Consider the following 72,089-nt stretch of genomic DNA (forward strand, 5'->3'; position numbering starts at 1 on the left):
TCAGGCCAAGAAAGCAAAGACTTCGGAAGATGTCTGATGATAAAGCCGAAGGTGCTCGGAACGAAGTAAACAGACTTCTTAGTGTTGGTGTTATCAGAGAAGTAACATATCCAGAATGGCTAGCTAACACTGTTATGGTAAAGAAGGCTAATGGCAAGTGGAGAATGTGTATTTACTTCACAGATCTCAACAAAGCATGTCCAAAGGACGAATTTCCATTACCAAGAATAGACTCCCTTGTAGATGCAGCAGCTTCTTCAGAGCTCATGAGTCTATTGGATTGTTACTCAGGCTATCATCAAATTTGGATGAAGGAAGACGAGCCGAAGACTAGCTTCATAACTCCTAGTGGCACCTATTGCTATCTTCGAATGCCTGAGGGGCTCAAGAATGCTGGAGGAAGCTTCAGCAGAATGACAACCAAGGTCCTTCATTCTCAAATAGGCAGGAATGTACTGACCTATGTTGATGATATCATAGTGAAAAGTATGAAGCAAGAAAATCACATTGCTGATTTGCAAGAGACATTTGCTAATTTCAGGCAAGCTGGCCTGAAATTAAATCCAGAAAAGTGTGTTTTTGGAGTGAAGAAGGGCAAGTTCTTTGGCTGTTTGGTATCAACGAAGGGAATTGAAGCCAACCCGAGCAAGATTGAAGCTATCCTTCGGATGGAGCCACCAAATTAAAAAAAGGGGGCTCAACGATTGGCAGGAAGGCTTGCATCATTGAATAGGTTCATATCAAGATCAGCAGAGAGGAATTTACCATTTTTTGAAATTCTAAAGTCAGCCGAAGTTTTTCAGTGGGGTTCGGCTGAGCAAAAGGCTTTTGAATAATTAAAGCAATACTTGATAGATCTGACAACTCTAACTCCACCTTCGACAGGGGCTCCATTACTCCTGTATGTAGCAGCTTCTCACTCTGCAGTTAGTGCGGCGCTTGTATAGGATAAGCTAGATGGCCAAATCAAAAAGCAGGCCCCAGTATACTTCGTCTCCGAAGTTCTAAGTTTATCAAAGAAAAACTATACATAATTGGAGAAGGTGTTGTATGTTGTGTTAATGGCCTCCAGGAAGCTTCGGCATTATTTTCAAGCATATCACATAATTGTTCCTTCATCACAGCCTCTGAAGGACATAATGAGGAACAGAGAAGCTACTGGAAGGATTGGAAAATGGGCTGCGGAGCTTAACGAATTCAGTATTGACTATGTACATAGATCCTCAATTCAGTCACAGGCGTTAGCAGACTTCATTGCTGATTGGACGCTAGGGGCTCAGGAAGAAGAAACAAATAAAGACGCTGAAGCTTGGACAGTGTTCTACGATAGTTCCTGGGGAACCTTTGGTGCAGGAGCGGCTGCTGTCCTAGTTGCGCCTTCTAAAGTCAGAACATGTTATGCAGCAAGGCTTGACTTTAGTTGTACAAATAATATTGCTGAATACGAAGCTCTACTTTTTGGGCTTCGGAAGTTAAAGGCAATGGGAATAAGAAGGGCAATCCTTAAAACTCACTCTCAAGTCATTTCTGGTCATGTCGACAAAAGTAGCAAGACAAGAGATCTGAAACTTGAAAAATATTTAGACACAGTTTGAAGGCTCGAAGCTTCTTTCGAAGGATTTTCTGTTAAGAATATTCCAAGAAGGAAAAATGAGCATGCTGATCTGTTAGCCAAGTCAGCGACACAGGAGCTTCCTCTACCTTCGGAAGTATTTTTTGAGACAATAAAAGCACATTCGATTGAACTCATGGAGAGAGCAGTGCTTACAATATCTCCTGTACATAGTGAAGATTGGAGGACTCAAATTATGTATTTCCTCCAAGGTAATTGTCTTTTGGATGACAAAGTTTATAATAAGAGAATGGAAGCAAGGACAAGACCATATGTCATAATAGAAGGGGAATTGTACAAACATGGGGTCTGTTCTCCGCTCCTCAAATGTTTATCCAGAACCGAAGGTATAGAGTTAATGAAGGAGATACATGCAGGCCCGTGCGGATCTCATATTGGATCTAGGCCTCTACTGGGTAAAGTTTTTAGACAAGGATTTTATTGGTCGAAGGCAGCTTCGGATGAAGCAGAGCTGGTTCAAAAATGTGAAAATTGTCAAAAATGTGCAAGAGACCAGAAGCAACCTTCATCTCTCACCCAGCTAATATAGCCTACTTAGCCATTGCAAACATGGGGCCTGGATTTGTTAGGCCCACTTCCACCAGCGCAAGGTAATTTGAAATATGTTGTGGTGGCTGTAGAATATTTTTCTAAGTGGATTGAAGCAAAGCCTTTGGCTACAATAACTTCGGTTACAGTCCAAAAATTCTTCTGGCAAAATATTGTTTGTCGCTTCGACGTGCCGAAGGCTATAATTGTGGACAATGGAACACAATTTGATGCTGAAACATTCAAAGATTTTTGTGACCAAATTGGCACAAAGATTCATTTTGCATCAGTAAGGCACCCAGAATCAAACAGACTGGTAGAAAGAGCAAATGGCATTATAATGACTGGAATAATGAAGCTAATCTTCAATCAACCTAGAGGAAAATGGCCAGATGAGTTGATCAAAGTTGTATGGAGTCATAACACAACTATGTCAAGATCAACATGATTTACACCCTTCAAACTCTTATTTGGTGATGAAGCAATAACTCCAGAAGAAGCAAAGGCAGGGTCAATAAAAACAATAGCTTTGGCAAAAGACGAAGCTGATTGTCAAATAACAAAAGAGACTATAGAAGGGACCAGACTTCAGGCTATAGAGCACATCAATAAATATCAGGCCAAAACAATAAAATGGCGTGATAGAAAGGTTCGATTAAAAAATATCAAGCCAGGACATTTGGTACTTCGAAGAGTGGCCAATCCAGACATAGTGGGAAAATTATAGCTGAAGTGGAAAGGTCCTTTTCTGGTTGTATCTTCGTCAAGACCCGGTTCTTACAGATTGAAGGATATGGACGGCAACGACATACCTAGATCTTAGAATGCAGATGAGCTTCGGCGATATTATGTGTAATTTGATGTAATCTTTTTTCATTTTTTCTATGGCACCCTTTTCCTTTCAAAAGGGGGAGAAAGGTTTTTAATGGGGCCATAGCTTGTAATTTTTCATTCTTATTTAGCCCCATGAGGGCCAATTCCTCCAAATATGTAACATGTAAAATCTGAGCCTGCACCATCAAGTGCAAAAAGAGAAACAGAGAGAAGCTCAAAAGTCATCCCCAAGGGGATGAGTCGTTCCTAAGGGAGCGCAGCGTAAGTTTTCTGCTCAAAAGTCGTTCCAAAAGGAATGCAGAGCCAAATATCACCGAAATATAAGGCAAAGAAGTTCAAAAGTCGTTCCTAAGGGGATGCAGAACTTATACCGCCGAAATATAAGGCGAAGCAGTTCAAAAGTTGTTCCTAAGAGGATGCAAAACTTATACCACCGAAATAGAAGGTGAAGAAGCTCAAAAGTCGTTCCTAAGGGGATACAGAACTTGAGACTCAAAAGACGTTCCTAAGGGGATGCAGTCTGGGTTTGGCTTCGTGTGTATGTGTGTTTGGACATTCATTTGCACGTTACATTACATCATTCATTGCATTCATACACATTCATGTAGACATCCGTAGGATCTTCATCATCATCATAACATAAAACACAGACAGCTACTTCAGCTTTATTGACAATGCTTCGATGAGCATAAAGAAGCAAAGATATGCTTCGTTGTGTACAAAAAGAAGGGAAGGTGTTTTTCGCCTTAGACTTAAAAGATACAAGTTTCGTCCACATCAAAGCAATTCACACACGGATGGAAAGGTAAAAATATATTACAAGGTATGGACAAATTTACAGAGTAATGATTGATTCCTAAATTACAATATTTTTTACAAAGATACTTCAAATATTTCTAAGCCTTGTTCAGCAGCTTCAGTAATCTTCGAGAAGAGCTTCGGACTATTGACCTTCGACATCGTCATCATGTACATGGCAACACAGTATAAGGTAAAAAGTAATTACAAGAGAGCAAGCAACAGGTATAAGTATCATACCGGCTTAAGATGACTTCGTGCCTCGTCACCAGCTAAGTTCTGTCACCCTTCGTCCAAATTTGTGCTATAAATCTATTCCCAATATTCAGGCTAGGCTGGGGATATCAACTAGGTCCGCTGGAGATAGACTGAAGTTCGGTCTGTTTACTATTTTTCCGTGCATGCAACCACCCTTCATAAAAGCTACAGCTATGCCGCGAGAAGCCAGCAGGGCACAGAAGTCACCATGCCCAGTTATTACTTCGTCAAGCGCCTCAACTTCGCTTTCAATATGCTCGAAGGTGTTTGGCAAGTCTTCAACCGAAGGTTCAAATTTTTTAGAGCTGGCTCCCACTGAGTTGAACACCTGTCTTAACCGTTGCACGCAGCGGTTGCTAAAGTTCAAGCAAATATTCTGAAGTTCTTTTAAGGATTTTTGTAGACTTGAGCTTTTCTCGACTTCGACTTCAAGCCTCGCATCAAAATTCTTCCTTTCTTGTTCGAAGCTTTCTGATTTACGGAGGAGTTCATCATTTAATCTAGCAACTTCAGTTTGGGCTTCTGTCAATGAACCCTCCATTGTCTGAAGAAGGAAGTCCTTTTTCTCTAGAGAAGCTTCATGATCTTTGATTTTCTTTTCTAGGCTGTCGATTATAATCTCATTTTTTTTATCCTCAAGATCTTGCTGCATCCTCAGTGCTTTCCTTAGTAGCATACTCTATACAAAATAGTCTTCATCAGAAATTTTTTGCTTCATCACAAAAATTAAAAAGATGAGGAAAAAAGCTTTACCTTAAAGTTGGAATAGAATAAGCTGTCGACGATATGTTGTCGCCGGTAACTGCTAATGTCAGCTTCAAGCTTCGGAAAACCAACACTCCTCGATAGAGTGCTGATAATCTTCATCCCGGTGCGGTCTCGAATACATCATAAGGCTTCTTCATTAATTCCACCAAAGAGCACGACTCCTGGCAGGTAGCCACAGGATGCAGCATACTCCTGTAGCTCCTCCTTCTCGGCCTTGGATAATTATTGACCAACTAGATTCTGAAAGCTGAAGCCTTTTTCTTCCGAAGTGTCTTCGGCAATTCCTTTCCCTTTCTCAGGCACTGCGGCCATGACTTCTTCTGTAGCCACAGCAGTCTCCTCTGCGGCCATATCCAAGAGCACTTTATCAATAGCAGATAACGTACTCTCCAGATTGGTAGCTCACTACACGACGGTTGATCTTTAGCGACCCTTATTAGGTACCAACTGTTGGTTGCTAAAGGTTAGGGACCGACGGTCAGTCGCTAAATCCTTTTGTAGCAACAGTCGGTTGGTCGCTAAAAGTTTAGAAATTTAACAACTTATGGTTGGTCGCTATAGATATCGTCGGGGACTAGCGGTGGGTCGCTATAGAGCAAGGATAACTATCAAATCTTATAGCCTGAACGTACATGTAGATGATAGTGACTAAAAATTAATTAAAACAAGTAAACATTGATCGCTAAATTGCGTGGTGATTTATTTCTTTTTTATATTGCTTGTATGTTTATTTCATGTTTTGTTTATGTATGGACATGACTATAGTATGCAACTATGTTCTTTATGCTTATATGATATTAGATTCGAGTTGAAAGTCGTTTCAAATCCTACATAAAGAGTATGGATAAATCATGGATCACAAGTGAATGGTTTTTTAGAGAGACAGGTTTATAAACAAGGGGTGAATGGTTTTCTAGTTTTTTATGAATTTTTGAGTAATTTAAAAAAGTGCTTGTTATTTATTTACCTTGGAATGATTTTTAATTGCTTATAATTGATTTTTTGGATATTTAATAAGCATTTCTTGTTAAATGAAAATCCCAGTAAATTAATAATATAATCATTAGTCCCAAAAATAAATATTTTATTTATAAATAGTTTTGAGTTAATTGTTATAAATTTTATGGTTATTTAAAATTATATTTTAAAATTAGAAAGGAATTAGAAAAGAAATAAAAAAACTAACCTAACCTAACCTAAGCCCATGAAACCGGCCATGCCCCCAAGGCCCCAACCCCCAACCCTAGCCGCCACTACCCTGCTCCCTCCCCCAAGCCGCCGCCACTCCTTCTCCCTCCCCCTTTCTCTCTCTTCTCTCTCTACCGCCCACCTCTCTCCACCTCCTCTCCCCAAGCCGCGCCACCAGAAGCTGCCATCCGCCCGCCAGGAGTTCAGTCAATCTCCTGTCTCCTGAGAGCCACCGCCCGCCGAGTCCCGCTCGCCGCTCGGTCGCTCCCGTCAGGCGCTCGATCTCCTCAGCGCCGCGCCCACCCAGCCACGGTGGAGCCACCCTTCGTCCCGTCGTCCGACGGCCGGCCCTCAGTCCCTCACGCCCTAGCTTCTCTGCCATTTCCGGTCAGCCCCTCACGCCCTAGCTTTCCTATCAGGCGCTCGGTCGCTCCCTTTGCCACGCGCTCCTAGCTTCTCTGGTAACCGTATACTGCTCTAAGAAGTTTTGCCAGTTAACAGAAAAAGAAACCAAACTGTATAATGGGGTTTTGCCACATCTTTAAGAAAAGCCCTCATGCTAAATTTGATGCTCCATTTGTGTTCTTTATTTGTTTAGCCACTCTAATCGACACTGCCCGTTTATTTACATAGGAACGTCAATCATATGGATGCTTCTTCAGTGGAATTATCATGTGAATCCCCATAGTGCCCAAGCTGTGAAGCAGTCATGATTGATGCTTGGGCTGTTAGCTTTATGTGGTCCAGGGGGAGGAAGGATACCTTAGAAACTGTCAGAAAAGCTCATTTCATACTTCATTTTTCATCATGTTATTTTGTTGCATGAGACATTTGTCCAACTGCGTAGGGAATGAAAATTCAAATTATTTCTGCCACTGATTGGGGGATGGAATTCCAAACGTTGTAAAAGGCGACTGTATCTAGTGATTATTTATGGCTGATGGGAAGAGCTGGTTGTGGTATAGTGTCAGCAGCGTATGATCGGTTGGTTCATCAAATCTGTCCTTCGTTGATTAGTTTTTTTGTTTTGTTTTGCAGATGCAGTTGAAGACCCAAGATTTGAACGACGCTATTGTCACACCGAAAGTGTGTTCGATGAAATGCCTCCAACATTCGGAGGTTTTTATTTGTGAAAGTTTGCAGGCTAAGGTGTGTTCCTACTTCCTCCTGTATACACAGTTTATTCCTACATTTTTTGGGCTATTCAACATATGCAATTGTTCTGTAAATAGAGGCACATTGAGTAGTTCTATTCAACATATGCAATTTTTTCAGACAAATGATAGCTATTCAAGGAGCAAGAGGCTGCTCAACATAAAGCATCAACAGCAACCTCTGGAACAGCTGAAAATGCTCTACTGGAAGATAAGTCAGTGACTGATCTTAAATCTAAAGATTTGGAGAAGAAAAGGGAGCTTTGTTCACTGATACAAGAAGTTGGAGTGCTTTTGTGAAGGCTTTTGCGAATCACTTGAAGTGTTAGTACTTTTGTGAATGATTTTGTAAAGTGTTTGCAAATATGTGCAAAACATAATAACATGTGTAGGTTTTGTGAATGATTTTGTTGTGGTGCTTGTTGATGGTTTATGTGATGTGGATCTATCATTGTGCAATACTAATTAAATTTGTATATCTATGTGATTATCTGTATAAAAATTGGTGATTTGTGATGCTTTTGTATATATAACAGTTGTTGAATGCTAATTAATGGTATATTATCATTATTAACGACTATAACTAGGGGCAACTTTCTGTTGGTTGCTAAATGTATTGTATAACGACCCGCGATTGGTTGTTAAATCTATAGTACAACAACCCACGGTTGGTCGCTAAATATACAATATTAGCAACGGACGATCGGTCGCTAAAAAGATGTCGGTCGCTAAAGCCTTTAGCGACGGCACTTACAACGACCATCCTTATGGGTCGCTAAAAGTTTTTAGCGACCAACCGTAGGTCGCTGAAGGCCGTTTTAGCAACCAACCGTAGGTCGCTGTAAGTGAACCGTCGTGTAGTGGCTTTGGCAGACGCAGCTTCGGCAGAAGTATCTGCTTCGACAGCTAGTGTCATCTTTGATGCTAAGGCCGGAGGTGGCGTTTCCTCAATGGCTTGCATAACAGTAATAATTCTTCGCTTTTTAGGCCCAACCGCCTTTTTCGTTGCCGAAGGCTCTTCCTTCTTCTGTAAAAGCTTCGTCAGATGCGGTCCCAGAGGACTTAGCAGCTTGATAGGTAAGGATTCAGTCATTACCTTTAAAATTTCTTCTACTTCGGCAGCAGAAGGAGTTGAAGGAGTTTCCTCTTCCACCTCAGTCACCTTCGGCTCTGGAGTTGAAGCTTTTCTCTTTTTCGACGTTGCCGCTTTCAGTTCAGGACTGGATTTTAATTTCTTCAAAGATTTCTCATCCTCTTTCAGCATCCTAGCAGCTTACAACTCACTTCTTTTTGCCCTTTCGGCACCTTTGTTGAGCCACTCGTAATCAGGGTATTTAAAATTTAAAGCATCCATTACCCGGTTCAACCTTCGTTTTGGTCGGGTGCCGAAGGCTGCAGTCATTAATTGATCTTCTTTTTTGGTATAATTGCCCAAAATTTCATTGCACATAGTCTCAATCATCTCCAACCATTCTTGGCAAGGCTCTTTGAACTGTTTCTCAAACTTAAAGCGATAAGGCAATCGAACAAGTTCATTCTTCTTCTTTGTTCCCTTTAGCTTTGGCATGCTCCAGTCACTTAACGTTGGAGATATCCTATTGGCCAGGTATTCTTGCACTAGATCCCTGGTGCTGATTTGTTCAGTCACCACTCTGAATTCTGCTACGGCCAGCTGACATGCTGACCCTGGCTTCATGTTGCACAAGGGTCTGGTCATCCCGAAGTTTAAAGCCAGCGGGCTCATGACCATCGTCTTCAGTTTCTCCCTCTTCTTCTCATCGGCCTTGATATAAAACCACTCACTCTTCGAGCCGGTTGGCCACTTGGTGTGATAGCTGAGGACTGGAGCCTTCGTATCCTTGCGATACGCGAAGTTATAGCAACCAAAATTTTCGTGCAGCCCGTCTGCTCTGGCCTTTGTTTGATAGTGCAACTCATGCACTCGGCAGAATGCTTCGGCATTTGGGTCCATCCCTTGGCTTCGAAGGGCACAGATGAAGATGTTGAGCCTAACGATAGCATTAGGGGTTAGCTGATGAAGATAAATTTCAAAATTATCCAAAACTTCTCCAATCATCTCGTTCAGGGGAAACCGTAATCCTGCCCTAAAAAGCTTTTGAAAACCACTACTTCATCATCTTTCGGCGTTGGAGTGGTTTCTTCTCTGGCAAAATGAACAAGCTTCTTTTCAGCTTCTCCGAAGTAGCCTAGTTTCATCATCATGGGCACATCGGCTTCAGACACAGTAGATTTCTCAAAATCCAGGTGGCTAGGTTTTGATGGGATCAAAATGCTATAATCATCTTCTTCTTCATCAGCATTTTCTTCTTCAATATCAGCCTGCTCAGCTTCGGCACCAGAAGTACCTTCGTCAACGGTTCCCTCTTTCACAACTAAGCCCGATTGTCTCATGACTTTGGAAATCGGAGCTGTCTCGGTGGCCTCAGTCTCCTCTCCTTCACGAGTCACCCTCGCAGTCGAGCGTACTCTGGCCATCTGATGGATCTTTTGTGGTTTTTACAAAGCTGATGTTTTTTATAGTTTTTGACGAAGCTCTCTCTTTTGGCGAAGCTAATTCAAAATGATGGTTTGCTCGAGAATGCAGTGAAAAAGCTTCTGCTATGGTTAAATTTTTCAACAGCACAATAGTGCAATGGCAATGAATGTTGTGGTAACTTCACACCTACCCGTCTGTTTATATAGTGTTGCAGGTGGGAAGGTGAATCGCCAAGTCGCCCGCACCCGCTGAACAGTCACCCGCACCCGCTGAACGGTGGACCACTCGGCGCTTGGGAAGTGAATCACCTAATCGTTCATACCCGCTGCGTGGTGGGCCACCTCGTGCTCGAAATATTTTAATCGTTTCTTAGCAACGAGCTCAGGGAAGGTGTTTTTCGGACCTTCAGCATTCCGAAGCCTTGGAGATTTTTCACGGATCAAGCTCGTTATGAAAAACGATCTAGCACCGTGAAGGGGCTACTGTTGGGGGCCTGCTTCTTCACTGAAGGTCCTCTAAGCAGAAACACCTTCGAAAGATCGGCATATAAGCAAACACAGCGTGAAGGTACACGCCCAAGCTACGATCCAGGGAGCTTCGGCATAGTGACATGCCTTGAGATGAAGGGATGTACCGACTTAAAGAGGAAAAGACTGGTCAGTCCATGATAATTTGTGTCATGATTGTAACTAGTCATCAAGGACATAAATATAATTTTGACCGGGCTGCGTCCCGTGCCTATAAATAGGTGAACAGTACCCCCGTACGGCTCACGCTGACTTGTATTCACTTGCACGTCACACTTGGATCTTTGCCTTCTGTCAAGCCAAAGGTATAAATGTAATTCAGTATTGTTTATATTCATTCATGACGATATATTAATGATGTCATATGATTATTCATGATGCTTCTCATGTTTCATATGCTCCTACTTTCATTATGATATACTGAGATAATGAAGGTATGTCCTTCATAACCTTCGTCTGAAGATCATTATATCCTAAGGGAGATAATGCTTCGAAGGACGAAGGTCTTTAACCATTAATATTTTGTGTTGTCTTGTTCTTAATTCATAGCATTTAAGAACAAGTCCCCAACAGATTCTATTAAGCACTTGGGTGTATGAGCACATAGGAATGTCTACTATATGCCTTGGTATGTTGCTTGGGCTCCCACACCTTCAAATGTCCGGTTGAGTGAAGTATATATAGGCCCCAACTCAAATATAGCTGCTGGAAAGCAGTTCCGCAGCTTTCTGCAGCGCACCGGACATGCCATATGTACTAGCCATTAAAGGTAGCCATTGGAGCTTCCAGACATGGTGCACCAAACATGGCGCACCGGACAACCCATGCTCACTTGTAGTATTTTGGCCATAACTTTTAGCTCCGAACTCCGGTTTCAGTGATATTGTACTTTTTGGAAAGCTTATGAAATTCTATACATCCAGAGTTGAAGCCATACCAGTTTGAGCAAATGTAGCACACCGGACATACCATATGCTGTTGTAGTTTTTTCAGCAATTTTGACTTTGTATTGTGGGCATAATGTTTAGCTCTGAACTCCGATTTTGATGATCTTAGACTTTTTGGAAAGCTTATGAAATTATGTACATCTCAGAGTTGAAGCCATGTCAGTTTGAGTAGATTTGATTTTGTGAAACACTTCCAATTCAGTCAGCCCGTCCTCTCAACTTTGTCAACTTCACTTTTGTTTTATAGCTTTGTATCTCACTTCTACTTCTTGATGTGTTGTACTCTTACCATGTATAAAGTGTCTTCAATATGATTTGGTAATGTCTTCTATGGGTCTTATAATGTCTTCTTTGATGTGTTGCATCCTTAGAGCCTCAGTCCAATCCACTTCGCATCCTGTGAACTACAACACACAAACACTTGGGAAATACTTTAGTTCATAGGTTATGTTGATCATCAAACACCAAAACCTATTTAGCTAAATGGTCCGGGTTCCATTTTTGTTACAATCTCCCCTTTTTGGTGATTGATGACAACACAACCAAAGCAAGCAAATATAACAAACATTCGAATAAAAATATGCAATCTACTTGCTAGGATGCATCATTGTCCCCATAGAGTGAGATTATGGACTTAAGCCTCCCCCTAACTTCATAATTCACTTACTTCCTATTTTAGACCAAAGAACCAAAACCACTTGAAGAATTAAAATTTTACATTGGTGGTGTTTGGTGTTTGATAACATTTTATTGCCTTGGTCCCTACAACATCTCCCCCTTTGGCATCAATCACCGAAAAGGAAGACATTAAAAGCATGTAGGAAGCAAATAAGACTTGCCCTCATAAAGGATTTGTCAATTAATAACAATTGAAGCACCAAATTGTTAGTCCCCCAAATGAGTGTTCTCCTTTAGAAAGAATTTTGTCCCCTTTAGAGACAAAGAAATACTCCCCCTGACAGAGATCTTCTACTTAGGAAAAGGCATGTGAGAAATGGAGGTGCAAGACATGATTTAAATAGACTAACTTCCCTTATGCATAGGTAACAAAATATGAGTCAACAATATATGCATTAAGCAGCATGGGAAGTATGAGATATGAAATATAGTTTAATCAAATATTGGAGAAGACATGTAAATGATCTAAATGTAGTCTCAAAGATACCAATTGAAAGTCAATGGTAGACCAATTGAAGATCAATGGCAGGCTTGTGAGACATAAGAATTCTTGTAGATTTGTAGTGGAAGCTTGTTGTCTATCTCCGGGGACTCCATTTTCCTTTTCAATGAGACTACTACAAATAATAGACTTGAAAGCGGTATTAGTCTCAAGGACTTAGATTATAGAGTAACCTCCCCCTAGAAGTGTGTATACAAATTTTGAATACTTGTAGGAGACATGCACTTTGATATGATATCAAGAGGGGCAAATTATCTATAATCTGAGCTTTGGCACATATAAGTTAAATGATACCAATTGAAGCATTATACCACTTGTGGTATTTCAAAATATCAATTGATGTATCATTTACTTTGTAATGTTAGATAAGCTATGTGTCGTGCTTTTCATTTTAAACCATGTAGTTTTGCTTAAAAGTATCAATTGAAAGTGAGCAATCCTACCATATGATTTACCTAGTATGCATGCATTTCTAATCAAAAGTAAATACCAATTTTAATACTAGGTATGAAAGGTACAAATAGATATAAGAGAATAGATACACATATCTAAAAATAGGAAATATAATAAATCAAGTTACCTTAGTCATGGGTGGGGAATTTGGGTCCAAAATATACACTAACCCACTTGGAAATAAACTTGATCCAATATGATGTATCTCATGAAATACATCCCAATTTTCTAAGTCTTCAAATTCCCCGACGTCCTTTGGACTCCTCACTTCCCTTTTGGGATCCAAACCTTCTTGGTGCTCTTCATGGTTGAAATAATCTCCTTTGGCACACAGATGTGTTTGGCCCCTTTTCCTTTGGTTGCTTGTTTGTTGGCCTTGATTGCTATTACCTTTCCATTCTTTTTCTTCTTAATCAAATATGGTGTAGCAGCCTTTTTGTCCACCTTGTTGATGTAGGTGTTGGAGATTTTGCTTGGTGGCTTTTGCTTGAACTTTTGCTCTTGTTTATCCCCGGTCATCGCCTTGCATTGGAAAGACTTGTGGCCTTCCTTGTAGCATAACCTACAAATCACAGTTTTGCCCTCCACAGGCTTGTACACTCTCGCAATGGTGTTATCCTGTGGAGGTTGGATTTGTTTGGCTTTGCCTTTCTTGTCATACAAAACCTTTCCAAGATGAGCCACCTCTTGCTTTAATTGCTCATTCTCCATTGCAATCTCATCCGAACATGTTTCTATAACAACATTCTTAATAAGAACTTGATTGCAGGGGTTAGAATCATCAATTAAATCAAATCAAGAAGTAGAAGCATCTTTCTTTATAATTTCAGGAATTTCAACTAAAGATGCCCCTGGGGTGCTACCAATGCTTTCTAGCTTAGAAGTTAGCTCATTATTGTGTATGCTAAGAATTTCCATTTTTCCTAGCAAATTTTCAATAGCTTCTTGGGAGCTAGCTAACTCAGCCTTAAGTTTTTCATTCTTTTTAATAAGGCCCTCATCACTAGCAGTGGATGGAGCACTAGACTCTAATTGCTTAATTTTAGTTGATAGCTCACAATTTAAATATGCAAAAAAAATTCAAATTTTTCTAGCAAACCTTTATAATCATTTTGAGAGTCAATCAACTTATTTTTCAAAATTTTAAGTTGAGCCTTTTGCTTAGTGCAAACATCCTGGAAAAAATTAACGGCTTTCGCAAGCTCATCTACGGAGGGCTTTACCTCACCTTCATCATCACTACTACTTTTATCACTTGAGGATGGAATACTCATTTTACCTCTTGCCATAAGACACTTGTGTGATAACCGTGATGAGGACCGATGGATGCGCATCCTTGGAGGTTCATCTTCGCTTGAAGAATCATCCCAAGTTTTGACACTTGTTAGCGCCTTGCCTTTGCTCCTCCCATTTTTGAGTTTGGCCATAATTGGACAATTGTCCCTGAAGTGGCCCTTCTCCCCACATGCGAAGCATCCTCTCTTTCTTTGCTTTTTCCTGTCAATGTTAAAGAGAAGATCTTCTACCTATAGGGGCACACCCATTAGATTAATCTTGCGGATCATCCCCATTACCTTTGCGATGCGTCGGATTGTTTCTTCATCCTCGGAGGATGATGTTGATGGTTGATTATTTTCATCATCATCACTTTCTTCTCCTTCCTCTTCTTCACTTGAGGAACTTGAAGTGGGAGACTTCTTTTTACCCTTCCTTTCATCACATGCAAAAGCATATGGCCTTGAGGAAGTTGGCTCCTCTCCCCGACACATTTTTCGCGAAATCTCAAAGGCCGCGATTTTCCCAATCACAATGGTCGGGTCATTGTACTCAAGTCCTCCATGTTGTGAAGAATAGTGATGATACTCCCATATCTTTGTTGTGGTAGCAGGGAGATAATCTTCCTCACAATGTCCGCAATACCTAGCTTATTAATGCCAATGGAATTGAGCTCATTGATGATTAGATTCAAACGAGAATGCATGTCTCTAACAAACTCATTATCCTTCATAGCAAAAGAATTATACTCATTTAAGACTAGGAAATATTTTTGCTCACGGACAATGGATGTGTTGTCATGGAGCTCATGCAGTTTTAGCCAAATCTCGTTAGTAGTTTTAAATTTAAAAACTTGATTAAAATATCCATGCTAAGAGATTCATACAAGCAATTTTTGGCTCTAGCATTTAAATGAATTTATTTTTCCTCACTCGTGGTGGGTTTCTCGGGATTTTTTGGGTTGTTTCATCCCGTCACGAGTGACTCTGCAAACACCTAGATCAACGAACTCTAGGTAACAAGCCATTCTAGCACTATAATATGGGAAGTTAGTGCCGTCAAAGTGTGGTGGCCTATGGGTATCCATCCCCTTTCTCTAAAAGTGTCGACTCTTTTAGTGGTGAAGCTAAAGCATTTCAAATGAGCCAAATAAGGCTTTGATACCCATTGAAGGAAACATGTGACGCCTAAGAGGGGGGTGAATTAGGCCTTCTAAAACTTTCACTAAACTAGGCCACAAATATCCCTAGAGCAAAACCTATGCAAATAATCAAACTAGAATATGCAAGCTAGGTTTTGTCTAAGTGTTGTTATCTCTACCGCAATGGCTAAGTTTCAATCCTAAACAATATAGGTATGGATACAAGATTGAAACTTAAATACTTAATGTAAATGTGGAAGCTAAAGAGCAAGATAGAGATGCAAACTCTCGTGGATGACACCGGTGTTTTTACCGAGGTATCTGAAACCATGCAAGGTCCCGACTAATCCTCGTTGGTGCCCCTATGCAAAGTGAAGCCCACGCGAGGGACAAGCACCACGGTCGAGTAACTCCGTAGAGAGCTGCAAGCCTTCTCAACGCGCAAGTGGTGCTCCGCTTCCGGCTCCTCTCGAATGTGCCATGCCATCTCCACTACGAGCTTTCGGCTAAAAACGTTGCGGGGCTCATTCCCTCCTGTACATGGTGGCGGCCGTGACACAAACGTGGTTGTCACAGTCTCGCAAGACTCTCGCCCCACTCGGTACAATTACAACGACTCATGCAAGAGCCGAGGGGTTCTGTGGTTTATCTAAACTCACTCAACTAACTAGGGTTCACCTAAAGCAAGCACTAAAGCGATCTAACTAACCTAAGCACTTCGCAAAGCACCTACGCTAATCACCGAGTGATTCTATTAAGCACTTGGGTGTACAAGCACTTGGAAATGTCTACTGTATGCCTTGGAATGTTGCTTGGGCTCCCACACCTCCAAATGGCCTGTTGGGTGAAGTATATATAGGCCCCAACTCAAATATAGTCGTTGGAAAGCAGTTCTGTAGCTTTCTGCGGTGCACCGGACTGTCCGGTGGTGCACTGGACATGCCACGTGTACTAGCCTTTAAAGGTAGCCGTTGGAGCTTCTGGACATGGCGCACCGGACATGGCGCACCAGACAGTCCGGTGTGCATCGGACAACCCATGCTCGCTTGTCGTATTTTGGCTATAACTTTTAGTCCGAACTTTGATTTCGATGATCTTGTACTTTTTGGAAAGCTTATGAAATTCTCTATATCCTAGAGTTAAAGCCATACCAGTTTGAGCAAATTTGGCACACTAGACAGTCTGGTGTGCACCGGACATCCCATATGCTGCTGCAGTTTTTCGGCAATTCTGACTTTGTATTGTGAGCATAACGTTTAGCTCCAAACTCCTATTTTGATGATCTTGGACTTTCTGGAAAGCTTATAAAATTATCTACATCTCAGAGTTGAAGAAATGTTAGTTTGAGTAGATTTGATTTTGTGAAACACTTCCAATTAAGTCAGCCCTTCCTCTCAACTTTGTCAACTTCACTTTTGTTTTGTAGCTTTGTATCTCACTTCTACTTCTTGATGTGTTGGACTCTTAGCATGTATAAAGTGTCTTCAATATGACTTTGTAATGTCTTCTATGGGTCTTATAATGTCTTCTTTGAGGTGTTGCATCTTTAGAGCCTCAGTCCAATCCACTTCGCATCTTGTGAACTACAACACACAAATACTTGGGAAATACATGAGTCCACAGGTTATGTTGATCATCAAACACCAAAACCTATTGAGCTAAATGGCCCGGGGTCCATTTTCCTTACAGTCTTTATGACACTTTCATGGTCACACGGCAATGACACTTGACGAAATTTGATTCCATAGTCAAGCAATGTTACTCTCATGCATAGCAATTGTGAACAACAACCTCTTGGGATTTTGTTCTTTTGACGACAATGACACAAGTGACCCTCAAAGTAATTGACATGTGTTTGAAGTGCTTGTTCTGCCAACCTTGCATCCCGCATAATCTAAGTCCGAGTATCCAATCAACTCAAAATGTGAACCTTGCATCCTGCATAATCATCATAATTGGAAAGCTTGGACCAGTTGAACCTAAAGTTTTGCTATTATTCCTCCAATTTATACCTTCGCATATGATATCTCCCACATATAATCTTACCCATATATGAGTTTGTTTAGATGTTTGTGTATCCACCTTAATCCATAAGTGTTCAAGGATTGGGGTGCATACATAAACATCCAAATAACACTACCGTATCTAGTCCACCGACATGGAGAATATCATCGAAGCTAAAATAAGCTTGCGGGACATGTCTTGGTTCATGCCTTTGTGGTTATGCCTAAGTTTAGCCTTATTAACCTTCGAACAAGTTTCGGGGTTAAAGATAAATTATCATAAAAGTGAGCTTTTTTGTTTTGGTCTGACTAAGGAGGAAGAAACACTCTATCTCTCTCTATTTAGATGCCAAAAAGGCGGCTTTCCTTTCAGATACTTGGGGATCCTAATGCATTATAGAAAGTTAAGTAATAGTGATTGGAAAACCATAGAGATAAAGTTTGAAAAGAAATTGAGCAACTGGAAAGGAAAACTTATGTCGGTAGGTGGCCGGTTAGTCTTGATTAATTCTGTCCTCACAAGCTTAGTTCTATTTATGTTGTCTTTTTTTGAAGTGCCTAAGGGTGTATTAGAAAAATAGACTACTATCACTCTAGGTTCTTCTGGCAAGAAGATCATCATAAAAAAAGTATAGACTTGCACGGTGGGATATTCTTTGTCAACCTAAAGACCAAGGGGTCTAGGCATTCAGAACATAGAGGTTTAAAATAAGTGTTTGCTTGGTAAATGGTTATTTAAATTGATTAATGAGGATGGTCTATAGCAAAATTTACTTAGGAACAAATACCTCAAATCTTGTACCTTGTCAAAGGTAGGTAGAAAATCTGGTGACTCTCATTTTTGGTCTGGGCTACTGAAAGTTAAAGACCAATTCTTTGGTCTTGGTTCCTTTATTCTTAAAGATGGGAAGCAGATTAGATTTTGGGAGAACACGTGGACAGGTAACCAGCCTCTAATGCTGAAATTTCCATCCTTATATAATATAGCTCGTAAAAACAACACGGTGGTGAATGTTTTTAATAGGATTCCTCTAAACATTTCTTTCCGTAGAGCGCTGGTGGGTGGTAATCTTTTATGTTGGAATAGATTGGTCTTGAGTATTGCTCATACTCATCTATCCACTAGGAGAGATGAGTTCAAATGGAATTTGTCAACCTCGAGGCTTTTTACAGTCCGTTCGATGTATAATGCTCTTGTTTTCTATTTCAAATCGCTATGGAAGATGAAAATACCTCTTAAAATTAAGATCTTTATGTGGTATCTAATTAGAGGTGTGGCACTCACGAAAGAAAAATCTAGCTAAGGGCTAGATTGGGAACACCATTTTTTCAAGGGATTTTCATTTTCCCAAGGGAAATTAGTTCATTTTCCTTTGGGAAAATAGGAATCCCTTGGGAAAATGGTGTTCCCAAACTAGCCCTAAGCGTAGATGGCAGAGAAGTAAAAATGTGTGTTCTATGATTCGAATGAATCTATACAACACTTGTTTTTTAAATGTCATTACACTAGATTCTTTTGGAGACTTTTATATTGGTGTTTTGGTTTAAGTGCCCCGAGATCATTTAAACATATCTTTGGATCTTGGTTGCATGGGGTGCATCTCAAAGTTAAAAATCTGATTATTACAGGTGTTGCAGCTTTATGTTGGGCTATTTGATAAGTCGAAATGACTTAGTGTTTAACAAAACCCTGATGGTTACTTATTTGCAGGTTCTGTTTCGGGTGACCCATTGACTTAGGTTTCGGGGACATTTGCAGAGGAGACGCATCGATAGATCGAAGCCGCATCTATGCAATTTTTTTCTTATTTTGGTTGGAGTTTTACGAACAGGATTACGTTTTGAGGTTATAGTATGTCTGTTGGGTGTCATGTTTATGTTAATGTTTGTGGTGTAAGATTGCACTCTATGTTAGGAGTGTTGGTCTTTTAATGTCAATTTGTATGTAAGACTGTACTCTCTTTTGTGAAGGACAAAGCCGAAACCTGGTTTCCATTATCTAAAAATGCCTAAGTTTAGCCATGTGTGGTGCGTCATATGAGTGTGGTGAAGAAAATGAGCAAGCCACGGTGCTAAAGAAACCATTAGCAAGCTGCAGTTTGGCGTTAACCGATTCACGTGGACAAAGTGCGGTAAGCCTACACTTTCAAATGTGCTAATACGATTCTGGGTTTTGGTTTTGGAGGCGCCAGCAGGGGTAAAACAAGAAATTAAGTTGGCGTGGTAATAGTATGATACTACAGGGCACAAGCATTATGATTACCAACTTTTGTAACCCCTTGCTATACATAAATTGGAAACCACATTTTGGAGCTTGCCATGCATATTATCATCACAAGCGAGCACAAAAAAAGATCTTGTACAACAGCAGCAGCAACAACATTGTTGTCTAGTTCAGGTAGAGCAAAATCTGGTTGCATGAAACCTGAAAACCCCACTACAACAGCTTCCACTTCCATCTCAGCTTTCCCTGATGGCATGGGGCTGTCTGTCTGTCCAGCCCTGAAAAAAACACCTGCTCATCAGGAGAGCTCATGGCCCAACTCGTTCCATCCCTTTCATCTGCTCGCAGCATCTCCTGTTTTGATCACGCCGTTTCAATGTGATCATGCCGTGCCTCTGCCATCTGTGCTGCTCCTTCTTGCTGCCTGTCGGGAAGGAACCAATGCAGTTCGCAGTTGGTCATGGCAGTGTCAGAGAAATTCAACCAGTGTGTCCATCAATAGGCAAGGCACCTTTCTTGAACCATGGCCGGCGACCAGCTTGCCGGACCTGCTGCTCGTGGCTGTGCAGCAGGAATTCGTCGATGCGCCGGGGCTGTGACAGCAGCGGCCCTGAGTGGTCCACCCTGCTCACCTTCCCCTTGTACATCTGAAAACAATAATCGAATTCCAAGATTATCCTTCAGAGCTACAAAATTTAGTAGCATAATAAAATTTGTCAAGGAGACAGCAGACAGCACTGTACTGCAAATCTGCAATGCTTGTGACTGTGAGCTGTGAGAGTGACACCTTTCCATTCTTGAGCTGCCTGGCAGCAAGTGTCTGCCTGAACCTGCTGCTGTAAGCTTCAGAGGCGCTGAATGCGTCAGCGGCCTGTGCCCACTGCTTGATCACCTCCTGCTTCTCCACCTCGTATGGTGCCGCCGCTTCAGTGGCGGTGGCGGCGGAGGTGGTTCTTGCTCTGTCACCTCCTCCGCTGCTGTTGTTCTTGGTCCCTGAACCCTTGGAGTAGCTCCGCTTCGTGACGGCGGCTGCCGCCGTCGAAGACCTGGCGACGGACCGGGGCTTCTTGGCCCAGGCGAAACCGGTGGACGCGGCGAGCTGCCCGGGGCCGGAGAGAGGGCGGCGGTCCGCGACACGGGCCGGCTCCTTGAAGCTGCTGGACAAGGTCTTGGCGTACGGCGGCGCGTGGTCGCCGGCGCCGTCGTCGCCGTGCCGCTTGCTGAATCTGATCGCCGGCACGGGCTCCAGGTCGACGAGCAGCCGCGAGTCGCCGTCGTTCCTTGCCACCGCCGCGCCGCTTTTGGCCACAACGGGCAGCGATTCCTGCGGGTGGAACGAAAACCACAGCAGTGTGGTCAGGTCAGCGGTGGTGACAGGTGAACAGGACACGCAGGCGAGCCTATCCCCGACGGCGGCGCACCTCGGCGTGCACGTGGCTCTGGTTCGTGTCCTGCAGCTGCATGCTCTTGTGCCCCCAGGACAGCCGCTTCGCCCCCTCGCCGCCTTGGCTCCGGAGGTTGCTCCTCCTGGCAATGGCACAGCATCACTTCAGCGTTGCAGCACAGGCCGGGTGCTTGGCGGATGGGCAATGGCCGCGTACCTTCTAGATTCTTCCCGGAACTTGGCGTCCATCTCCTTGTTGGGCGCGTACTTGGGCAGGCTCCCGGGGTCGCATGCGTACGGTGCCGTCGTGAAGTACTGATGGAGCAAATAGCAATGCATGCCAATTAGCAATTTGGCATGGAACGGGCAGCGGCAAGACGATGATTGTACAGAGTTTCCATCCTGGTACCTCGGCGTCGAGGGCGGCGGCGGCGGTGCCGCGGGCGGCAGGGTCGAGGGAGAGGAGCATGGCGAGGAGTCGGAACGCGTGGTCGGGCATGGACGCGGCGAAGGTGTCCCGGAGTCGGCTCGGGTAAGGTTGCTGCGGGCGGAAGACGGCGGCGTGGGACAGGCCCGAGCGGCGCCAGAAGTGATCGGGCGGCGAGCCGCAGAGCTTGAAGATCTTGTGGATCTGCTCGACCTCGGTGCGGCCCTGCAGGACGGGGCGGCGCGCGTGCATCTCGGCGAAGACGCAGCCGGCGCTCCAGAGGTCGACGGAGGGCTCGTACGCCGTGGCGCCCAGGAGCAGCTCCGGCGGGCGGTACCAGAGCGTGACCACCCGGCTGGTCAGCGGCGCCGCCGGCGCCGGCGCGAAGAGGTTCGCCAGCCCGAAGTCCGCCACCTTGAGCTCGCCGCCGTCGCTCACCAGCAGGTTGGCGCACTTGATGTCCCGGTGCATCACCCCGCGCGCGTGGCAGTGCGCCAGCCCCTCGAGCAGCTGCCGCATGTAGCACTTGATCTGCACGCACGCACGCACGGCATGGTATCGCGCGCGCGTCATCAGGCAACGGTTGTGGATCGTGACAAGACGATCGACCGATCGCCATTGGATTGGATGGTGACAAGGGTCAAGAGCTGACAGCATGCATGGCCCCCGCGATCGCGGTGTCCGACTGATGCGTACCGCAGTTTCTGACATGTTTGCCCGCGCGAGGCAGACAAGCTAAAGCTAAGAGCATCTCCAACAATGTGACCTATAAAAATGTCTTATAATTTAAAAATAAGTAAATTTTATAGAATTTAGGGCACCAATAAAACACCTCGCTCCAACAGTAAAGCCTCAAATCTAGATTATAAGGCAGCCCACTACGGTGTAGTATATTTGAGGCACTTGAGAGGGTGCCCTATAGTTTTTTGACAAAATTTGTTGAATTGAGGCACTGTTGGAGTGTTTTTTCCTGTGTAGAGCCCTATATTTCAATTTGAGGCACTAGTTTGAGGCATTGTTGGAGATGCTCTAATGACGTGACGTACCTGCGACTCGGTGAAGGTGATGTCGGGGGAGGAGCTGAGTCCGGCGAGGTCATGCTCGAGGTACTCGAAGACGAGGTAGATGGAGGGGGAGGAGCGGGAGGTGACGAGGCCCTCGAGTCCGACGACGTTGGGGTGGCCTTGGAGGCGGCGGAGGATGAGGATCTCCCGCGCCATGAACCGCACGCTCTCGGGCTCCACGCTGTCGAAGCGCACCTTCTTGAGCGCCACCAGGCGGCCCGTGGCCAGCTCCCGCGCGCGGAACACGCTGCTGTACGTGCCCTGCCCCACCTTCTCCAGCTTCTCGAAGCCGTCGGCGCGGAGCGGCACCCACCCGTGCACGGCCTCGGCGGCCACCGCGCTCAGCCACGCCGGCCACCCGGCTGCCGCCTGCTCGCCCTCCACGCACGGCCGGACGCTCCCCAGCCGCGCTGCCGCCGCTACCGCAGCCTCCCTCCCCGACCGCCGCCGCCGCCGCTCGTCCTCGTCGTCGTCTTTGAACGCCTCCAGCCGCACCGGCCGGCTCCATATCGACATCGCCGACGCCGACGCCGACGCCGAGCCCAGGTCCGCCGACGCCGACGCGCTGCGGGACATATTGTAGGAGCACGACGACACGTCGTCCTCGTACGACGGCGAGGACACCACCCCGGGCCTCGACACCGCGCAACCCATGTCTGCCGCCCTCGCCGCCGACCGGCGGGCCAAGCACCTGCTTATGGCTCCACGGAGGCGGCGGGGGACTGGAAACAGAGGAGGAGCAAGAACACAGGGGAGGGAGGGGGAGGGTCGGTCTCCTCTCTCTCCTCCTCCTCCTCCTCCTCCGTTCTGTCTTGTTCTGTTCTGCCTCCCCGGGCGATCAGTCTCCTCCCCCTGCGTCCACAACAAGCAATCCGAGCAGCGGCTAGCCTAAAGATAGCAACGAAGGCGATGGCAGGCCATGGCCGATTGCTCCAGCTGCCCGCCTTTAATTGGTGCTCAATCTGTCCTTCCCTTTTGCTTTTAGTTCCTGCGCTGGTCTTGAGCTGGGGAGCAAGTGCACCTCTCTCACTCCCTCTCTGATCTTCTTGTCTGGCCTCCTAAAGCCTAACTCTACGCATGGTGGAGGATTAGGGCCTTGGGGGGCTTTGGTTAATTGCAACAACCTGTCTATGCCAGAGACCAAGGACGAATTGAAGAACAGGTGCAGCAGATCCAAAAAAAAAAAGTAAAAGTTGAAGCTTTTGATAGTGTTTTGGATAAATTTTGTCGTCGAACTGGTTGGGACTTGGGAGTTTGTTAGTAGTTTTTTCTTTCGCGAAAAGAAAGAAGATACAGGTGTGCTGGAACGCAATGGTCAAAGAATGCATTTGCTTTGGGTGAGGGTACACGGGCAAAGGGGAATTAGTGTGGAATTGATGCGCGCGCGCAAGAACAGGGGGGACACCAACGCGGTGTCCTGGTTTTGGGCGGGGAAACGTTCATGTGGCAATATTTATAACGCTAGGGCAGTAAGCAGTATGGGCAATGCTGTACTAGCCGTTTGTATTTAAACCCCGGTCTGCCCTTTTTCATCGAATTCTAAATTTCAAATTCAAGTGCTTACTCATTCTTGATGGTTTAGTGCTGTTTGTGAGCGATGATGTGGTTGATGAAAAGATGAGCACATGTGAGCAAAGGCAGCTTGTTTAGTGAGCAACATGGGCATCGAGTAGTGGTTAACAAAAAACAACTATAATTAGCATGATAAAAGCGGGGATCTAACGCTTTCGACAACGTGTATTTTTTTCTCCCCTTTTGGCTTTTAGTTTTGGCGTGTTTGGAGAAAGGGATATATGCTCACAATTTCTAGGGCATGTTTGAGAGAAGGGACATTAGAGGGCCTAAAATTTCCTTTTGCTATTTAATTTTAAAAAGTGGTGGGATTTCAGCCTTCCAATCCTCTCTATCTCCTCGCTCTCAAATATAAATAGGAGAGGGAGTTTAGCCCCTCCATTCTCACCTCCACCAACCTCATTTTCATGATATTCAAAATGGGAGGGAACGTTTGGCTAGCTATTGCCATGGTGGTGGGCATTAAGTGAGAATGTTTATGATAGGGACAGTTGTCGGACGTTAAGTTCAGTCTAGGTCTCGTTTCTTTTCGCTGGAGTTCTGTTTGTTTATGCATTGTGTACCGTGTACTTATTTTGGAATCATTGATCGCGATGACGTGGGATTTCGTTGAAGTGAGAGTAAATTTTTTTCACGCTAGTTTTACAACTCTATTTATCTAAGAAATTTTATTTTTTAAAGGAAAATGAACTAATTTTCTCTAGAAAAAATTAAAAAATCTCTTAGAAAAAAAATGAGGTTACCAACTACAACTAGCCCTAAAACTGTCTTTGGGTTCCATTTCTTTTTTTCCTCCTTTGGAACGGCGTGTATCTCTGTATTCCAAAACAAGATCTGGAATTTATGGGAAGCTCGCAGTACTGCACGACGCAGCGCGCGCTGGCCGAACTAGGGGCGGATAATGCCCAATAATGCACTGCAATGGACTCCATGCCATCTGCATGGTTGGTTAATTAGCTTAGGCTATCTCCTACCTCATTTTCTAGTTTATTGTCAGCATACCATCGGCTTCAGTACACTTTGAACACCAATCGGCAAGCGCAGGAACGAATGAAGCTGCTGTTGGAAGGATGGGCCGCCGCGTGCGCAGGCCTAATACGCGGGTGACGGGAGCCGAATGGATGACTTGACTAATGGGCCGTGGACCGTGTCCAGTATATTGTTGTACAAATACTCGATAGGATGCTGCTAATAGAGTTGTCGAATAACAGAACAATATTCGTCCATTCCTTCTGTTCTTCTTCCTCGGACCTCTCCTGCTCTCTTCCTCATATCCGGTAACATTCACGACGAAGGTGCGTGACAAATTTATCCATATTTCAAATATTTCTCTGTAAACAGTATCAAACAATATTATCTATATTTTTGTACTCCCTCCGTTTCTTTTTAGTTGTCGCTGGATAGTTCAATTTTACACTATCCAGCGATATCTAAAACGAAACGGATGGAGTATCCCTTATTGTTTACGCTCTGCTAAAAACAGTCTTAGCTATCGAGGCACTGCAAGAACTCCTTTTGTTTTCTTTTTTGAGAAGTGGTTGGCGCCTTGGCTGTGGTGGTGAAGAGTGAGGCTGGTGCCAGTGCGGACGGCAGCGCGGGCGAGAAGAGGCCGCTGCCGCCCGCGCGCGGGCGATAGGCGGACGAGAGGCCGGCGTCGGGCGATGGCGCTGGCGCCCGGCGAGAGCGGGCGATATCGCCTCGCTCTCGCCCGCGCTGGAGCGCCCGCCCGGGCGAGATGCGGGCGAGAGGGAGGCGAGGCACTGGCGGGGCGAGAGCGCGGGGCGAGAGCGCGGGCGAGAGCGACGTGGCGCGATCTGACTGGTCCACGTGTCGCGATCTGATTGGTCCACGTGTGCTAGCCGTTGCAACTAGCCGTTTTTGACCGTTTGGAGTCCAAAAAATTCGAAAAAAATTGCAAAAAATTACAAATTTCATCCCCAATCCCTCTATATATATCCCTACCCGGGTGGAGCTCATTTCACACACCATTTCATCTCATTTCTCTCTTCCAAACTCGCCTTTTCTACTCATCTTCACGTCATGTCTTCCTCGAGCACAAACTCAAGTGAAGGAGCCGAAGGGGGAATGTGCAATGCATTGCAAGCAGCCATGGAGGAGGCTATGCTCAACCTCAATGAAGAGTCGTCGAGCAGGCCCAAGCGTCGTCGACGCTACATCAATCGTGATCGTGAGTCTGCCCATGATCGGCTTCATCAAGACTACTTCGCCGATGACTGTGTGTATCCTCCAAATTACTTTCGGCGCAGGTATCGCATGAGGCGACAACTTTTTTTGAGTATTATGCTTAGATTAGGTGAATACTCTCCGTATTTCACCCAAAGAGAAGATGCTCTGGGTCGACTCGGGCTCTCTCCCCTACAAAAGTGCACCGCAGCTCTGCGCTTGTTAGCCTATGGATCCGCTGCAGATTCGATAGATGAGTACTTAAAGCTAGCTAGATCAACTGCATTAGAGTGTCTAGAGAAGTTTTGTGAGGGTATCATTCATTGTTATGAGGAGGAGTTCTGTCGTCGACCAAATGTCGCGGATATTCAGCGTCTACTAGCAAAAGCAGAAGAGCGTGGCTTTCCAGGCATGCTAGGAAGTATCGATTGTATGCATTGGCAGTGGAGGAATTGTCCGGTCGCCCATGCCGGTCAATTCACAAGGGGGGATATCAAACATCCCACCATCATCTTAGAAGCTGTTGCATCGTATGATCGGTGGATCTGGCATGCTTTTTTGGGGTGGCCGGGTCCAACAATGACATTAACGTACTGAATCAGTCGCCATTATTCAAGGATGTCCTTCAAGGTCAAGCACCCATAGTGAACTTCATGGTTAATGGACATGAACACAATATGGGATACTATCTTGCCGACGGCATCTACCCTTCCTGGCCGGTGTTCATCAAGGGTATTCCGCTTCCACAAAGTGAGAAACATCAGTTATTCACAAATGCTCAAGCAGCATGGCGCAAAGATGTTGAGTGCGCTTTTGGAGTGTTGAAATCTCGGTTCAACATTATAGCAGTTCCTGGACGTTCTTACTCTCAACGTACTCTTGGTTTGATCATGCGTGCATGTGTCATTTTGCACAATATGATCATCGATGACGAGCGTGATGCCGATTTAGACGAGACATATGAGACAGTTGATTCTACAGTCGGCCCGTCGATCTACTACAATGCAACCCCGAGCCTAGCAGCTAGGATTCAAATGGACAACGAGATGACGGACACATCGATGTATACACAACTACTAAATGATTTGGTTGAACATGTATGGGGACATAATAATCATTAGATTTATGTAATTTTCTATTAATTATTATGTATTTTTAAATCGTCATGTAATTTTATTTTAATTATTACGTAATTTGTAATTTTTAATTCAATAAAAATATTATGTTGTGTGTTTTCTGAGCGTTGAAATAAATCTGCGTGAATTACTTAATTCTGAAATAGAAAAGTTGATGTGGCTATAGCCTGAGGCTGTAGCCTGCTGCAGCCTGTGCACTGGAGCAACAGAGACGAGAGTAGAGGCGAGAGCTGACGTGGCAGGGGCGAGAAGGAGGCTGTGCACTGGACTTAGCCTGAGAGACCGACAGATGATGGATGTGTCATGACGGTGGTAGCGAGCAGAAACCGACGACGGATGGGACCGGCTATAAGCTGCACACGTACTGTGGGGTCCGGTTGTCTGTCACTAGCTCCCTCGTACGTGCCTTCTGTGCACCATGGATTGGATCCATGGACAATTAATTGCATGGCATGGAGAGATAATAGTATATGACCTCTGCCTCTCCTGCTTTGTGGCATGCTTGTCTTGGGTGCTCACTAATCTCGCTTGCAACCTTTGACTTTGCCTGGGACCAGCAGTCCACGGATTCACATAGACCGCCAGCCGTGTGCGTCCATGAATATGTATATGGTTGGCTGCGGGGAAGAAGCAACCCTCCTCCTGCCGTGCCGTATCCAGCAGACCAATATATATATATATATATATATAGAGGGTGATGGTAATTGGAGCCCTGGGCTTCCATTAAAATGGGAAGCCCCAGTCAGGTATATCTACGCGCGCTCGATCTGGTTCTGGTTCTGGTTCTGGCTCGAGCGGATTGCAGCGTAAAACGTGACCTAAAACAGCGTAAATGAGTACGAAATTTAGCGTAAATTTTATATCTGTTTTGTAACAGCAAACGAGGCCTAAAATTACGGCGTAAAAATCGCATGCAGCCGATCGTGCGCGGGTTCTGGCTCGGGCGGATTCCAGCGTAAAACGTGAGCTAAAACAGCGTAAATGAGTACGAAATTTAGCGTAATTCCAAAATCTGTTTTGTAACAGCAAACGGAGCCTAAAATTACGGCGTAAAAATCGTGTGCACCCGATCGTGCGCGGGTTCTGGATCGGGTGGATTCTAGCGTAAAACGTGAACCAAAACAGCGTAAATGAGTACAAATTTTATCGTAAATCATCGATCTGTTTCGTAACGACAAATGGGTCTCGAATTACGGCATGAAAATCGCCACAGGCGCTGTCTCGGGCGGATTTCGGCATAAAACGTGAACCAAAACAGCGTAAATAAGTATGAATTTTAGCGTACATCATCGATTGATTTCGTAACGGCAAATGGGGACAAATTACGGCGTAAAAATCGTGCGCGGGTTCTGGCTCGAGCGGATTTAAGTGTAAATCGTGAACCAAAACAGCGTAAATGACGGGTTCTGGCTCGAGCGGATTTAAGTGTAAATCGTGAACCAAAATAGCGTAAATGAGTATAAATTTTAGCGTAAATGAATAGAAATATCAGAAACAGACAAATAGATGGAAGCGGATCCATGAACTGAAATATAGGTCATAAAATCCTATTGACATTGGCATATATATGTATACAAAATAGCATAAAAATAGGATCGCCGTCCTGCGGAACCAGCGCCTCGCATCTGGGATGCGCCACCAGTTCGTGCCTAGGGGAGGATGCCGTCGTCGCTAGCGCCTAGGGAAATCCGCCGTCGCGACCGCTGGCACATCGCCGTCGTGCGCACCTCATGGGGCCGCCGCCGCGTGCGTGCCCTCGGGATCCGATGCCGCAGCGTGTCCCTAGATTCGCCATCACGCCACAGGAATCCGCCATCGTGAGCGTGTCCCCAGATCCGCCGTCGCGCCTCAGGGATCCGCCGTCGCGAGCGTGTCCCCAGATCCGTCGTCGCGCCACAGATGCTGGAGCGGCGGTGGCGGTGGCCATCGCAGAGACGGACGGGACAACCGCCGTTGTCACCGGGCCTAGGGTGCGCTGCCGTCGTCCGTCCGCTTCAAGAGCGTCGTCACCGCTTGCTCGCCTGCCTCGGAGCGTCGTTGTCGCTCGTTTCTGGTGGAGCGCCGCCGTCGGTCGCCTGCCTCGAGGTGACACCGCTGCTGGCCCCCAGGATCACCGCCGCTCGCACGCCCTAGAGAACCGCCGCCGCCGCTAAAACCTAATTCCTGGCGGCGTGGGGGTGTTTTTATAGTGGTGGCGTGGGCCGGATCGTGGGCCCGATGCACGTAATATGCGCAGACTATATTTGCATAAACTGATACACACATCAGCATAACTCGTATTATATTTTGGCGTAAGCAGTTAGGTACAATAAGCCAAAAAGGGTCTGGTGCGGTCGCGTACCTGGTCGGTACGTGGTCGGGGCTTCCTATAGTTAAATAGAGCCTAGGGCTCTAAATACATATACTATATATATATATATATATATATATTAAGAGCTCTGGGCTTCCAATAATAGAGGAAGCCCAGGCTAGTCAATATGGGCATTTTGGTTGAACCACACCGAGTCAACAGGTCCTAGTCACGGCGTCGTTACCCCCGTCAGCCAGCCACCTCTCCCACGTTTCCTGTTTCTAAAACAGTAGTCGCGCATTCAACGGAGACAAACCAGCGCCCATTTGAAGAAAACCCCAGCCGCGCAGATTTTCCTTTCGTCGGAGGCGACTCCCCAGGCGATTTCCGCGCCTCCAAACCAGCGCAGCGCCAATCCACCGCCGCTCCAATCCAGCGCCCTTCCATTCCCCCTTACATCCTTCAATCTCCCAGCATTGGAGCCCGATTCAAGAAGTTCCAGGTAATCCAACATTGAAATACCCCGAGTTTGCCGTCGATTTTTTGAAGCCTATCGGTCGATTGAAGTGGATTTGATTGTAACCTTTATTCTCCAGCTAAATGTGTGATTTGTATCCGCTTAGACATCACTATAATCGGGTTATTGCATCGCGCATTGCATCTCTTTTTTGTTTAGGAGCCCCGATATTAGGGCATGTGTATTTATTCTATATTCCCACTATCGCCCGACATTCATATATTTAGACAAAGGCTGTGGATTAGGTATTTACTGATGAGTTAGCAGAGAGTACTCTTATACAACCCAAGTAACACATATATGCTTTTTGTATGTAATATATATGCATATCTTCAGTACTGTTTATGCACATTCACCTGAGTCATTTGTTTACACATTTGTTTTATTATATATGCATATAGTCAGTACTCTTTATGCACATTTACTTTAATGATTTGTTTTCACATCTATTTTATTATCAAATATGCTTATTTGTATTTGATATATATGCATATCCTCAATACTGTTTATGCACATTCACTTGAGTCATTTGTTTACACATTTGTTTTATTATACATGCATATAGTCAGTATTCTTTATGCACATTTACTCTAATGATTTGTTTTCACGTCTATTTAATTATCTAATATGCTTATTGTATTTCATTTATATGCATATCCTCAGTACTTTTTATGCCCATTCAATTAAATCATTTGTGTACACATCTGTTTTATTATATATAAAATATACTCATTGGATTTGATATATATGCATATTGGCAGTAATGTGTATGCTCATTCATACACAAGTTTATGAACATATATTAAGCATATTTGAATTGTTCTATTTACTTGCATAATTAGTTTACACTCCTATTCATTATATATAAATACATACAGATACTGTTATTTAAGCAAATGTTATTTAAATATTCATGTTATTTGAGCTAAATGTTTTTATTACTATGAACCAGTTATTAAAATATGTTGTATAGTTAGTTAATGCAAAAAGGCCCTTATTTTATCCTGATCCATTTACAATTATATGAAATATTAAATCAATCTTTATGCTTGTATATAACCATTGTTCATTAAATGCTATCGCATAAATGTAAAAGGTAGTTTAAGTTATGTACTTCCACTTAGCATTATATAGTATGTATTTCAGATAGTTATAGTAAAAATTAGTTCTTTTTTGGCATATATTCATGCATAAATCAATGTATTTAAAAACAACTTTTTTTTCTACAGATCTATTCAGTATTTAATCATGAAGTCTGTTGATCGCCCGCCCAGTAATCCAAAAAGATTAACCATTGAATCCAGTCAGGAGGTTTTTTCAATTGACATTTCCAAACGTACAAGATCCAGCAGCTCAGCTCACCAAGATGATATTCCCCAAAATCAGGAGCAGAATGAGCCACAGCCAGCCCCAATCCATCGTTTTCGCAGAAAGGCGTTAGCTTGTCGTTTAAAAAGAAAACCTCCTGCTCCGTCCACACTGTCCGACGACGATTTCATGGATGCTCCATCGTTGAAGCGCCAATTCAGATCTGCCTCACCTTCTCCTTCAGAACAAATCAGTGCAAAGAAGTTAAAAGTACCTTCTCCTCAAGTTCCTTGCGTGAAAAGAAGTACAAAGTCTAATATCATTACAAAAAAAACTCTCCTAAACAGAAGACTCCTAGAAAATCACAGGTAACATGTATATATTTATGTTTATTCATGTGTTAATTTTGGTGTCCAATCAAGTTTGTATTTTCCCCCACTTTAAATTTTTGTATATTATTATCAACAAATATGGTGTTTACTTTTTTTATTGTTGTAGACTAGTTATTTACAAGCATGTAATAATTATCCCTTGTTTGTAAATATTGCATCATTAGTTCTAACTATATATATACTTTGTGTATTAATGCATATTCATTTATGCTTCCAGAAACTGAATATCCGCTGCATTCCCTATGATGTTATTGTATCATCTTGGATAATGAGCGATCGGCAGCGCGATGCTGTCGCTAGGTTGGGATTTTCAAGCATATTTGATTTGCGAATTGATGCCTTAGAGAGCAGATCACTCATCAGGTGGTTGATGGATAAATTGGATCCACATGACATGACCATACGCCCAGGGGCTGGCAAGGAACTGAAGATAACAAAAGATACGGTTCATCTGATTTTGGGTTTGCCATGTGCTGGAGGAGGCGGGGAGTTTACTGATTGGTATGGTGAAGTGGATGCTGCTGCAAAACTGAGACGTGATCTCAATGTTGGTAAAGAAGAATTTGATGTTGTCAAGCTTCAAGACAAGATAGTGCTTGGCAACGATGATGAGCTATCAATTAGATGCTTTTTTCTGATTCTATTCAATCGGCTTCTTTTTCCTTCTGCTTCTTGGGGCATTACAAACAATGAGGTACTCATGACTTCAAACATGGCCCGAATGTCTGATATTGACTGGTGTCAACTAGTTTACACGGATTTGTGTGATGCTGCCGCACGTTGGCATAAAAGGAACAAAACAAACATCACATCAACAATATATGGATGCTCACTCATTGTTCTGGTAAGTATTTTTTTTGTTTAATGTGCATATATATGATATGCAAATAGTTGTTATGTACTAATTTTATATATTTGTGCATTCCTTTTTTCAGATTTACTACCTTGATCATCTACATCACCCTGCATCTCCTGTTAACAAATATGGTACTCCACGCATTAAGTTTTTTGACAATGAGACCATAAAAGAGTTGGCTCGTGGTGACAGGCGCCCCCCCATAAAACTGGTGAACCATTCGGATATGCAGAGGTTAGACATAAACAACTTTTTGTCCTGTTATGCAGATGTTAAAATATTATTATTGCTAACTGTTCTATATTACTTTATACAGTTTCGTAGCCGTTCAGAAACATGTTACGTCATTGCTCCAGAACGACCTGCTTCTGCCGTTTTCAACATATATGTGCCACGTATCAAGAATTTGATTGGCAACAAGTTGCAATTTTTGCCCTCCCAGCAGCGTCCAATGTTTCAATCATTGTTTGATGCTCATGACAAAGAGGTGGATAAATACTGTGATTCCCTTCAGCTGAGCCATCAGATGATTGTTTCGAAGCAGATTGAACTCTCTGAAACATTTGGTGAAATGATCGATGAAGTTCTGAGAGCTGCAACGCAGCGCGATTCACAGCCAGAAGGTTTTAGTATTTATGTTTATTTTTTTAAACTAATCAAGTTCACGAATTATTTCCTGGAAAATAATATATACTTATAGATCTCAAATAATTTATTATATGCAGTTTTGTATATACAAAATATATATTAATTTATACTCATACAAGCAGCAACATATTTTTTCAGTGTATTTCATTTTTTTAAAACTGTATTTTATTTATGCATCCTGATAGTATACTGATGTAGTTTGCAAATGTGTATGTTTAACCATTTTTTATAACGATACATTTATAATGCAGTTATATTTCAGTAACAACTACTATATTATTATATGTTCCAAATGTAGATAACCCCCCCACTACCTCAATGCCTCCAACAAATGATCCAGTATCCACACCAACTGTTCCAACACCTGATAAACAGCAACATGATCAGGAAAGCCATGTTCCTACTGATCATATCAAAGTATCAGATGATGTAAGTTTTCTCATACAAACTATATATACAATGCATATATTCTATTCTGCATACAAGTTACTGTTTACTCAAATCTCAGTTGTTTCCATTATAGATTGTCAGTGGGAACGTCTGCAAAAAAGATGAAGTTATGGATGCCCCTATTTTTGACAAGACTCCAAAATCTAATGTTTGACTTCCTTATATCACAATTATTATTATTTCATTTACAATGTATGCAAGTAACATTAATATATATGCATGCTTTATTTTTTTTAAATCCCCAGGCTCCCACAACAGACAAGCCTGCTGCTCCTAAGTTAACACCAGATATAAATAGTGTAAGTATTTACACCTTCATCATATTATGCTAATATTAATTATACCCTATGTTTCATTACGTTTATATTAATAAATTTATTGGTTACAGGAAGGACAAAAATCTGTTACACATGATACTCCTGTATCTGGTGCACCTCTGTTCGATAAAACCCCACTGACAGATGTAAGACATGTTGTCATTTTCATATTTTTCATATTTATACACTAAGACATACATATTTATGCAACTGTTTACTAACATTTATTCATATATTAGGCAACTACTGACCTGGTTGCAAAGGATAGTTCCTGTAAAGCTGCAGTCGCTGAACATCCCCACGTGTCACGTGAAGACTGTGCTCGCAACCTGCTTAAGTTCATTTTGTCAGGAAAACTAGATCCGAGCATGTATGTATTAGTTATTCAAATTCCAATTAAGTATAATTAGAAGAATTGTAATCAAAGTTTTTTCCCTAGGTCTATCATTAATTTTGGAGGATTTGGAGGGTCTGTCCTTGATGTTGTCCAGTCGTTTGGTCCCAACAAATGTCTTGAGAATACTTTCATGCAGGGATTTATCGACTGTATTCACCAGGATGATGTATTATACAATCCAGATTCTGTAATCAACACTCTAATACTGAATGTCAACGTTGGGGTAATTTTTTCTCCACAACTTTGTATCTTATTGCAACACTTACTGTATAAATATATAATACTAATCAATTTATTTTCTTTGTCCAGACCGTTTTGAATATCGAGGAGTTTGAACAACACAGTTCAAATCCACAGCCCTTCACAACATCACTTCTTAAAGAACATCTTGAACCGACCCTTCCTTCAGATGATGTTCTGAACCAGATTAAATTGGTGAGTTCTAATCAGTTTCATTTGTACAAATGTTAGAATGTTCTTTTGGTCACTAGTTTTATGTTGTATTAGTTTTAATTTTTCATATGCATAGTATAAATCATTCATAATTTTACATATATATATTTAACAGATCCTGGTTCCTATGCTACGCCGAAGCCACTGGACCCTTTATGCAATCAATTTTGAACGTCGTCGAATAGACATCTTAGATTCAAATCCTTATGGTACATTGCTTGGAGGCACTACATGGAAACAAATCCATAATGATCAAATGATGATAAATGGAACGAAGATACCTTGGTCCAGATTAATAATGAGAAGACTTAGCATTGCCTTACATGAAGCTCGACCTGAGTCAACTGTACCAAAGTTTGACAACTACAAGATTGGGCTCCTTCCCAATTGTCCAACCATGACACCAGGGTCAAATGATTGTGGTTTTTTTGTCGCAAACTTCCTCCGCTACTACGATTTTGATGATGGCGACTTATTAGAATTTTATACTCCGGTATGTCACTAAATTAGTCTTCTAATCTTGCATATATTACTCCAGATTTTATTCTACCATTAATTTGATATTATGGCTATTTCAGGATGAACCATTGGACCAACGTGCCTTTGTTCTGCATTACCTTACCTTTCATCGCAACAACATGGTTGCCCCCCTTCCTGCAGAACTGCTGCCTTTCAAGTATTCTCCAAGGAGACGCCGCTGTTTGAAAGCCAAGACTTAGATAGCATAGCTGAACATGATTCCTTGTGGGATCCACAAAACTATTTATGTTACTTGTTAAGTCTCTTATGTCAGGCCTCTGATCATGTGTTTGATACTCCATGTGCCACTTATGTTCAATGTGTCTAATGTCTATGCTACTTCGCATCAGTTTTTATCTGAAGTGTGTCAAACATAATTGTTACCAGAATGTCTATTTATGTTATCTGTTAACAAATTCTATGTTGTTTTCATCTCCAGTTTGTGAGTTGGTTAATCGTTTTGCTTCCAATGTTTGGCTTATTTGTATTATCATATTGTTTCAATATTCAAGTTTTATGCATAATATATACTTCCTTATTTTATATACACTAGGTTCATCTTTTATACATTTTTCACGCTAATTATGCTAATTGTAACAAGTGTTTATGCTATATCCTGTTTGTTGTATTTGAAGTGTGAAACCGACGTTTGCACTCCCATTTGATTAGTATTGTTAAGTCTATACAGTTTTATATACCATTAATGTCCAGACCTTCCGATTGCTAAACGTTCAATGCCAATTTGTTGTACATATTCAGTTACATAATTTGTGTAATTGTCTATATTTACGCAACATTTTATAGTTTTATATCTACGCATTATATAACCCTTTCATGCAAACTATTGAATTTCCAACAAAATAAAGCATAAGTCATTGTGATATTACAAGTTTCTACTAAATCGACCACTCTTTAGTCACACTTCAAATTATTCGCCCAAATCCATATGCTCATCGGCTTCTTCATTTTCCACTTCCTCATCAATACGATGTTTTTTTGCAGTCGATGTTTCATTCCACTGTGGAGCAGTTGTTTTATTGTTTAGTCTTGATCCGGCTGGCCGTCCTCTCTTTCGATTAGACAATTTTGCTAGCCTTGCCCTGTTCTCTTCCACAGACAGACATGTTCTGCTGTTATGCCCATCTGCTATTCCACACAAATGGCATCTCCTATTCTTCTTTTTCTCTCCTTTCGCACCTAGTCTCATAATCCTATCTTCTGAATTTTTGATTGTCCGGCCCTTTGGTCTTGCACGATCCGACATACTCAGATTTATAACATCTACATTAAAATTCAACCTCTGCATAATAATAGACGTTACTATTTAGTATATGCATATTTACATATATTTATACCAATCAGTAAAATCATTTATCAATGCTAACCTTTTTAGCTTCTGAGGATGCAGCAATATGTTCCATTTGTTCATGTGCTACGTGACACGGAGAACTTGTATCACCAACCTCCTGTGAAATTCTCATGTTGTCCTCCTTTAGAGCCCAACCCAAATACATCAACATTTACATGCAGCATAAATATATATTTTCATTTTAGACAAATAAACAATATTATTTTAATATGTACCTGGTTACCAGTTGTTATTATTGTTAACGCATGTTCACATCCAGTCCTGGTGTTATGCGAATCCTACAAAATATTATTTGCTTATTACATTGATATTATATATTCATTATGTACAATACTTCATGCAAGCTTATATATATATATATATCTTTTACATACCTTATTATGACATGTAATTGTATTGTCATCTTCCATCCCATCGCCAGCATTATTTTTATTCAACTCTTCTTCCTGGTACAAAATAACATGTTACTATGCATAATTTATGTTACAAATAGTATAACACTAAAACATCTGCAATATTATTACCTTGTCTTCCTCATTATCACTAACATCTGTTGACTCATTACATCCAATATCTGGCTCCAATCAGCTTAGAACGACATCGAGCTCATCCAACACATCCATCGCCTTATCGTACCCTGCTTTTGACATACACGCCTGGCGAACTACTTTCATTGTTTTCGTTAACAACATTTTCTGTCTGTATGATTTAGTAACTCCATCCTTCCCCCTGAAGCTCTTATCAATTCTTTCAAACGGAACATCTTTTCTTGATGAGACAGTGTACCTTTGCAATATATACTTTGAAGGTATCTTTTCAACTTGAAGATGCATGAAGGCTCTTAAAAGATGAACACACAATAGACCTGAAAACATGAAAACGAACCATTATTTCAAAAAAATACATTAATTTGTACTACAATCATCAAATTCTCTAGTATGCAAATTTTTTATGCTAACCAACATAATACGTACAAACCTGTATGTTCCCACTGTTTGCACTCGCATGTATACTCCCCAGCTTCTATGTCTGCTGTTATCTTGAATTGATGTTGTCCCCACACAATTTTATTAGACCGTTTTGTATGCTGTACGATCCATTCATTATCACATCCGTCTGGATCCTTTAATATTTTGTATGCAGTGGCGTATTTCATTGATTCCTCAAATCTATTCATAACAGCTCTGGTGTATGCTCTAGAGACTCTCACTTCGAACCTATATAATGTATCTGTTGTCCTTGGAGCCTATAACACATTATTCTCATAATTAAACAAATTATTTACATAAATGTATGCAAACCGTTATTGCTAACAAGCACGACATACCTTGCTCACCAATGCCTCCTTTGATTCTTTCATTTTCCTGTTGTGCAACATTTTCATCATTTGTTTAGCGAACTCATGCAGTGGGGTGTTCGCATCTACATGTGATTGCTTCACTAATCTGTTCATGCTCTCACTTCGTTGTGTAGATACCATTACCCCACAGACGTCATTTTTAAAAAATGCAGGTATCCATTCTTTTCTTATTTCATATAATTTGCGTAGAGTTATATCTTCATGAAGATTGAACTCCTCTAGCATCATTTCCCAGGCACATTCAAACTCATGAGGAGTTAATGGATGATGTATAATAGACTGGAATGTTGTTTTAAAATCCTTAACAGCAAACCTGGCATATATCTCATTTAGGAATGGCATAAATCTGTTCTGTACATGCCATAAGCACAGTCTGTGAACTGTTTTTGGAAATACAGTTCTCAGAGCAATTGGCATTGCAGGATCTTGATCTGCAATTGCTCACAGATTATTCAGTTATTTTCACAATAAATTAATTCACTGTTTTGCATAACAAATTTATATATCACATACCTGTAAGCATAACTCTTGGACCCTCGCATCCCATACATGTTTTGAATGAATTGAAAGCCCATTCAAAAGTATGTACAGTTTCATCTCCCAACAAAACAAATCCAAACACTGTACACTGCAGATGGCTGTTAGCTCCAACAAACATGCCTAGTGGTTTATCATGTATATTTGTCTTGTGTGTTGTATCAAATGTCACAGCATCACCATAATCTGCGTATTCCCCCTGCATACTTGCGTGTGACCAAAAAATACTAACTATTTTCCCATCATCGTCTAGCTGGAAATCACAAAAAAATTGTGGATTCTGTTTCTTGCATTCTCTAAAGAAAGCCAAAAGTTTGGCTACATCATTTGAGCAATTTTCTCTTCTCCTGGCTGCCCTCCTACATTTGTTTGCACAAAAAATTATTACACACATTTACTATAGTAATATTCATGGCTATTGATATATACACATGTAACAAAAAAGTATTGCTTACATGTTTTTCAGATCTTGAGCAGTTACCGGTACGTTCTCCGGCCCATCATGCATTTCTGATATAAAATCAACTATGCAATGCTGCGGCACTCGGCTATCATGCATTGCATCCACAAAATTTATGAACTCAGCATCCCTAATTTTGTTGCAACGTAAATGTTGTTTCTCTGCTTCGTCAGTTATGAACTCATGGTTATGCTCCAAGTTTACTAGTTCAATTTTTGTAGCTACAACCATTTTGTTTTCATCATCATATATTTTTTTTAATTTTATTCCAGCTTTGCATTGCGTACGCCCCGATGATCTATTCCTCATCCTAGGTGTATCATTTGATTTTGCTGCACTTTTACCTTCACGTGAACAATTTATCCACTTACTGAATGTCTTCTCTCTGTATTTCTTCAGTGGAAATCCAACTTCATATGCATACCTTTTATAGAATTTATATGCATCATCAACATCCTTGAAAGTCATCCCTACCGTTGGCACTATAGTTGGATCAATGTTTTTTGCCTGCTATTTCATTGTCATTGTTGTTTGTACCATGGAATATGTTCACAACAATATAATCAATCAATAATCAAATACAGCGATTGGACTTACATGTGAACGCAGTATCTGTGGCGTATCCATCTCCCTAGAGCTAATATTGGACATAGGAGGTCGAACCCTTTGTTCTCCTTCTTCCCCTATGCTCATCTCGACGATCTCAGGACCCATTAGAGCAGACGGTGGTGTCACCAGTGAGTTACCACCAACTCCTCCCTCTGTCTCTGGATCAAGACGAACGCCATCTCCTTCCATCGCCGGTGACCCTCTAGAGCCGGCCATCTCCAACTCCGATTAGTTATGCAGGCTTAGTGGTCTTTTTTTCCAAATGAAAGTAAATCTCGGATACTATAAAAGTAACCGCATCCACGTTTACAGGGTCTCCCCATTATTTCCGAAACCGTCCCGATATTATGGCGACGTCTTTGTCAAACTAAAATTCATAATATAAAATTTACGCACAATGACTCAACGTTTTACGCTAATCGGTATATACTGTTTATGCATCTATTATGCCATTTCGGTTTTATGCCATATCTTTCAACATCTTATGCTTCATTTTTTTTACCTTCCGCACATTACTTACCATGCAAGATCCATAATTTACGCGCCCACGTATCCCAGTAATCATGTTTGCATGTGGCATCTATTCCCTTTAATTCCGCGCAATTCGCTTACTATTCAAACAACCACGTCACGGCGCCGTCTGTCCTGCATGCCGCCTCTCAGCCCCACGTTAAAACACAAGCGCGCCTGTTCCATCGACCAGACCTCAGGAACCGACCTGGGCTTCCTTTAATATCCGAAGCCCAGGGCTCCCGTTATATATATATATATAAAGAGCACTACGCTTTCAATAACTAGAGAAATCTCAGGTCGGACGGTGCAATCCGGTCGAGCCGGATCAGGTCCGGACGTCTATAAATTAAGACCTAGAGTGCTAGGGTTCAGTTTTCACGCTCCACCCCGATTCATTAGCGACGGCGCGTGCGACGACGGCGGTTGCCCGAGAGCGTGCGTGGCGGTGGACTCCCAGTCGGTGGCCATGGCTCCTTGACCTCGACGTGCGGTGGCGGTGGTGGCTCCCCGATCCATAGGGCGAGCGACAGCGGGACCCTTGTGCGGGCAAGCGGCGGCGTCCCCGGGGCCCCGAGGCGGCGGCACTTCCAAGGCCGGCGAGCAAGTGGCGCCCCTCGATGTGCGAGTAGCGACGGCGACGCATGAGGCACGAGGTTCGAGCGAGCGGCGTCACGGAAGGCGCGAGGTGCGCGCAGCGATGATCGCGTGTGACATCCTCCGATCCGACGCAGTTGGGCGGCCCGAGTGACGACATACATTTGTGCTTGTGTCATCGACGACGTCCTCCGGTCACTACCTCATCTGATTCGTGTTTTCTTTTCGATTATTGTGTTTTATGCCTACCGCATGTATTATTTACGCTAAAAACTGTATGATTTTATGCTTAAACATGGAGTTCGTATATCAGTTTGCTGGATGCATATTTTTTGCATGCACATTGAAAAGGCAATTCCTTAATTTATGATGTTCGTAATTAATATAAAAAATCAAATCAAATCACTTATGTTCGTAAATGCTAGATTTTTACGTCTGCCATAAAACTGTCTCTAATTTTTGCTAGCGTTCTTAGTTGAACCGATATATTATGCTACACAGTGTAAGTATTTATGCGACGTTGTATAAGAATTTATGCTCTATATGGCTCATGTCATCCAATTTTTTGCGCGTATGAACTGGAAAGAAAAATATAATCTAAAATTTGCGCGCATGCAATGGAAACTCTCACGATTTGCCATAATTTTTGGATCTGTATACAAATAGAAACCGCATGCATGCGACTGTCATGTTTTTTGGATCTGTCATAAAAATAGGATCGTAATAACAACCTACTAGAGCTATCAACCTCTCACATTGGTTCGGTATTTACGCTTATAATTGAGGGATTTTATGCTCAAAACTTAAGGTTTTTACGCTCCAACCTGGAGATGCGTCCACCAGTGAACAACATGCCAGATTTTTTACGCAGTGTACAAAATTGCATAAATATCTACACCTTGTAGTATAATTAGTATCAGTATATATCATAAACTAGTTCTAATATGTTTAGCTGCATGGCTATTGCAGGGATCCTATATTTATGAAGGAAAGAAAACATTAAATCCGATTTTTTGTTTCTATGCATGCAATTCATTTCCTTCCATTGCACATTCTTTCCATCATAAATTCGTGCACATGCAGCTGGTAACAGATTTTTACTCAGTATACCGAATTGCATAATTATCTAAACAGTGTAGCATATTTAGTATCAGTATATATCATAAAATGGTCCTTACGAGTCTAGTCGCATGGCTGTTGCAGCGATTCTAAATTTATGGAGGAAATAAAGCATTTAAAAATAGAAACCGCCACACATATCTTTCCTAAATTTACGCGCATGCAAGGGAACATGTTTGACTCATGCATGCATTTTGCCATAATTTTTGGATCTGAATAAAAATAGAAACCGCATGCATGCGGCTGCCATGTTTTTTAAATCTGCCATAAAAATAGGATCGTAATACTCACATTGGCTTGGTATTTACACTTATAATTGAGGGATTTTATGATCAAAACTTAAGGTTTTTACGCTCCAACCTGAAGATGTGTCCACCAGTGAACAACATGTCAGATTTTTTATGCAGTGTACCGAATTGCATAAATACCTACACCATGAAGTATAATTAGTATCAGTATATATCATAAACTAGTTCTAATGTGTTTAGCTGCATGACTGTTGGAGGGATCTTATATTTATGAAGGAAATAAAATATTAAATACGATTTTTTGTTTCTATGCATGCAATTCATTTCCTTTCATTGCACATTCTTTCCATTATAAATTCGTGCGCATGCAGCTGGTAACAGATTTTACGTAGTATATCGAATTGCATAATTATCTACACAGTGTAGCATATTTAGTATCAGTATATATCATAAAATGGTCCTCACGCGTCTAGTTGCATGGCTGTTGCAACGATCCTAAATTTATGAAGGAAATAAATCATTTTAAAAATAGAAACCGCAACACATATCTTTTCTAAATATACGCGCATGCAAGAGAACGTGTTTGACTCATGCATGCATTCCTTTTTTTGCACGTACAGACGTGGGGCGGGTGACGCACCCGACAGTCTGGTTGAGTCGACGCACTGGGTTGAACCAGATTATAGGGGTGGTCGGCCTAAGCTTCATTTAACTATTGGAAGCCCAGAGCTCCCGTTATAACTGCCCTATATATATATAGTTGTGGTATTTGCAAGCTTTGCTACCACCTAACCTGACCTTAGTTTTAGTTTTATCTTATAATATGGTTGCTTCATGAAACTACAACGACTTGTACTTAGCCCACATGGTAAGAAAACAAAATATCTAGCATTGCATGAGACAGAAAAGATGGGACATTTTTAGATAAAAAAGCTTCTTTTAAAAAAGTTTTTTCCTCAAACACGTAAAAGAGCTGCGTATTATTATATTAAGAAGATAAGAGGGTCCAAAATAGACCGAAACATAGAAAACAAAGATCACCTTACGGTGGAAAAATAAACAAAAATACATAAACGTATCCATAACTAAAAACGAACCTCCCTAAATCTACACATCAAGTGAAAGTTCCCTTTGCCCGGGAATAGGATCTGGATGTCGCCTAGAAATGGTGGGTGCGAATAGGTGAATAAAAAATCACTTTAAAGCTGGAGTTCCTTACTCTACTCGAAGACTACATCGCAGAGGAATGAAAGACACTTCGAGTAGCTAGGTCACAGCGGAAATTCAAGTTCCTGTCTCAAAATACCATGCACTTCAAAGACAACTTATACCACAGATAAGTATTGAAGTGCAAGTATAAAAGCAATAAAGACAAAGAGACAGAACATAGCACAGAGCAGATCACACAGACACAGAGATCTATTCCGAGGTTCGGCAAAGCCTAAAATGCTTTCCTAGTCCTCGTTGGAGTTAGCCACACCTTGGCCTGAAGTCTATTTTAACTCTTTCCTCCGTTTGCTCAGAACTGTCAGTGCGACAGATAGAGCCTTCCACTATTTTGGTGTTGGTTACAACGATGTCGTGGCTGCTTACAATCTTCTCTATAGCACTCTGACGGAGAAACGATGCGCTCAAAATCTTGCTCTTGCTCTCAACAGCACTTCCCCTCTCTCTCTAGAGGCTTATAACTTAGCCTCTACACAAACTAGAGAGATACACAAGAGAGGGAGAGAAAGAATATGATCATAATGATGTATAGAATGGTTTTTGCACTTCTCTTCTTCAAATGGGTGCCTAGGGGTCCCTTTTATAGCCTCAAGAGAGCCCATAGTCATTTCCCCTTTCCTTGCAAAAAAGATCTCAATTTCCTTATGTCTCCGGTCTATATCATTTTACGGCCGGGCCGACTGTTGAAGCCTTCGACTGCCTGGTACACCAGACAAGGCACGAGGGACCTAAGTCACGACTCGCCTGAGGCCAACGACTTGCCCAAGGCCTGTAACACCCTAAATCAATCGATTGAAAGCAATCCAATTTGAATTATGAGTTTTAGTACAAAGGAAACTATTTATGTTTTCAAATAATCAAATGGTGATAAAAATAAGTCGAATAATTTTGAATAGAATAATTTTTTTTGAATGCGTTCATGCCGAAGCATATGTTTTGTTTGATTCGATTTTCAAATCTAATTCTTGAATTTAATTTTGTGAGAAAAACTTCATTTATAAAATAGCAATGAATTGTTAGAAACATTATTTTGGAGTATGCAATTTGATATGTTAATAATTTTTGTTCGTAACTAACTATGAAAACTACATTTTATTTGTTATCTCTTTTTATGAATGCCTATTTTATTTAAATAATAAAATCTGTCCTAAAACTGTTTATTTTTCAAATCGAGTAAATCATATACGTTAACATTATTTTTGGATTTATTTATTTATTTTGGAATATATGGATTAAAAAGAGAGAATAATTTCCAAATGAAAAAAGGGAAATGAATCCCACTCGGCCCTCCTCTCTCTTTTTTTTGAAGGATCAGGAGGGGGAACCCCTACTGCGCATTTTATTAGAAAGCGAAAAGTAAAGGTTAGGACCTGGTACTTTTACAATCAATAAAAAAAGAAGAGAAAAAGAAAGAAAAAGAAAGAACTATTCCTATGTTTGCCACAAACTTAGCCAATTCGGGATTGAGGTGTCAAATTCCCCCCGCGCTCTGTGAATGATCAGTCGCAATTCTCTACTAAATTCCTGAGTACAGCGGAGCACGGAGGGATCTTTGTTTGAAAACAGCCACTCGTTTCGGCTTTTCCAGATGCTCCAAGTCATAAGAATAATGATCTCCATAGAGAAGGGAACGTTGAGCTGGTGCTTGAGGTTCACTGATGCCTCTTCAGGATTAGAAATTCTGGGCGGGGTAATGCCAATTGAGTTCCAGCAGGCTTTCGCGAAGTTGCATCTGAGGAAAAGATGGTAAAGGGTCTCCTCTCTTTGCCAAAGGCAGTTTTCGCAAGAATAGGAATCTAGCTCCATGTTTCTCCTTCTCAACATATTTCTGGTGTTTAGCCTGTTTTTGAGCCACAGCCAGTAGAAGACTCTATGCTTAGGCCCTCCTCTCTCTTCACGTGGGGCCCCTTGTCACTTGGGATTTCTTCCTCCAGCTCGACTTGCCTTGCCCTCCGTAGTGACACACCGCCGCTAGCTCTTAAGTCTCGACAATTGCGTCAGTCCCGCCGCACGTCGCAGCAATGTGCCAGTGCTGTCCAGCCGAAGCGCCGGTGATGCTCTTCCCTGTGTTTCTCTCTCCCCCTCGCATCCGTTTCTCTCTCCTTCAATGCCGGCATCAATGGTTTTGCTGCAGGCATCGTTTCCACGGAATTGATCTCGGGCGTTTCAATCGATATTCATGGGGCATTGAAACAGCATGGAATCCTACTCTCAAACTCCCTCTCCAAAACGCAGCAGTCTCTCCCCTTTCTCCCACCATCGCGCCCCCTCGCCTACGCCTTCAATGTCTGTTACTAATGACTCCTCTGCACCCCGCCACAAGCGCCCGTCGCCATCCTTTTCTGCTATAAAAACCGCCCCGTCGAGCTCTTCTCCTACGCTTGCTCTCCCTCTTCACGCGTGCCCGCCGTGGATTCCTCCCCGGCCGGCTGCTCTTCTACCCGTTGTAGCGCGTCGTTGCTGTCGTTTCAAACTGCACGCTCGCCAGCAAATCCACACGTCGTCGCTCAGCCGCCAGCCCGACATCTAAGCACTACGACCATCCCCGGGCAAGACGCCGAACCTCCGTCTCTTAATTGTCGTCGTTGGTCGACGCTGAAGCCCACGCCGTCATTGTGTCGTCGTCGCTTTGTCGAGCTGATGTCCTGCTCGTCGCTGCCCATGCCTTACGTCGTGCGGCTATTGCACCAACCTCGCTCCTCGTCGTAACCAGTCGTGACGTTGCCACCTCGCCGAAACTTCGCGGATCATCGACATCGTGCCCTTGCCATCGCCGTTCTTCATCGTCCCATCGCCGCCTTGCCAAGTTCTGCGCCCTGGATCTCTGTGATGTGCCGCGATGTCTAGCTCCTGCTATTTCTCGACGTGAGGTACAAGAAAGGTCTAATTTTTTTATACGCTACCTCCTATCGTCTACGTTTAATTTTGAACTAACTACCGCGACATTTTTTTCCATTCTAAAATGCGCATGTGAGACTGAAATAAATTAAATATTAATTTGTTAACTTCGTAAATTTATGTTAAACATTTGAAATCAGTGTTTTTGATAATTTACATGTTTTCACAAATAAATTTGAATTATGCTTGCTATAATCGATTTATGTGTATTCAATATCTAAATTAAATAGTATTGAGATAGCTATGTGTTAGTGTGCTGATTAGTTTGAATTGATAGTTATATTGGTAAATATAGGTTTCTTATAAAATAATTAGATAATTTGTTTCTAACTTTAAAATGACCTTTTTAGTAGATATCATGTTTTTGATTTAATAAGGTTCGTTACAGATGGTTAAGTATAGCCATATTAAATAGAAACTTAAATGAATATGTAGACATATGTTTCTTAATAAAAATAGAAGATAAATTAATAGATTATTTATATTTTCTTAATTAAAAGATAACAAGGGTTATTACTTTTATAAACTAAAATGATAGTTTATACATAATTTCCTCTCTAATGAATTAGATCATTTAGATTATTTGTCCCTACAATAAAATTAAAGATAATTAATAGATTAATTATCCTTTATCATAATTTATTAATCAAACCTATAGTAAATTTGTTCTTAACTAGATTTAGGAAAAGATTAATGATTTCATAGAATTTAGTCCACATTATATACGAATCACTTAGCTTTTCCTAAAGGATAAAATAAAGTAATAAGAGTTTAAGATCCTTTATAACTTAAAATGTTATTTAATATTGACTTCAAATATAATAGTATAGGCTATGTGTTTTCCAATGAAAATAAAAGATAATCATTTGTTTATTATCTTTTGCATGAAAATCCATTTAAGGCCCATAACCTAACTCGTCTTAAATAGGTGATTAATACTATAATTATGATCTTTTCACATAAAAAGTTGTTGTTATAAAAGTAATGTTTAATAATGTGCTTTGTAACTCATTAACCTTAGATATATAACATATATCTTTATAAAAGATTAAAAAGGTTTAATATTGTTATACCGTGTTTTAACATCCTATAAACCCTTAATCTTAGACATATCACATATGACGTTTTATAAAAGATTAAATTGGTGAACCTAATATTTGCATATTTTAATTAAGATATTTTTAAGCTCATGTCTTGTTTTATAAAGTATAGATCGCATATTTTTGAAAAGAATACCCTTTTATTATAACCATTTCTTGCAACGTTTTTGAAAAGCGAACACTCTTTTCGTTATGCTTTCTTTTAGCTTTACGTATGGTGAATGTTGTATGTTATTGAGTGGTGTTTGTTCTTCTTGTTTGTTTGTGTGATATTCAGTGGTTGATCTAGTAGTTAAGAATCAAGATCTATTCCGATCCGTGGAAGAACCTCAAGTTTTCAATAAGCAAGGCAAGTGGACTTCTCCCTCTGCATACTCTGTTTGATCCCAAACAATACATTTAATAAAGTTTATTTTTTGATATATACGCATAATTTGACGGGTTACCTATTTAGATAACCTTTCCAACCTTATTCCTTGATCAAACCTGGGAATTATACTTTACCTTCGTAGCTATGCTATTGCTACAACTTAACTTTATGCAGTCACTCCCGCTTATGATATTAATGTTCCAAATGGTAAGTTTACATTATTGTTGTTAACCCGATGGTTAAACAAGATTATTGCATATTAATTGGAACATGGAGTGACCACCCGGGAAAACAGTGCTACCATGAGAACTATCATGGCTCTGGTCTTGGTTAAATAACTAGGAAAGTCTTATGTTGGGTGTTGGTCGTGGTCGACCAGGAACGGGGGCACCTGGCAAGCGCTTATAGTACCGGCTCAGGCAGATTGGATACGGGCATAGTTCCCAAAGCTTTACCCTGTGGACTGGACTATAAGTTGGTTACGGTAGGTGTACCTTATGCAGTTGACCATTTCCAGCATTTGCGTAATGAGGACTCTAGGGAGAAGCCTCGTAGTGAGACCCTGGCCATTCACCTCGGAAGTGAATACGGGTCTAGCTAACCCGGGCTAGAAGGGAATCGCGACTCATGGGTAAAGATGCACCACCTCTGCAGAGTGTAAAACTGATATATCAGCCGTGCTCACGGTTAAGAGCAGCCTGGACTCCTCACATGATAATTGAACTTGAAGATGGAAATAAATCGAGATCCGATGATCTACCAATGGTTTGTTTAAGTGGTTTCACTTAAGTGTTGTTGATATATTCTTATGCCTTTGTTTAATGGGAATACTTGGGATTCACACTTATTAGTAAGACAGATGTTGTTAATAAAATGTTGACCAACTAAAATGCTTACTGCTCAACCTCAGCCTCACCTTGTTAGACTTGCATTAGTTTTTCCCCCACTTGCTGAGCCCCGACCATAAGTGAGCTCACCCTTGCTTAATTTTGATCAGAAGTTGCAGATGAAGATATGATGCTGAACTCCATGGATGCTAGTCTAGTGATACCTCCGGTCATCTTCCTGTGGATGGATGTCCATGTTCGCTGTACTTTGATGAATAAAGGTTAAGACATTATGTCTGTTCGAAGTGTAATATGTTAATATAATCGTTATTTACGCTCTTATGCATTGTTCTTTTGATATATTACACTTGTGACGTCAACATATGTGTGGAAATAGATCCTGGCACACATATGCTATGCACCCGGCTCTGCCCTCAGAAACGGGTGTGACAGAAGTGGTATCAGAGCAATGTGACCGTAGGTCGCTAGATTAGTTAGAAATGGAAAGCCCAGTCAGTCTTTCAAAGCCTGATATATTTTCCTCCATAAAAACTTACTTTATATCAAAACTCGTCTCTTTTATCTTCAATCCTTCTTGTCTGATTTTTGGTCTATCAGAAGGTTCTATTGAGAAGCATTGCAAGATGATCAAGCTAGGATTTCAGAACTTGAAGCGAAGTTTGCCGGAAGAAACCCTCTCGAAGCTATCGACGATGCCCTATTCTCTATCTTATCCCCACTCTGCAAGAAGTTTTGTTATGGATCCCCTGGATCTATTATTTGACTTCTTGGCTAGGTTGATAGGATTGTTCTTTAGTATTAAGATTTTCGACTAGTTCGGTAAGGGCAGTATTATATCATAGTGGTTTTCTAATCTCTAATATTGCTATATAACCCTTGACTTCTTATACTTTTGTTTTCTTGCCATTGTATTGCCACCCTTACGCAATGTCTACCTTGATATATTAAACTTTTGTCTCTCTACTTCTCTTCTTGATAATGCTTTCTCCCTATTGAATTCTTATACTTTTGCTTTCATGCCATTGTATTGCCACCCTTGCGCAATATCTACCTTAATGTATGAAACCTTTGGCTCTCTACTCCTTGATAATGCTTTCTCCCTAACTCACTTTATATCCTTGGTTGTATCATTTATCCTAACTTTAATAGTTCATGATTATCTTATTTCACTATTGGCCACCGACAAATATGCCTTGTCTAACTCCTTGATATTTCTAATATGATTCCTTGACTTTATAATATCTTTCTTATTCCAAACCTTGTCTCACCTTTTGTTTTGGTTGAATGAGTAGAATTGGATTGTGTTGTGCTGGTATGCTTGAATTCATTGTCCTTTGTGTTCATGTTGGATTTGCTTCTTTGAAATGATTGTTGGTGTATTGTGTGACTTTTGTCCACAATGACATCAGTTAGCTAGGTAAAACCTTAGATAGATGGGTTTTCTCTGCTCTCTATAATCTGTCTTTGCTCAACCCTTTCGCCCCTTCCATTCTTCCATACCCATACAGATGTCAGACCTTGGAATGTCAACTACAAGTGATGTCACTGAATGCAAAGAATGCGGTGTGTTGGCAAGTCAAAACAACACTATAAATAAAATAGCTGATGAGCAGACATTCAAGACCGAAAAGGATGCACAACCAAACCAACAAACAAGTGACCTTGGAACATGTTGTTGTTGTGAGTACTATGGATTTCCTTGTCGCCAGATCAATACAAACGAAAGTGAAACTACAAAACAGAAGAACCGGATTTTATTTTCTGGCATAAACAGACAGATGTCCCCCCAAGAACATCTAATAACAGATTCTCTCGGACCTAATGCACTGTCAGATGATCACAAGGATGCCCAGCCCCAAGAAGAAACACATGAGTGTTACATTGATGGATGGACTATTACTTGCACACAGTTTCAACCTCGTCGTCGCATCAAGTCCAAGAAACAAAAAGGGAAACATGGAAAAAGTCAAGAAATAACTTCAAGAAAAGCTTGCTATCAATGTGGACGTGAAGGTCATTATTTCCGTAACTGTCCTGAGAAAAGTTCACTACAGATCACCACCGAGATGAAGGTATCTCAGTCTTCAGACATGGAATATGAACAGAAATGCACAGAAACCTCTACCAACAACGTAAAGACAACTCCACCTCGTAACTTATCAAGTCGTGCTTGCTTTGGCTGTGGTGATACCGGCCATCTTGTTAATGGTTGTCCTAAGAAAGATGTGGAGATCAATAAGGTCCAAAAGAAAAGACAACACCCTCAAACCCATGCATCAACAAAGAATAAACAACGGAAAGAGACCACAGGAAGGATAAGTTATCCAGTGACAGAAACTATTCCATATGATAATGCGGTGATTTTTGGAACACTAGTCATTCACGAAACCATCGCCATCGTGTTGTATGATCCTCGTATAACACATTCTCTTATCAGTGCCCAGTTTGCAACAAAGTATGGTATCTTTAAGTGTCCCTTAAGATCAAGGAAGACCATCAGTGCACCCGAAGGAAAAATGTTAGTAAACTACATATGTCCAAAAGTAAGTGTTAAAATCAACGAGATAGATTTTCCAGCTGATCTCCTAGTGATAGAATCAATGGGAAAGGATGTGATTCTTGGAAAGAATTGGTTACAAAGAACTAAGGCAGTAATCCAACATAGAACCATATGTTTGGAAACCCCATCTGGAGAAAGAATAATAGTTGAAGACAATCAACCTCCAGCTCTGAAGATTGGTGCATCTAACAAGGAAGAATAATATATCATTTAGCTAGAAGGAGTATGTCTCGCGAAAAAAAAGTCAAGATGTTGCCCTTTCAAGATTTGTAATAGTGCTAAGTGATATATGAATAAATTTGGAGAATATCTCGCACCTATTGTGTTTTGCCTCTTTATAAAGAAAATAAAGTATGGTGTCATCTACTATATGCAAACAATGTGATGCTCTACTCTAGTTGCCCTAAAGTCCCGCTCAAGTTTTTGTCTCAAATTGTGCTCAAAGAAATACTGTTGGATCAGAAAGATGATTTGGATATCATGCTCTGTAATCTATAAGGTTCAAAAGATCTCTATTAAGGATTACAACACTTGTACACTCTTGTAGTATGATGAAGCTAGGCGGAAATCTGAAACCATCCTTGGTCCTTGACTAATCTTATTTTGGAAATAAAAAAAATTGTGTTCGCTCTCTATCTTAATGTCATACAAGCCTCTTATGCAGTCTGTCTCACTAACTCTTTTATCCTCTGACTAGATGATGAACCCCAATGGAAATGAAGTAAATGGTGCCAATGACAATATTCCTACCTTAACAACTATGAACGAGAAAAATGAGTCACCGAGATATTCGATGAATGGAATGAAGAACAACAAAAGGAATAGAAAAATGTTCGGATACATGATTAGACCACCTCAACCGCAAGCAAAAGTCACGAAACACACAGATTCCCAAACAGAAGAATCAAGTCAGGCTCAGCTACATGAGATACAGACACCGAATCAACCCTCACCCCCTGTTGGTCAAGCAAAGTTGACTCGGAAAGAACTCAAAGCAAGAGGTGCTTGCTACTACTGCAAAAATGAAGGACATAATATTCGCGAATGCCCCAAGAAGCGTCTAGACCAACTAAAGAAGAAGACGGTGAAGCAAGACCCAAACAATAATCCAGAAGACCAACCAGTTATAAGTACGATGATGAAGATCGCTTGATTTGTAGTCATTGCGGAGCGAAGAACAATAAGTTCCTTAAGTTTGGAAGAGTTCAATGTGAACCAAGAACCTACGAGTAACCATATATCACCATTGTTTTCTTGCTAGCCTTCCCTAATCTCGAGGACGAGATTCTTTTAAGGGGGTAGATTTTGTAACACCCTAAATCAATCGATTGAAAGCAATCCAATTTGAATTATGAGTTTTAGTACAAAGGAAACTATTTATGTTTTCAAATAATCAAATGGTGATAAAAATAAGTCGAATAATTTTGAATAGAATAATTTTTTTTGAATGCGTTCATGCCGAAGCATATGTTTTGTTTGATTCGATTTTCAAATCTAATTCTTGAATTTAATTTTGTGAGAAAAACTTCATTTATAAAATAGCAATGAATTGTTAGAAACATTATTTTGGAGTATGCAATTTGATATGTTAATAATTTTTGTTCGTAACTAACTATGAAAACTACATTTTATTTGTTATCTCTTTTTATGAATGCCTATTTTATTTAAATAATAAAATCTGTCCTAAAACTGTTTATTTTTCAAATCGAGTAACTCATATACGTTAACATTATTTTTGGATTTATTTATTTATTTTGGAATATATGGATTAAAAAGAGAGAATAATTTCCAAATGAAAAAAGGGAAATGAATCCCACTCGGCCCTCCTCTCTCTTCACGTGGGGCCCCTTGTCACTTGGGATTTCTTCCTCCAGCTCGACTTGCCTTGCCCTCCGTAGTGACACACCGCCGCTAGCTCTTAAGTCTCGACAATTGCGTCAGTCCCGCCGCGCGTCGCAGCAATGTGCCAGTGCTGTCCAGCCGAAGCGCCGGTGATGCTCTTCCCTGTGTTTCTCTCTCCCCCTCGCATTCGTTTCTCTCTCCTTCAATGTCGGCATCAATGGTTTTGCTGCAGGCGTCGTTTCCACGGAATTGATCTCGGGCGTTTCAATCGATATTCATGGGGCATTGAAACAGCATGGAATCCTACTCTCAAACTCCCTCTCCAAAACGCAGCAGTCTCTCCCCTTTCTCCCACCATCGCGCCCCCTCGCCTGCGCCTTCAATGTCCGTTACTAATGACTCCTCTGCACCCCGCCACAAGCGCCCGTCGCCATCCTTTTCTGCTATAAAAACCGCCCCGTCGAGCTCTTCTCCTACGCTTGCTCTCCCTCTTCACGCGTGCCCGCCGTGGATTCCTCCCCGGCCGGCTGCTCTTCTACCCGTTGTAGCGCGTCGTTGCTGTCGTTTCAAACTGCACGCTCGCCAGCAAATCCACACGCCGTCGCTCAGCCGCCAGCCCGACATCTAAGCACTACGACCATCCCCGGGCAAGACGCCGAACCTCCGTCTCTTAATTGCCGCCGTTGGTCGACGCTGAAGCCCACACCGTCATTGTGTCGTCGTCGCTTTGTCGAGCTGATGTCCTGCTCGTCGCTGCCCGTGCCTTACGTCGTGCGGCTATTGCACCAACCTCGCTCCTCGTCGTAACCAGTCGGGACGTTGCCACCTCGCCGAAACTTCGCGGATCATCGACATCGTGCCCTTGCCATCGCCGTTCTTCATCGTCCCATCGCCGCCTTGCCAAGTTCTGCGCCCTGGATCTCTGTGATGTGCCGCGATGTCTAGCTCCTGCTATTTCTCGACGTGAGGTACAAGAAAGGTCTAATTTTTTTATACGCTACCTCCTATCGTCTACGTTTAATTTTGAACTAACTACCGCGACATTTTTTTCCATTCTAAAATGCGCATGTGAGACTGAAATAAATTAAATATTAATTTGTTAACTTCGTAAATTTATGTTAAACATTTGAAATCAATGTTTTTGATAATTTACATGTTTTCGCAAATAAATTTGAATTATGCTTGCTATAATCGATTTATGTGTATTCAATATCTAAATTAAATAGTATTGAGATAGCCATGTGTTAGTGTGCTGATTAGTTTGAATTGATAGTTATATTGGTAAATATAGGTTTCTTATAAAATAATTAGATAATTTGTTTCTAACTTTAAAATGACCTTTTTAGTAGATATCATGTTTTTGATTTAATAAGGTTCGTTACAGATGGTTAAGTATAGCCATATTAAATAGAAACTTAAATGAATATGTAGACATATGTTTCTTAATAAAAATAGAAGATAAATTAATAGATTATTTATATTTTCTTAATTAAAAGATAACAAGGGTCATTACTTTTATAAACTAAAATGATAGTTTATACATAATTTCCTCTCTAATGAATTAGATCATTTAGATTATTTGTCCCTACAATAAAATTAAAGATAATTAATAGATTAATTATCCTTTATCATAATTTATTAATCAAACCTATAGTAAATTTGTTCTTAACTAGATTTAGGAAAAGATTAATGATTTCATAGAATTTAGTCCACATTATATACGAATCACTTAGCTTTTCCTAAAGGATAAAATAAAGTAATAAGAGTTTAAGATCCTTTATAACTTAAAATGTTATTTAATATTGACTTCAAATATAATAGTATAGGCTATGTGTTTTCCAATGAAAATAAAAGATAATCATTTGTTTATTATCTTTTGCATGAAAATCCATTTAAGGCCCATAACCTAACTCGTCTTAAATAGGTGATTAATAATATAATTATGATCTTTTCACATAAAAAGTTGTTGTTATAAAAGTAATGTTTAATAATGTGCTTTATAACTCATTAACCTTAGATATATAACATATATCTTTATAAAAGATTAAAAAGGTTTAATATTGTTATACCGTGTTTTAACATCCTATAAACCCTTAATCTTAGACATATCACATATGACGTTTTATAAAAGATTAAATTGGCGAACCTAATATTTGCATATTTTAATTAAGATATTTTTAAGCTCATGTCTTGTTTTATAAAGTATAGATCGCATATTTTTGAAAAGAATACCCTTTTATTATAACTATTTCTTGCAACGTTTTTGAAAAGCGAACGCTCTTTTCGTTATGCTTTCTTTTAGCTTTACGTATGGTGAATGTTGTATGTTATTGAGTGGTGTTTGTTCTTCTTGTTTGTTTGTGTGATATTCAGTGGTTGATCTAGTAGTTAAGAATCAAGATCTATTCCGATCCGTGGAAGAACCTCAAGTTTTCAATAAGCAAGGCAAGTGGACTTCTCCCTCTGCATACTCTGTTTGATCCCAAACAATACATTTAATAAAGTTTATTTTTGGATATATATGCATAATTTGAAGGGTTACCTATTTAGATAACCTTTCCAACCTTATTCCTTGATCAAACCTGGGAATTATACTTTACCTTCGTAGCTATGCTATTGCTACAACTTAACTTTATGCAGTCACTCCCGCTTATGATATTAATGTTCCAAATGGTAAGTTTACATTATTGTTATTAACCCGATGGTTAAACAAAATTATTGCATATTAATTGGAACATGGAGTGACCACCCGGGAAAACAGTGCTACCATGAGAACTATCATGGCTCTGGTCTTGGCTAAATAACTAGGGAAGTCTTATGTTGGGTGTTGGTCGTGGTCGACCAGGAACGGGGGCACCTGGCAAGCGCTTATAGTACCGGCTCAGGCAGATTGGATACGGGCATAGTTCCCAAAGCTTTACCCTGTGGACTGGACTATAAGTTGGTTACGGTAGGTGTACCTTATGCAGTTGACCATTTCCAGCATTTGCGTAATGAGGACTCTAGGGAGAAGCCTCGTAGTGAGACCCTGGCCATTCACCTCGGAAGTGAATACGGGTCTAGCTAACCCGGGCTAGAAGGGAATCGCGACTCATGGGTAAAGATGCACCACCTCTGCAGAGTGTAAAACTGATATATCAGCCGTGCTCACGGTTAAGAGCAGCCTGGACTCCTCACATGATAATTGAACTTGAAGATGGAAATAAATCGAGATCCGATGATGTACCAATGGTTTGCTTAAGTGGTTTCACTTAAGTGTTGTTGATATATTCTTATGCCTTTGTTTAATGGGAATACTTGGGATTCACACTTATTAGTAAGACAGGTGTTGTTAATAAAATGTTGACCAACTAAAATGCTTACTGCTCAACCTCAGCCTCACCTTGTTAGACTTGCATTAGTTTTTCCCCCACTTGCTGAGCCCCGACCATAAGTGAGCTCACCCTTGCTTAATTTTGATCAGAAGTTGCAGATGAAGATATGATGCTGAACTCCATGGATGCTAGTCTAGTGATACCCCCGGTCATCTTCCTGTGGATGGATGTCCATGTTTGCTGTACTTTGATGAATAAAGGTTAAGACATTATGTCTGTTCGAAGTGTAATATGTTAATATAATCGTTATTTACGCTCTTATGCATTGTTCTTTTGATATATTACACTTGTGACGTCAACATATGTGTGGAAATAGATCCTGGCACACATATGCTATGCACCCGGCTCTGCCCTCAGAAACGGGTGTGACAAGGCCACAACTCGCATGAGGCCAACGACTCACCTGAGGCCACGACTCACCCGAGACCATACTCGGGCGGGAGACGCGGTTCCTATTTGTCTGAGGCCAACCTCGGATGGGAGACGGAGTCACGACTCGCCCGAGCGCAATTATGACTCGCCCGAGGCCAATCCTAGGCTGGAGACGCATTTCCGACTAGCCTGAGGGCGTCTCGAGTGACTGTCCGGTGAGGCCCAGACAGAGTCAAACTTCTCCAACACTTCTCCACTTGATTTCAACTCTTGGAAGGACCTTCCTATGACTTAGAAAAACATAGTTAGGGTTCTGGGATTTGGAGCGGTTGATCGTTGAAGTCTTCTATCCTTTTGCTGCACCGGACAATCCGGTGGCACACCGGACAGTTCAGTGTATCTTGACGTTGCAGACTGACTTCTGACTTCTGCGCTACAGACTGTGTCGCAGTCAGCGCAGTCGACCATTGGGCGAAGTTGACCGTTGTCTCACCGGACAGTCCGATGAATTTTAGTGGACGAGCGCTGAGATAACCCGAGAGCTGCCAATTCGTGAGGTGCTCCAGCCAGGGCACCGGACACTGTCCGGTGCGCCGCAGGCTGCACCAATCCTGTTTTGCTCCAATCGTGTAGAATTTCCCCCCCAAGGTCATTTTCTTTGTATGTTTATGTGAACTTTATGCACCTGAGAAAAATATTCACTAGGCAAACTAGTTAGTACATATGGTTTGTGATGGACATCAAACACCAAAATCGATTATAGGAAATGTTGAGACCATTTTCCTTTCAATCTCCCCCTTTTTGGTGATTGATGCCAACACAAGTCAAAGCAAATACAAAGTGTAGAAATGTAACTAGTTTGCATTTGACAGATGTGCATAAGTTACTTTGAAATGAACGCAGTTTTAAGCATATATGGTTGTTTTGATATATTTAACATTTCAGACCACGTTTGCACCACTTAGCTTGTTTTTGAAAGTCTTTTTAAATTCTTTTTCAAATAGCCAGTGGTATAAGAATATGATTTCTAAAAGCATTTTCAAGTTTTTGAAAAATTCTCCCCCTGTTTCAAATGCTTTTCCTTTGGCTAAATAAAAGCTCCCCTGAATAAGTTCTCCCCTTAGTTGTCAAGAGGGTTTTTGCAAATGCCTATTAATTTCTCTCCCTTTTTCAAACAGTTTTTAGAAAACAGGGTGGTGGTGCGATCCTTTTTGCTTTGGGTCTGTTACTCTCTCCCCCTCTGGCGCCAAAAACGAAGAGAACTAGAGGTCGTGTACAAGATATGAATGTAAATACATGAGTAGGGCAAAGGATAAATGATACCGACAGAGTCATAGTGGAAGCTTTGCCTTTGCCAAGTACTCCATTTCCCTTTTAATCTAAGACTAAGGATAGTAATACACTTGAAAGCACATTAGTCTTAGCCTTGGTAAAAGAAAAATAAGAAATATGCATTTGAACCAAATGGAAGAGACATGATCAAAGGTATATAAATAAGCAATGTGTGCGAGATTTCAATCAAAGTTTCGAGAATCGAGGATATAGAGTTCATTCCTAAGCTTGTTAAAAGTCTTTTCATCCACGGGCTTGGTGAAGATATCGACTAATTGGTTGTGGGTGCTAGCATAAGCAATTTCGATATCCCCCTTTTGTTGGTGATCTCTCAAAAAGTGATATCGGATGTCTATGTGCTTAGTGTGGCTGTGTTCAACGGGATTATCCGCCATGCGGATTGTACTCTCGTTATCACATATGAGAGGAATTTTGCTCAACTTGTAGCCTAGTCCCTAAGGGTTTGCCTCATCTAGAGTAATTGTGCACAACAATGTCCTGCAGCAATATACTCGGCTTCGGCGGTGGATAGAGCTACCGAGTTTTGTTTCTTTGAAGCCCAAGACACCAGGGATCTCCACCGAAACTGACAAGTCCCTGATGTTCTCTTCCTATCAATTTTACATCCGACATAATCAACATTAGAATACTCGATTAGATCAAAGGTAGATCCCTTGGGGTACCATAGCCCAAACTTAGGAGTATAAACTAAATATCTCATGATTCTTTTCATGGCCCTAAGGTGAACTTCCTTAGGATTTACCTGGAACCTTGCACACATGTATACGGAGAGCATAATATCCGGTCGTGAAGCACATAAATAGAGTAAAGAACCTATCATCGACCGATATACCTTTTGATCTACAGATTTACCTCCAGCGTCGACCTCGAGATGCCCATTTGTTCCCATGAGTGTCTTGATGGGTTTGGCATTCTTCATTCCAAACTTCTTGAGAATATTTTGAATATACTTTGTTTGGCAGATGAAGGTGCCCTCTTGGAGTTGTTTGATTTGGAATCCAAGAAAATACTTCAACTCCCCCATCATGGACATCTCGAATTTCTGTATCATAATCCTACTAAACTCTTCACAAGATGACTTGTTAGTAGACCCAAAGATAATATCATCAACATAAATTTGACATATAAACAAGCCTTTGTCAATTGTTTTAGTGAAGAGAGTAGGGTCAGCTTTTCCAACTTTGAAGCCATTAGTGATGAGAAAGTCTCTTAGGCATTCATACCATGCTCTTGGGGCTTGTTTGAGCCCATAAAGCGCGTTTGAGAGCTTATAAACATGTGTAGGATACTCACTATCTTCAAAGCTACGAGATTGCTCAACATACACCTCTTCCTTGATATGGCCATTGAGGAAGACACTTTTCACGTCCATTTGATACAACTTAAAGCTATGGTAAGTAGCATAGGCAAGTAATATACGAATTGACTCAACCTAGTTACGGGTGCATAGGTTTCATTAAAATCCAAACCTTCGACTTGTGAATATCCTTTAGCAACAAGTCGGGCTTTGTTCCTAGTCACCACACCATGCTCATCTTGTTTGTTGCGGAATACCCACTTGGTACCTACAACATTTTGGTTAGGATGTGGAACTAAATGTCATACCTCATTCCTCATGAAGTTGTTGAGCTTCTCTTGCATTGCCACCACTCAGTCCAGATCTCTAAGTGCATCCTCTATCCTGTATGGCTCAATAGAAGACAAAAAAGAGTAATGTTCACAAAAATGAGCAACTCAAGATCGAGTGGTTACCCCCTTGTGGATGTCACCAAGTATGGAGTTGACAGGGTGATCTCTTTGAATTGCTTGGTGGACTCTTGGGTGCGGTGGTCTTTGATCTTGAACTTCTTGTTCATCTTCCTTTTTTGATCATCTTCATCTCCCCCTTGATCAATGTCCTCCTCTTGAGGTGGCTCATCGTCTTGATCTTCATCCTCTTCCTATTGATCCATTTCCTCATCTTGAGTTGGTGGAGATGCTTGTTCGAGAGATGATGGTTGATCTTGTGCTTGTGAAGGCTCTTCGGGTTCTTTTGGACACACATCTCCTATGGACATGTTCCTTAGCGCGACGCATGGAGCCTCTTCATCATCTAATTCATCAAGATCAACTTGCTCCACTTGGAAGCCATTAGTCTCATCAAACACAATATCACAAGACACTTCAACTAATCCAGTGGACTTGTTGAAGACTCTATATGCCCTTGTGTTTGAGTCATAACCAAGTAAAAAGCCTTCTACTGCTTTAGGAGCAAATTTAGAATTTCTACCTCTCTTAATAAGAATAAAGAATTTGCTCCCAAAAACTCTAAAATAGGAAACATTAGGTTTTTTACCGGTGAGGAGTTCATATGATGTTTTCTTGAGGATTCAATGAAGGTAGAGTCGGTTGATGGAGTAGCAAGCGGTGTTAATCGCCTCTGCCCTAAACCGATCTGGTGTCTTGTACTCATCAAGCATGGTCCTTGCCATATCTAAAAGAGTGCTAGTATTTCTCTCCACAACATCGTTTTGTTGAGGTGTGTAGGGAGAAGAGAACTCATGCTTGATGCCCTCCTCCTCAAGAAATCCTTCAATTTAAGAGTTCTTGAACTCCATTCCATTATCGCTTCTAATCTTTTTGATTCTCAATCCGAACTCATTTTGAGCCCGTCTCAAGAATTTCTTTAAGGTATCTTGGGTTTAAGATTTTTCCTGCAAAAAGAACACCCAAGTGAAACGAGAATAGTCATCCATAATTACAAGACAGTACATACTCCCGCCGATGCTTATGTAAGCAATCGGGCCAAATAGATCCATGTGGAGTAGCTCAAGCGGCCTCTCGGTAGTCATGATGTTCTTATGTGGATGATGAACTCTAACCTGCTGCCCTACTTGACATGCGCTACTAATCTTGTCTTTCTCAAAATGAACATTTGTTAGTCTTAAAATGTGCTTCCCCTTTAGAAGCTTGTGAAGATTCTTCATCCCAACATAGGCAAGTCAGCGATGCCAGAGCCAGCTCATATTGGTCTTAGCAATTAAGCAAGTGTCTAGTTCAGCATTGTTATCATTGAAATCAACTAAATATAGCTGACCATCTACCACTCCTTCAAAGCTATTGAATCATCACTTCTTCTAAAGACGGTAACACCAACATCAGTAAATAGACAGTTGTAGCCCATTTTACATAATTGAGAAATAGAAAACAAGTTGTAATCTAACGAATCTATAAGAAAAACATTGGAAATGGAATGGTCAGGAGAGAAATTTTACCCAAACCTTGATTTCCATCCCCTGAATGTGATTGCTCTTTAGGGATCGTCATTTTTCTCATATGAGGAGAACATCCTTTTCTCCCCAATAATGTGGTTTATGCACCCGCTGTTGATTATCTAACTTGTCCCGTCGGATGCATAAACCTACAAAACAAATTTAGGCCTTGTTCTTAGGTACCCAAACGGTCTTGGGTCCTTTCACATTAGAAACAAGCACCTTGGTACCCAAACACAAGTCTTTGGACTCTTATGTTTGCCCCCAACATATTTGGCAACAACCTTGCCTGATTTGTTAGTAAGCACAAAAGATGCATCAAAAGTCTTATATGAAATGCTATGTTCATTTGATGCATTAGCAATCTTCTTTTTAGGCATTTTGATATGAGTTGTATGCCTAGAGCTAGAAGCCTCATTATTATACATAAAAGCATGATGAGAAACAGAATGAGATTTCCTAGCATGAATTCTTTTAATTTTGTGCTCAGGATAGTTCTTAGGGTATAAAATATAGCCTTCCCTATCCTGAATCATGGGAGCCTTGCCCTTAACAAAGTTAGAAAGCTTGTTCTTGGGGCATTAGGTTTGATGTTGCTTTGGCTTCCTTGTTGGAAACAATGTCATCCTTAATGCCAGGGCGTCTCCCATTATAAAGCATACTACGAGCAATTTTAATTTTTCATTCTCTAGTTCATGCTTGGCAATTTTAGCATTTAATTCAGCTATGTGATAATTTTGTTCTTTAATCATAGCAAGGTGATCATTCATAGCATCAATATTAACATCTCTACATCTAGTGCAAATAGTGACATGCTCAACAGTAGATGTAGAAACATTGCAGGCATTCAATTCTTCAATCTTAATAATTAAACTAGCATTTTCAGTTCTAAGACAAGAAATTGAATCGTTGCAAATATTAAGCTCTTTAGACAAGTTTTCACATTTTTCTACTTCAAGAACATAAGCATCTTTAAGCTTAACAAATTTTTTATTTTCCTTAACGAGGAAGACCTCTTGGCATTCCAAGATATCATCTTTATCATTAATGGTTTCTATCAATTCATTTATTTTCTTATTTTAATCTTTGGTAAGGTTTGCAAAAAGAGAAGTCAAATCATCATCATTATCACAAGAGCTACCCTCATCATCGGAAGTAGTGTATTTTGGGGTGTCTCTAGAATGTACCTTCTTCTTTTTGCTATCCTTAACCATGAGGCATTTGTGGCCTACGTTTGGGAAGACAAGGTATTTGTTGACGACGATGTTGGCGGCGTCCTCGTCAGAGGAAGAGTCGGTGGAGCTCTCGTCGGAGTTCCATTCCCGCCCGATGTGTGCCTCGCCACCCTTCTTGTTGTAGTATCTTTTCTTTTCCATCTTCTTTTTCTCTTTCTTGTTGTCGTCCCTGTCACTATCACTTGTATATGGACATTTAGCGACAAAATGATCGGACTTACCACACCTGTAGTAAACCCTCTTGGAGCGGGGTTTGTAGTCCTTCCCCTTCCGTTGTTTGAGGATTTGCCGAAAGCTCTTGATGATAAGAGTCATCTCCTTGTTGTCGAGCTTGGAGGCGTCGATTGGGAGTCTACTTGTTGGTGTAGACTCTTCCTTCTTTTCTTCCGTTGCTTTGAATGCAATGGGTTGCACCTCGGGTGTGGAGGTGGCGCCTTGCTCCAAGTTGACAATATGTTTGGAGTCTTTGATCATAAGTTCAAAGCTCACAAACTTGCCAATTACCTCCTCAAGAGACATCTGTTTATATATAGGATCTCCACAAATTAATTGTACTTGAGTGGGATTATGAAAAACAAGAGATCTTAGAATAACCTTGACCATTTCATGGTCATCCCACTTGGTGCTCCCGAGGTTGCGGACTTGGTGGACCATCGTCTTGAGCCGGTTATAAATTGCTTGTGGCTCCTCTACTTTGTTGAGGACGAATCGACCAAGTTCTCCCTCGATCGTTTCGCGCTTGGTGATTTTGGTCACCTCATCCCTTCATGCATCGTCTTGAGGACGTTCCAAATTTCTTTGGCACTCTTCAATCCTTGCACCTTGTTGTACTCCTCTCGACACAAGGAAGTAAGGAGTATGGAGGTGGCTTGGGAGTTGTGTAACACCCCGGGGTCCACAAACACCCCAGAATGCTACTAAACAACACTTCTGACATCTATACATAAAATTTTGGCAGCATCCCCTTTGCAAAATTGCCTAAATGAGGGGGCAACAGTGTATAAACATATATCATGACAAAAACATACTAAGTATTATTAATCGGCTAGCAAAGAGAAGTTAAACATACGACATGATCTGAATTAACTAGTGCGCACGACTAGTTAAAAAACAACTTCCTTTGACAATAAGTTTCTAATTAAATCATGGCTGCGCCTGGGCAGCGTTATTGTGAGAGTGAAAGTGGACGTGCTGCTACTCCCCTCATTCCCAACATGTATCAAGTACCTGCATTGAGTAATGCAAGAGTGAGATGACACATCTCAGCAAGTAAAATAATATCAAACTGTTTAACCACATAAGAACATTGTTTTACCACCACTTGATTCCACAACCTTCTTATTACGAAGGTGCAGCACGTATACAACGTACAACACACCTAGTCACCACACCTCGCAGGTAGAAACCACAATAGTAACATAGTAATGTCACACTTCATATATACCTCATGAGTGCAAATTTCTGCAAATGCAAGGATGACTTTTGCCTTCATACCTCTAAGGATATGAAGCCGCATCGTACCCCTCCTCGGACAACGTACGATGCTAAAACTGTACCGGTACGGTCGGACCATAAGATCGCGACATAACTTCAAAATGCAAGATGGATGATGCGATGTGCATGTCATGCCTACAACACTTCATATAACGTGATTCAAAAAGATACTTCAACTTCATCCAAGATGGGAATCAACCACATATATCATTACCAAATTATGATCATCCACACTATTAGACAATTGAGAATTAATACTTCCAAACAAATAAACTTCATCATAGAATTTAATGATTAACATAATTAAAATTTATGCATACTCAATGGCAGGGATTAGGATGCAACCCAAACGGTAGCAACCACCACTGTATTTACTTGCCTTTACCGGAAGTTCGGGCAATTCCCTAAGTACGATCCGGAAGTCCACCACCTGTTTTTGACACACAACTTAGTGCACCAGTTTCACATAATCAGGCTCATAAACGACGCCGCACCTACGCACAAACTCAAACCCCGCCGCGGGTTACGTCTCTCCCCACACCCACCAAACTGCAGCGGCGCTGCTTAATAATTTCATAACTTTAAAATTATGACAGCAGTGGTAACAAACAAAAACTCCAGAGGCCTCTACATAAAATTCCCCACAAGTTTTGTATACAATTTATAATTAAATTCCAACATCTAGTTAGCCCAAAACAGTCCACAAGATGAACCCTGTAATCTGTTTTTTTGTCTTTTGGACAGCGACATACCCGGATTCAAACAGCGATATCTTTTAAAATATAATTCCAAATCAAGCGCATAAGTACTCATTGGAAAGATAAGACAAAGCCCTACATGATTATCATACTGGTTAACACTAATTAGCCACAAAAAATTCCCAGAAACTGCTAATACTACTGCTGTTCACCCACCTGAAAAATCTGTTTTTTTGGACAGCAACATAACCGGATTCAAACAACGATATCTCCTAAATTATAACTCCGAATCGAGCGTATAAGTACTCGTTGGAAAGGTATGACAAAGTTCTACATGATTCTCACACTGATCCCCACTAATTGCCCACGAAAAATTCCCAGAAATCCCTAGAACTACTGCTGTTTGTCCACCCACTAAATTTCTGGACAGCACCTCTACCAAATCGCATAGGTAAACATGTAACCAATTGGATTGCAGCACAAATACAACAAAATGATCACGAAAATCACCTTGGGTTCCTCCTTTCCTCCCTTCTTTTCTTCCTTCTTCCTCCCTCCAAACTCCCATGGAAGACTCACACCCACACGACGGACACCAAGCGGGGAGGCTCCACCTTGGAGAGGAAGAGGTGGGGGGGGCTAGGGTTGAGGGGTGGCGCTGCAATCACTTGGGGAAGAAGGAGAGGGATTGGGGCGGCTGCAAGAGTGGAAGAGAGGAAGAGAGAGGGGGCAACCAAAGGGGTGGGGGAGTGAGAGGGAGGGGGCGGCTAGGGTTAAGGGGGGAGGGAACTAATGGGCTCCCCACCGCCGGATCGAAATCCACGGCCCAAACTCGCTCTCACGTCTGCTCCCGACCCCCAGCGCACAAATCCAACAAGTATTCTACTGTTTTACTGGTGAATGCTTCCTAAAAAAAACTCCAACCCCAACTACACAGATCACGAAAGAAAAGGGGAAAAATAAATTTAACTTCTTTTCAGAAAATTGGGTATCACAAGTTGAAATGCCTTATTTGGGCGGCCTCATCGGAGTCGTAGTCCTTGTCGCCTACCTGTGGTTCCTGCGCTCCAAATTCAACAATATCTCATATACTTTCGTGGAGTGAGGTTAGATGGTGCCTCATTTTATCCCTCCACATGCAATAATCTTCACCATCAAAATATGATGGTTTGCCTAAGGGAACAGAAAGTAGAGGAGAGCGTTTAGGAATGCAAGGATAGCGAAGAGGCATCTTACTATATTTCTTACGCTCTTGGCGCTTCAAAGATGTGGACTCGGCACCGGAGGTGGAAGGTGAGGAAGAATCGGTCTTGTAGTAAACCGCCTTCTTCATTTTCTTCTTCTTCTTCTTGTCACCCTTCCTATGTGACTTGATGGAGCCGGTGGATTCCTCCTTGTGCTCTTTATGCTTGTCACCGGTATCCTTTGATAGAGTCCTTTCTTTGTATTTCTTTCCTAAAGATCTAGGCTTTTCCTCGGTCACCATCTCTCTTTTGGCGTGTTCTCCCTACATCACTTCGAGTTGTTAAACTCTAATGAAGCACCGGGCTCTAATGAAAGTCGTCTAGAGGGGGGTTAATAGGCGAAACCTGAAAATTATAAACTTTGAACACGCACTATACCCGGGGTTAGTGTTAGAAATAATACGGAGTGCAGAAGATAGTTCCTCTTGCTATGAGTTGCTCAATCAATGCGGATAACTTTGGGAGCAAACTCAAAATGATATAAGCAAGAGAACTTTAGAGAGAGAGGAGAGGGAAGAAACAAATCAAGTAGTGAAGATCAACACAAGTGAACACGGTGATTTGTTTCCCGAGGTTTGGTTCCAAAGAACCTACTCCCCGTTGAGGAGGCCACAAAGACCAGGTCTATTTCAACCCTTCCCTCTCTCAATCGGTCACCTAGACCGGTCGAGTGCTTCTTCTTAACTACACGGGTCACTAAGACCCCGCAAGGATCACCACACAATTAGGTGTTTTTGCTAGCTTTACAAAACACTTGGAAAGATTAGAGTAGAAGAATAAAGCAACCAAGCAACAAGAGCAACAAAAGAAACACAAATCACCCTCTCTCAAGTCACTAAACACTTTTGATCACTTGACTTGATTTTGGTGCTTGGAGAGGATTTTATGCTTTGATTGTGTCTTTGGATTGTATTCTTTTGCTCTAGTATTGAATGAGGAGGTTGGAAAGCTTGGATTACTTGAATGGTGGTGGTTGTAGGGTATTTATAGCCCCAACCACTATTCCAGCTATTGCTGTCGATGGGCACACCGGACAGTCCGGTGGTGCACCGGACATTGCACTATTCACTGTCTGTTGAGTGCCACATCAGCCGACCGTTGGGGTTTAGAGCAGTTGACTGTTGAAGTCTTCTGCCCTTTTGTTGCACCGGATAGTCCGGTGGCATACCGGACAGTCCGGTGTATCCTGATGTTGCAAACTGACTTCTAACTTCCGTGCTGCAAACTGTGTCGCAGTCAGCGCAGTCGACCGTTGGGCGAAGTTGACCATTGCTCCGTTGTCTCACCAAACAGTCTGGTGGCATACCGGACAGTTCGATGAATTTTAGTGGACGAGCGCTAAGAAAACCCGAGAGCAGTCAGTTCGTGAGGTGCTCTACCAGGGCACCAGACACTATCCGATGCGCCGTAGGCTGCACAAATCCTATTTTGCTACAATCATGTAGATTTCCCCCAATGTAATTTTCTTTGTATGTTTATGTGAACTTTATGCACCTGAGAAAAATATTCACTAGGCAAATTAGTTAGTCCATATGGTTTGTGATGGACAGAAAACACCAAAAACGATTATAGGAAATGTTGAGACCATTTCCCTTTCAATTACCTCTGCCCCCTTCTTTTCTATTTCTCACCTCAAACAAAGCTCCAGATGACATTATCTCTACAAACATGGTTAGAGAGCAAAACCAAAGTGCCATATGCATAGTAGAAGGTGCATGCAACATATTTGAACACTCAAACATGTATATTTATCCTTCGTCGTTGTTTTGCTCCTTTTCGCCTGTTTGAGGTCGATGTTGGACTCTAAAACTCCAATTCTCCAAGACCAGATTCAAATTGCCATCTATGAGCTCCAACACCCTACATAGGTCACACAGAACATATCCAAACATAGGATCAACCCAACCCTAGGGTCAAAGTAAACTTAGCTCTTTTGGGTTGTGGTTGGGGCCTATATTGCCGAAGGTCCTTCGATTAGTATGTCACATAATTGCCTTAAGGGTACAAGGAAAAACTTTGTTGAAGATCACTTTAATGTCGAAGATCACTTGTCTAACATCTGGCTTCATTGATTAACAAGTGCATTTCAGGAATGTCCTCAATAACGGATGAAGCTAAACTTTGACAGAAAGCAGCATACAAAAGCACTTAGTCTATATGCAAGCAATAAAGACAATTTCCGAAGGTGGTGACTTCAGCCACAAGTCGAAAGGAAGAAGTAGCTAGTTGACAAAGGTTGGAACCTATGAAGTCAAGAACAAAGAAAAGCACATTACTGCCCTGATACCATTTGTAAATTACTTTTGTAAAAATATGGGCATTATTGTAAATCTGTACAAAGTCGGTTCGTCTCCCCTATAAATAGATGAACAGTACCCTGCGTAAAATACCTTCAACCAGGTGCTACAACTTCATACGACTCAGCCTTCGAAACACCTTCATGCTATCTTGCATCAAGAAGTCGAAGTTATGATTGTAAGCTTGTTTCGTATGAGAAGAAAAGAAATAAAATGCTAAGACACATGAGATGAGTTCTCATATCTTATTTAATCATGCATTGTGTGTTCCGTTTGATTACGCTTTACCTTCGTCCTTGAATTGTTACTCTGAAGGCATAACATTTCAAGGATGAGGGTTTCTACTTTTTAACTTCGTGTTGCCTTATTTTTTATTCCATATAGCAATTGAAAACAAGTGACCAACATTGGCGCCCACCGTGGGGCTCTCACGAACACATAAACATACACCATGCCGCCGAAGAAAGCAGTGGCAACTAGCTCCATCCTTGCACCGATCGATCCCAATAAAGGGAATGAACCTCTCATCAGAGAGGCAAGGAACCAGAAAAAGAAGGCCATCAACTCGCCCCCTCGTGAAGAAGAGCTTGATGAGGAAATCAACAACCTTGAAGCCATTCACCAGTAAGTGGAGAAGCATAGGGAGAAGATGCTTCATCTTTCAGAGCTCCAAAGAAAGATTGATGAAGAAATCGAAGAAATGCGCAATATCGAAGCACATGAAAATATAAACAACTTTAGGGATCAAGTTTACAATGGGCGAGATCATGACAATCTTTGTCATGAGGTGTACTATGCTCAAGATTTCCTCTATAATGAAGCTTCTGTCACACACGGATTTTATGGGCACCAAAACCCGGGTGCGAAATAATCACCAAGTGTGCTGGAAACAGGTCTTACACATATGATGACTCATGGTATAGAAATGAATGTCACAACATTAATATATAACAGAGTTATGTAAAAAATAGTTAAATAATTACATCATATAAAGACAACGATCTAGCAACCCAAAGCTGACTGGGAGACGACGACCTAGACCACTCACGAACTCATCATAGCATCCTTCATGCACCTCATCATGCGGTACCTATTCTTGACCTGGGGGATGTGAGTACAGCAAGGGTGAGCTCACATACATTTATCGCTCAACATGTTGTGGGGAATAATGTGCATGAACTCACCAAAGGTGGGATCTCATGTGAAGTGTAAGGCTTACCAAAGGAGATGGTTAAAACTGAGCATTGCTTTTAAAGTTGGTCAAAATTTTATTACCAGTTACTAAGTATAAGTAGATACCAACCCAAATAAATAAGAGATCAAATTAATAATAACACTCACAATGCAATGCAAATGACAGATTGAATTTAATTCCATAAGTTAATCATGTGAGTGTCCGAGCCGCTCATGACCGTGAGCACGACTGATATACCAGTTTTACACTCTGCAGAGGTTGCACATCTTTACCCACAAGTTGTGTTACCCATTTGCCACGGGGTTGATCGGACCCCATACACCTCTACCGAGGAAGCGAGGCAGGATAGCACTATGAGGCCTTTCTAAAGTTCCACTAGTTCGAGAAAATCCGCTACAGATTCAGGAAGAAGGAAGCATAGGAATCCCTCATCCGAAAAGCTTTACAGACAGTTCGACCCGAGGACCTCCCTATACTCTAGCAGTGACGCCTCCCCGCTTGCCCCTTCCGGGTAAGGTAATCTCTCCCTTGCTTTCCTAATTACTTGGCCAAGGGCGTCCCATTCCACCCTTGTGGTAGCACTGTTATCCCGGGTGGTTCTCCATGTTCCAATTAACAATATGAGCTTATCATGAATAATAATTAAACAACAACATAATTGGAACATGGTCATAATAAAACATTAGTTTCCCAAAACGAGGTAGAGCAATAGCAAATCTACCCAATAATTCATCTGTTTGTAAGGTAGGGGATAAACAATGCTAGGAAAACCTATTAGGTCCCATCAAATTAACCTGAGCATGTCATAGTGATTAACATGAACATTATTAGGTAAAGAAGAGTGATCAAGGGCACAACTTGCCTTAGACTTGAGATTCCCAGGTATCAGAATGATCTTCATATTCTTGTGACCTCACTACTAATCGTAGCAAAACAAATGTGGTATAGGCAAAATTAACATCACACCAAAAATAAGCACAAACTGCATAATAATATTCTACGCGATGCTACGAGATCGTGGGTTCGAGAACCACTAAAATCGGAGTTACGGTCGAAAAGATATGGTTTTCTAAAGATTTAGGAGTCGGGTACAAAAGAAATTAAGAACATAATTTTAATTTAGGTTTCATAACAAAATAAAGTTACTGGATGATAAAAAATATTATTATGAATTTAATGCAACTGGAATGATCGATTTGGTGTTAAAATAAATTAAATATGAATTAAACAAGTTTCTAGAATTATTTTCATACTAAAAATCATTTTCTATATTAATATACTTATTTTAATTATCCCCTGGGCTGCGGGTATCAATTCCAGGAAGCTCGGGGTTTAATTTACAAATTTCAAGACCTAGATTTAATTACTTTACCACAGGTGTGGACAACGGGTTTATTTTGAAATTACCGAGGGGCTCATATGCTAAAATGTCTGGGTGAAGGGGTACAGGAAGACATCGGTCGTACGATCGACATCGGACGCGCCAGATTAGACCAGCACATAATCGAACCGGTACACCATGATTTCCATTAGATCAAAGATCCACGACATTGGTTTAAAATGTTCAAGATCGAATCCGAGTCATGAGATCCCGATCGGACGACCCGAGATTGGGGCGGAACCGCCCGAATTATTCCAACTTAAGTGCCTAAGTCCCACCTTAGAGGCTAGACCACACTTAAATAGGAATAACACGTCAGTCCCTCGGATCTAGTTCGATGAGGCCACTAACAGGATCAAGTACCACATACTCACTCGAAGGTGAGGCACAGAGCAAATACAATAAAACATAAAACCAACATGAAGGAGTATTAAATTTATTACAACATCATCGGAGTTTTTGCAAAAGTAGTGATCATTGTTCGAAATGCAGCGGAATAAAACTAACGATAACTAAATGGAGGGATGGGGAAGCCTGTCCCATCACTCCTCGTGCTCCTCCTCAGCCGAGGTAGGGTCCCACTCGACTGTCCAGCCCGGTGGTAAGATGGACGGCCAAGTCACTCCAACAACCATATCCTCCAGAGAACCTATAAAATTTTTGCCACAAGCAAGGCTGAGTATACTAATACTCAGCTAGACTTACCTGGTGTGAGGAGTCTACTCCTCTACCTCTAGACATGCAACTATTTGGCTGAGGGGTTTGCTTGCCAAAAGCACTAGCTGAGTCTAAAAGTCAAGTTTTAGCTGTTTCAAGTTTTAGTGTGACTCTCTTAAGACTAAATGTGTACCTATCTAGTCATACATGGTATCAAACATTTAGCAATCAACAACTTTTGCCACGTCAACACATTTCCACTTATTACTCAATGCAGTACAATGGATCAAGCAGTCTCATTAGCTGCGAGAAGCAGACGATTCGAATCGAGTTTTTATCCTTGCAAGGTAAACCTAAACACACGACGTGGCGAGGCACTCCGTCCCCACACACATCAACCGTACCCATCGATTCCCCGTCAGCAGAGAGGGGCTCACCGCCTTGGCGTACAATGCCTCACTGACCCCGACTGCCATCGTGCAGTGACCGCACTTGTACCCACCATAACCAGAATGGGAGACCATGTCTCAGGTCACGTGAGGAGGGCAATCTGCGGGTAGGT

General features: G+C 41.5%; 2 protein-coding genes, 1 long non-coding RNA gene and 1 pseudogene across 3 annotated transcripts; 2 read left to right on the top strand and 2 right to left on the bottom strand.

Annotated features, from left to right (window-relative positions):
* Positions 1 to 19,258: 19,258 nt before the first annotated feature.
* LOC100192893 (uncharacterized) lies at positions 19,259 to 23,688 on the bottom strand. The gene is made up of 7 exons (NM_001358485.1): positions 22,266 to 23,688; positions 21,202 to 21,750; positions 21,010 to 21,107; positions 20,830 to 20,935; positions 20,196 to 20,732; positions 19,920 to 20,055; positions 19,259 to 19,832 (listed from the first exon to the last, which is right to left on the bottom strand). Exons 1-7 carry the CDS (start codon positions 22,935 to 22,937, stop codon positions 19,717 to 19,719), a joined length of 2,214 nt encoding a protein of 737 aa, NP_001345414.1. The 5' UTR covers positions 22,938 to 23,688; the 3' UTR covers positions 19,259 to 19,716.
* Positions 23,689 to 25,796: 2,108 nt separating this feature from the next.
* LOC118476066 (uncharacterized) lies at positions 25,797 to 27,222 on the top strand (annotated as a pseudogene).
* A 6,563-nt stretch (positions 27,223 to 33,785) lies between these two features.
* On the top strand, positions 33,786 to 34,863 carry LOC103644996 (uncharacterized). Its single transcript, XM_020546341.1, has 6 exons — positions 33,786 to 33,935; positions 34,025 to 34,099; positions 34,193 to 34,323; positions 34,393 to 34,573; positions 34,660 to 34,785; positions 34,858 to 34,863. The coding sequence occupies exons 1-6, from the start codon at positions 33,831 to 33,833 to the stop codon at positions 34,861 to 34,863; spliced, it is 624 nt and encodes a 207-aa protein (XP_020401930.1). The 5' UTR covers positions 33,786 to 33,830.
* A 1,927-nt stretch (positions 34,864 to 36,790) lies between these two features.
* LOC103640228 (uncharacterized) lies at positions 36,791 to 37,275 on the bottom strand. Its single transcript, XR_002266066.1, has 4 exons — positions 37,216 to 37,275; positions 37,066 to 37,137; positions 36,907 to 36,969; positions 36,791 to 36,812 (listed from the first exon to the last, which is right to left on the bottom strand). It is a non-coding gene; the product is annotated as an uncharacterized lncRNA (long non-coding RNA).
* Between the last annotated feature and the right edge of the window lie 34,814 nt (positions 37,276 to 72,089).

This window comes from Zea mays, chromosome 1 (genome assembly GCF_902167145.1).
Source record: "Zea mays cultivar B73 chromosome 1, Zm-B73-REFERENCE-NAM-5.0, whole genome shotgun sequence".
Lineage (NCBI taxonomy): Eukaryota > Viridiplantae > Streptophyta > Magnoliopsida > Poales > Poaceae > Zea > Zea mays.

Excerpts from the sequence above, each read along its gene's own strand:
- LOC100192893 (NM_001358485.1), bottom strand. The coding sequence starts at position 22,937 with ATGGGTTGCGCGGTGTCGAGGCCCGGGGTGGTGTCCTCGCCGTCGTAC. Across the intron at positions 21,751-22,265 it reads TCACCTTCACCGAGTCGCAG|ATCAAGTGCTACATGCGGCA; the intron begins GTACGTCACGTC and ends GCGTGCGTGCAG. Across the intron at positions 20,733-20,829 it reads AGAGCCACGTGCACGCCGAG|GAATCGCTGCCCGTTGTGGC; the intron begins GTGCGCCGCCGT and ends TTCCACCCGCAG.
- LOC103644996 (XM_020546341.1), top strand. The coding sequence starts at position 33,831 with ATGCAAGTAACATTAATATATATGCATGCTTTATTTTTTTTAAATCCC. Across the intron at positions 34,100-34,192 it reads ATAAAACCCCACTGACAGAT|GCAACTACTGACCTGGTTGC; the intron begins GTAAGACATGTT and ends TTCATATATTAG. Across the intron at positions 34,324-34,392 it reads GGAAAACTAGATCCGAGCAT|GTCTATCATTAATTTTGGAG; the intron begins GTATGTATTAGT and ends TTTTTTCCCTAG.